The sequence below is a fragment of the Diospyros lotus genome, chromosome 13 (genome assembly GCF_014633365.1).
Source record: "Diospyros lotus cultivar Yz01 chromosome 13, ASM1463336v1, whole genome shotgun sequence".
Classification (NCBI taxonomy): Eukaryota; Viridiplantae; Streptophyta; class Magnoliopsida; order Ericales; family Ebenaceae; genus Diospyros; species Diospyros lotus.
In genome coordinates, this window is record NC_068350.1 from 39,286,762 (window position 1) to 39,358,850 (window position 72,089).

At 35.8% G+C, this 72,089-nt stretch overlaps 2 protein-coding genes across 3 annotated transcripts; one reads left to right on the forward strand and one right to left on the reverse strand.

Moving 5' to 3' along the window:
• The first annotated feature begins 17,826 nt into the window (after positions 1 to 17,826).
• LOC127788367 (protein PHOTOPERIOD-INDEPENDENT EARLY FLOWERING 1) lies at positions 17,827 to 41,668 on the forward strand. Of its 2 annotated transcripts, none has more exons than XM_052316550.1 (21): positions 17,827 to 18,223; positions 18,666 to 18,758; positions 21,987 to 22,067; positions 22,208 to 22,315; positions 22,468 to 22,548; positions 22,645 to 22,733; positions 22,865 to 22,992; positions 23,092 to 23,153; positions 24,052 to 24,187; positions 24,756 to 24,830; positions 24,912 to 24,985; positions 25,073 to 25,192; positions 26,356 to 26,406; positions 27,024 to 27,092; positions 27,261 to 27,323; positions 27,406 to 30,463; positions 31,157 to 31,221; positions 31,335 to 31,405; positions 32,171 to 32,948; positions 39,155 to 39,678; positions 40,542 to 41,668. In XM_052316550.1, exons 2-21 carry the CDS (start codon positions 18,699 to 18,701, stop codon positions 40,984 to 40,986), a joined length of 6,138 nt encoding a protein of 2,045 aa, XP_052172510.1. In that variant the 5' UTR covers positions 17,827 to 18,223; positions 18,666 to 18,698; the 3' UTR covers positions 40,987 to 41,668. The 2 variants fall into 2 exon arrangements, with proteins under 2 accessions (XP_052172510.1, XP_052172511.1); XM_052316551.1 differs by having other exon boundaries at positions 24,915 to 24,985.
• Positions 41,669 to 43,704: 2,036 nt separating this feature from the next.
• Positions 43,705 to 47,686, reverse strand: LOC127788926 (terpene synthase 10-like). The gene is made up of 7 exons (XM_052317634.1): positions 47,411 to 47,686; positions 47,053 to 47,335; positions 46,529 to 46,928; positions 45,106 to 45,324; positions 44,679 to 44,817; positions 44,320 to 44,568; positions 43,705 to 44,206 (listed from the first exon to the last, which is right to left on the reverse strand). Exons 1-7 carry the CDS (start codon positions 47,666 to 47,668, stop codon positions 43,889 to 43,891), a joined length of 1,866 nt encoding a protein of 621 aa, XP_052173594.1. The 5' UTR covers positions 47,669 to 47,686; the 3' UTR covers positions 43,705 to 43,888.
• Positions 47,687 to 72,089: the final 24,403 nt, after the last annotated feature.

Sequence of the window (72,089 nt, forward strand, 5' to 3'; positions counted from 1 at the left end):
CACATGACATAGCATTATGTGCCCTTACTTAGATGATTCATCATCTAACTTGGGTTCGCCCCTGGAACATCCAACGTTCCAGTCGGGATTTGCAGTGATGACACAGAGGTTGAAGATGTGTAGTGACGCGAGACGTCAAGAAACGAGTAAATGTGCCATGTTATGTTGTAATATGAATAGTTCAGGAATTATGTAAGTTTTAATTTAATTTCAGAAGCTTATGTATCAACTTCATAATAAATGTCATGTTCAATTATTTATGTAATGCCATGAGCAGGTTCGATTCAGCTTCCACTTTATACGATTGTAATTATTTCTAGTGTATAAATATTTTGTCAAGCACTAGATAAGTCTTAGGGAATTTCAGGCGTAATGTAATAAAAAAAAAAAAGATCAAATTTCCTAAGGCATAACACGCCCTGAGAATGTGGGTTGTTACACACCCAATATTAAATGAATTTTAGTTAAAATACACACCTAATAAAGCACTCATAAGGTTAAATGGATTTTAGCTATAATACACGCCTAATAGTTAAATGGATTTTAGCTAAAAAATACACCTAATAAAGCATTCACAAAACAAATATTTAAAAATAAAATAAAAATCTACAATTGAGTTTTTTATCTTCATTAGGATTAAAAATAATGCTTGAGCCTTCTTCAAATGATATCTTCCATGGGTTGCTCAAGTTGTGCCTTAATTCTTCATGGGTTTTAATTATTCATGGGTTTAATTATTCATTCTTCAATCCAATTTGAGTCTCCAAGCCCACATTCTTCATACCTACAAACAAGTAATTGAGTGTTATTAAATTATATATTATGTATATATTTATATGATATATTATATAGTATATTATATACTTATACATCATATAGATGCTCTATGCATGCACCCCATTGAGTATATGTATTATGTTATAATATATATTATATTTACATGTTTATTATAATATATTATATTATATATATATATATTACACATAACTATTCAATTAAATCAATTTAAAATCAAAACGGGGGTTATAATTATAACAAAATTTTATAAAATTAACCACTAATCAATAACCTTATTTATGGTTAATGAGAATGTAAGAATTGATTTATGATTAATGTTAAGATGTTAGGTTCGATTTTAGCTTCTGCATTTAATGTTTGTGTTGATTCTCTTTCAAGATAAATGTATGAAAATTTTGGGATGAATAAGAGCAATGATATGGTTTAGTTTTAGTAGTATTGGAAAAACAAAATTTATTATCCTAGAATTTTCCTAAGTAATAGCGCGCTCGAAAAATGGGGCATTACAACACTAATTGTCACGAAAGCAACGACTATTACACTCTTGCCAAATGAAATAAACAACTGCTTGAAGAGTAAACATAACTACCACAATCCACAAGGATTTGCCACGCCATCTATAAGTGGCCATAAAAATCCCACGAGACTAGTAACACCAAGGCTAGACAAACTTTACTTGATGTCTAAGCTAATAAAGCACATGTTAAGAAAAAGAACAAGCAAATAACATATGGTTGTGGCTCTTATGAACGACCCTACAAAGGTAACACTTGTTAGGAAAAGGCAAATAAAAATTGAGATGGTTAAGAGTGGACAGATGCTCCTTAATAGCAAGCTAAAGGATAAAAGTATAGGAGGGAACGCCTAACCTATGCCAAACAAGATGAAATCAAGGGACCTTATTATGCCAACTTTGCAAGACTCATCTCAGATCGCACTGAGAAGGCACTATTTGAAGGAATACACGTATGGTGGTGCAGGTAAAAATAATTTTTTTACGTGCATCAAATATACACAACAAAAGTAATACATGCACACACACACCATGTATAATTTAGATATTTAAGCAACATTCATCACATAAAAAATAATAAATGAATACTTAAAGTCCAATGTTAGGTTGGGGTACAAAAACTGTTTATGTACTAAGACCGATACACCTCACATTGTGGTGGTCTTAGGCTATCCACATCTAGCCCATTATCCAGTACCGTTTTCAGTCACCCATTCCTATGCTAGACCGAGATTTTCGTATCACCAGCATCCACGTCTCAATAGTTCTCTTGTGACAATCACATATGTAATTTTAACAAAGTAAAGCAAAAAAAGACAAAAGCAGAAATTACAGAGATAAATAAACAATGAATAGCCTCTATAATTCTCCTTGATTTACGCCTTCAATTTAACCTATCGCCTCACCCCACCACATCTCCCAATTGGTTGCCACGTGGACAACATTGCCATTGATTAGGCCGGTGCAAGAGTTGACTAGCGACCACTGGATAGTCAACTCCTCAAGCCAGATAGTCAATTCTCCTACTTGTTGGTCCCTTGACACACAATGGCCACTCAAGATGGGGGTGAATTGAGTGATTAAAAACTTTTCAAACGAATTCTTCCCTTTTAAAAACTCTTGAGATTTTCTTATACAAAGAAAATACTTGTTAAAAATATATATGTTGTTTAGTGTGATAGGAATATAAATATGCAAACAACAATAATAACACAATAATATATAGTGGTTCGGTGTCTCCAACACCTACTTCACTCTCTCAAGGTCAACCCGACACTTGAGGTTTCATTATAACCACAACACTATGTTTCCACACAATATCACCTAGCAAACTTGTACAACACCGATGTTTTCTTCTTAGCTCATCTCGAAAACTATTACAACAAAACACCATACTTAGATTACTTGGGTTCTAGGAGACCACTCACAATCAACAAATAATACAAATGAACAATTTTATGTCCAACACACTTGGACTAATATGGATATGAATACAAGAACAAATATTACAAGGCAAGTATGAATACAAATACAATTTACCACACTTGGAGATAATATCTTATTCTCCTTTGCCTTGGGCTCCAAATGATATATCTTTAAGCTTGAGCCTTGGATTACTTTATTTTAGAGCTTGGGTGTGCTTTAGGAAGATAGATCTTGATAGAGCATTAGCATTCTCCAAAAATCCATTTTTGATATTTATAATAGAGCTTTCAACGGGTCTAAATGATAGAATTGAGCTGATGTGTTACACACCAAGAGGGGGGTGAATTGGTATATAAAAAAAAAAAATCTTTTGAGAAGTGAAAATACTTTCGTATAAAAAGGAATAAAAGTGTAATTTTATCAATAAAGAAGAACAAAGTCAAAAGTGCAAGGATGCAAAAATAAAAGAGAAAGGATGAAGGGCAGTGAAGACACAGATTTATAGTGGTTCAGCCTTCCAAGCTTAGTCCACTACCTTAGCTATCCACTAAGGATTTTAAACCAATATCACTATCAAACCCCCTACTCAATATGAGCAGGTCCTCTAGTGCTTGACTAGGTAGTGTACAACCTCAACCTCCCAATTTAATGGGCCCTCTAGCTACTGCTAGGAAAAAAAAAATGCAAACAATGAAATAGAGAATCTAAGAGTTACAACTCTTAGTTACAATTTCTCTCTTTAAATAAATGATTGAGGCTTAAAAAATAATAGAACAGTAAGTTATCAAAACCTCTAAAATGGAATTACAGAGAGTGAAAATCAAAAGCTCGATGTAACAGTGAAGGCACGGTAGATAAAGATATTCAATGATTTTCCAGCAACCTTTAATGCATCTTCAACCATCTATTTATAGTTGACGGTGGGCACATTTGAATTTTGGACCGTTGTGGGTGGTTGGCAAGCATTTAATGCGCCAAAAACTAGCCGTTATAAGTTTCTGTGAAACACATAGTCGACAGAGAAAATAGGTTAGTCGACTATTTTATCAATTAAAGCTAAGCATAGTCGACAGACAGAAAGTGATAGTCGACTATCTTTCAATACAAAAATCCCATAGTCGACAGATACAAGTGTATAGTCAACAGATGTGAAAATGTGAAGAAAATTTTGAATTTACAGAACAAAAATAGTCGATAGATGAAAAGCCATAGTCAACTATCCTTACTTGATAGTCGACAGATGCCTCACATAATCGACAGATCAAACCAGCATAGTCGACTATCCTTATACATAGTTGACTATCCTTAACAACATAGTCGACTATTCTAAAGCATAGTCAACAGAATGAAACACATAGTCGACTATCCTTTTGAAAATATAGAAAACTTTAACAAATCCTCATTTTGATCTTTTTGAAAGCAAGTTGAGATCTTCAAAAGTTTATTTTGAAACAAATCATTCTCAAAACTTATAGCCATTTATCATTCATATATATTTTCATATCTTGCTTCCAAACTTATATACTTAAAAATTCATTTTCTCAATCATATAATCCTCATAGTATAAATTGATTTTCATATAGTCATTTATCAAAACCATTTCATTACTAAGAGTAAAATATCACTAAAACGGCTAGAAAAATTTGACCGTTGGACCCGAGAAGTCGACTTTTTCTAAAACAAAAGTCTAGTCCCATTTTAAGTGGGAGTCGACTCTAGTTATACAAGAGTCGACTTCTCTAATGCTATATATATTTGACTCTTCGAAAAACACCAATGCTACCAGGTTGACTCTGCATAACAAGCTCTCGAGTGAGTCGACTCTAACTTTGCAATAGTCGATTTCAGCTTAAGGGGAGTCAACTTCTGATGCCATATTCTATAGAAAATAGATTTTATACATATAGCCATTATTTAAGGACATAATCCATATAGCATGCACACATTACAAGATATTTACATTTATTTAGTTTAAGTAAATATTTTCATTTTCTTTAATTTATATTTTACCTTCCATTTATTTTAATACATAGATGTAAATAAGAAAGTACTCCCCATTTGGATTCAATAAAAATATATAAAAAATCAAAATCCAAAACAATAAGAAAGTAGAATTTTGATTTTAGAACAAATTCAATATTTTGTAATTTTACCACTTTCAAAATACATACTTTATATTTCTTGAAAAATTCATTAAAAATCATTTTAACAACAATAAATGTTAACTATCAAAATACCGGGATATAGTTTTCCAAAATAAAAATATTTTCTTATATGTTCCCTTATAGTGCGCTAATCTTCTAGACTTAGAGAACTAACATTTCTTGATTCATTTTGATACACAAAATACTATAATACTTAAGACATATATAACAATCTATTAGGGTTTTAAATATACCAAAAATAGTTTTACTAAAATAATGTTTTGTCAAATATCAAAATACATAATAGGTTGATTAGAGCAATTTGGCTCAACACTACTGAATCCAAAAGATTTTGTAGCTCGATTCGCTAACTCTTAGCAAAATGGGTTCTCGACACACATTAGATGTATAACGTCGATACCAGACATAACATTATATGGTGTTTAATTTCATAGGTCAACTGTCCAATAATAAACAGCTAGCACCAAAACCCATTTCAGTACTGACCAACACCTTGACCCATCACTGGAATATCTCTATATCCCAGTGATGATCTGAAAAGTCTTGGATAACGCCTAGCAATGATCCATGACAATATAGGTGTTGTTAAAAATGCAACAATAGAAACTTCTTTAAAGTGAGAAAAATCGTCGTTTGAAGCTAAGTGAGATGTTGGTCTTCGAAAATATAACTGTTGAGAAGGCTTTCTCCGAGATAAGGCTTCCCAAGAGAAGAGAAATACGAAAGGGTTGGGAAAGCCTTGCGGATGAGGCCCCTCGAAGAGGAAGCGTCTCTCGGAGAGAGCTAGATCTCCTAGAAAAGGCAATGTCTCTCGGAAAGGCACGATTGGTCGGGTGCTTGGATTCGATAAACAGCTCTCGGAGGGGGTTTGATACACCCCTCGGAGAAGAATGAATCGGCTTCCAACAAGAGAAAGAGTTTCTCTTGGGAAGGTGTTTCAAGGGCCCCGGAGAGAATATGAGTTTTCTCGGAGGGGTAAAGACGACTTGGGCTTAGCTTCCAAAAAAACTGTAGCACAAGACAAATATTAGAAGGCTTGTTGGAAGAATCTCCCGCAAAGGCCCTCCGACAGTCAAGTCAGTATGGGAAAAAAAGAAAGGCTCGCGGAAAGAAATGTAAAGGGTTTCGAAAAAGGAAGTTTGAAAGAATCAAGATTCAGTTACTAGATGTTTCAATCCCGCCAATCATGTTGTGTCTTACCTTTTATAGGAGTCCAGATCTCAATGATTGATTGGGACACATGTGTAACGCCTTGCTGGCCTTTCCTATAGGCTTCCCAATAGAGCAATTCCGTGATTATACAAAGGTCTCTATCCGCTCTTCCCTGAGAGAGAAGCATCTTGGAGAGGCTTCTCCAAGAGGCTTTCTGAGAAAGCCCATTGGCAGCTACCGAAAGGTCCTTGAGAGCTCTCTCTTTGAGATAACTTTCTCAGCAAGAAATCTCTCTTAGAGAGGGATGGGTACAATAATAGGTGACAGTGAAGTCTCACTTTAAGTAAACTTATTACAATTGATTATTACCGTGTGTTATAATCCTTCCATCACCTAATGTCTCGATTGAGCGAAAGCCATGAGTGATAAACTCACAAATTCGATAACTATATATGTCTGATCTTATCAATGTGACCAGATGATACCTCATGAAACACATTTCTTGATAATCAACATGCTCTGCCCAGGGACTATTTTGTCACACTAATAGTAGATCACATATGATGTTCACCTCATCAGTTATGACGAGGGTGACATATCATATTCCCAACACTTGTCTCTATATATTAATAATATGGAACCAAGTAGATGAATCTCTCCACCTTGCAATTGGATGGTTTGGCCTATTAGCAAATCACTCGCACCAATACACAAAACAATCGTGTATGTTCAAGTCTAAAGATCAGCTACACTACTGCAACTAGATAATATAACCATTATCCACAATACCATATGGTCAATCATCAGCATTACATTCAATGTGTTGTTCCTCAATAACCATACACAGGTTTACTAGAGACATCCTCGTGTCATATAACATGTGACACATCATCATCCCATCAATATCTCATATTGAACAAGATAGTAAACACTGTGCTAATCTATACTTGACTAATCAGAGTCTCCATCTGATTGATTTAATGATTATGAATCATTTAAGAAGTCTTATTACTAGATATTTCTGTCACATAATCTCAACATCTTAAGAATAAGATTATCAAACAAGAGATCTAGAGACTCATTCATATAGCAAACTAGGGAGTTTAAGAAAGATTATAAACTTGTATTTTATAAATAGATATAAAGATATAATAAATATATAAATTATAAACCCACTATATGTCATCCAAATATATCATTAGGGCACGTGACACTAACACCATCAATGGTTGAGAGCCATCGAGGGCGATTATGGGAAGAGATGTGAGGAGGGCTCAACATCAAAGAAATAAGGAGCTAGAGGGCCTGAGGGAGGCCTGACTCAGGCCAACACTAGACATAAGCCATCTGTAACACCTCACTTATTCAGGGCGTGTTATGTCTTAGGAATTTGGGTCTATTTTTTTTTTTAAATTACATTATTCCCGAAATTCCCTTAGATCTATCTAGTGCTTGACGAAATATTTTATACACTTGAGATAAATACAATCTTATAAAGCGAAAGCTGAAATCGAATCTGATAATAACATCTCATATATTGATAATTGAACATAATTCATAATATTCAAATTCTTGGTACAATACATAAGCCTAAAAACATACATAATATTGGAAATATTCATGTCACAACAAAACGTGGTACAACTGACTCATTCCATAATAACATCGTGTCGCTACACATCTTTAATATCTGTACCATCACTGCAAATCTCGACTAGAATGTTGAATATTCCATGGGCAAAGTCCAAATTAGATGATGAACTATCTAAGTAAGGGTACATAATGCTATATCATGTGTGTATGCAATGTCTTACTCATCCTATGTGTCAACTGCACCCCTCATGCTATCTACCATTCTTACGGCCACCTTTTTCGAAGTCGAGGTGTCTGGGGGAACCCTTGGTAAAGTAGCGGTGCCAGTTTGTACTCCCAATGGCCTCAATACGTGTGATCAATGATATTATCGTGTACATATGCATTTCATAGCATGTCATGTGTGTAGTCTATGTGATGGGTGCATACCAGAATATGTTAATATGATGTAAGCATTCTTGAAAATCGGGGTTTAGACAAACAATTATAACCGTACTAATTCGTAATAGTACACTTACTTTTAAAATTGCCTTGAAAAGCGTGTCATCCTTGAAAGACGAGCTATTTCCCAATCCTCGTGCTCCAAGGATTCCTTAAACATTAAATTTATTTCCAGAATATTAATTCACTATTTTCTCATTATTTCTAAAAAATTTCTTTATTTTCTAAGTCTTTATTTCTTTAAAATTTTATAATAAATATCTAAATTTTCATATAACCCAATTTCTCTTTACTAATATTCATTAAATAATATTTCTACCCTTTTGAAATTTTCTTGAATTTTTTCAAATTAAATTCATATTTTTCCCTTATTTCCATAATAGCAAAATTACTTAAATAAATAACTAATTTAGCATTTTCCAGAAAATATTTCACAAAATAAGACATAAACTAAATTCCAGATTTAATGGAAATTTTTGCAAAATTTTATCTATTTTCTTTATTTTTTCTGTCGAGCGCATGCAATCCACATGCCTTCTTCTTACTCGCAGGAGGGTGGCTGCACGCGCCCGACTGGTTCACCATTTCTGACGGCTACTTCACCGCCGGTGATGCTGCCGGCCTCCAAGCTTCTAAAGAAGCTTCCCTCTCCCTTAATTTCGACCTCCTGAACCCGATTACAACCTTAGATTTTTGAAAAACATAGCAAAAATATATCGATTTGCGTTTGAAGGTGCGGCTCCGGTGATTCGCGCGATTTTTCAGCTAGCTCAATTCTCCTTCCCCGCTGCTCTGTTGGCCACAAAATGTTCCAGAAACGTTGCCCACGATGCAAAGACCAAAACCCCACTCACAAAACTCTCAAAGGCTGCCCCAAATGCTCGATCTAAGAAGTAAAGTTTTCGAAAGAAAGACCTCACTCGATCTCGGCTATTTATATCCAAAAGTCCGCCGCGAACGGTCTTATCAAAGGCACCATGCGTCCTAGAGGCCATCTCGATGGCCATTTCCTCATTAAAGCCCCCTACCCTCTGAACTCGCTTGCAGGCACGACTAGAGCATAGCTGCATGCTTGCTCCAGATTTTCTGATCTCTTTTTTTTTTTTTTTTAATATACATATATACATATATACATACATACATACTACGTACACTATATATTATACCTATATTAGAAAAAAAATCCTAATAATTTCTGGTACATAGGTATATTTTAACTATAATTATAGTATATATTTATACAAATGAATACAACTATGATTAACTATATACATAAATAAATTAATTACATACAACCAAATTTATAAATAAATTTATACTTACCCTATTAAATTTACTGATAAATACTTAAAATTCTAATAATTTCTTTAGGGTCTTAAATATCAAAATTTTGATTATTATTCATGATGTCCTAGGGTATTACATTCTCCCCACCTTACAAAAATTTTGTCCTCGAAATTTGATCATTCATCGCTTATTTTGACTATAGGATCTTCAAATAGGTATGGAAAATTGAGCTTCATGTCTTCTTCTCACTCCCAAGTTATCTTCTCACTCACCGGGTTTCTCCACAAAACTTGTACAAGGGGAATTGACTTATTCCTCAAGACTTAATCCCTATGATCCAAAATTTTGACCAGTTGCTCAACGTACGAAAGATTTTCTTGAATCTCGACAGCTTCGGTTGGCATTACTTGAGAAGGATCTGGCTCATGCTTATAGAGTTGCGATACATGAAATACATCGTAGAGGTTTGATAAGGCCAAGGGTAGAGCGAGTCAATAAGCGACTGGTCCAATTCTTTCCACTATATCATATGGACCTATATACCTGGGACTTAACTTAGTTTTTTTCTTGTTGCTTCGAGTTACCATTCTTAGTGGAGATATCTTTAGGTATACTTGATCACCAACTTGGAATTTCAATTTCCTTCTTCTAGTATTTGCATAGGATTTCTGACGATCTTGAGCTACCTTGATTCTCTCTTGAATGATTTTTATCTTTTCTGTCGTCTCCTGGACTATCTCGGGTCTCAAGATTTGACGTTCACCTACCTCCGTCCAGCATATCGGGGATTTACATTTTCGCCTGTATAAGGCTTTATATGGAGCCATTCCAATGCTACTGTGATAGTTGTTATTGTAAGCGAACTCTATCGATGGTAAATATTCCTCCCAGTTACCTGGAAAGTTAATAGCATAGGCTCGCAACATATCTTCTAGGGTTTGAATGGTCTTTTCTGATTGGTCATCAATCTGGGGATGATAGGCCGTTCTTAGCTTAAGCTGAGTACCTAAACACTTTTGCAGACTTCCCCAAAACCTAGAAGTGAACCTTGGGTCGCTGTCTGATACAATACTTACAGGCACTCCATACAATTTGACAATCTTGTTAAGATACTGTTGGATTAACTTGCTGATCGGTTGGCCTACTTTCATAGCCAGAAAATGAGTGGACTTAGACAATCTGTCAACTATCACCCAAATAACATCATTCCCTTTAGGACTTCTTGGTAATCCCGTCACGAAATTCATCGTAATATGTTCCCATTTCCATTTCAGGATTTTTAATGGCTGCAAACTTCCACCCAATTTTTTATGCTCAATCTTGATTCTTTAACACGTGTCACATTGACTAACATACCTTGTCACGCTTTTCATCAAATCTTTGTACATCTTAGTGGCACCAGGGTGTATCGAGTATCTGGATCGGTGGGCTTCTCCCAAAATTACCTGTCGCAATTCCCTCACGCGAGGTATATATATTTTTCCTTGAAACCAAATGATGTTTTCTCTTACCTCAAATTCCAATCTCTTTACTCGTCCATGCTCGTCAATCCACATCTTAATTCGGGAGTCTTCTGAGTAAGCCTGCTGTATTTGATCCATTAATTCTGGTTGTAGAGTAAGACTAGTTGCGTAGGCAGAGTTACCATGGGAAACTACTCCCACTATTATCAGACTAAAAGCTTCAACTAGCTTCCACTCTGCCACCATCATTCCAGCCACACAAGTGGTTTCTTTTCTACTTAGGGCATCAGCCACAATGTTAGCTTTACCTGGATGGTATTGAATAGTGCAGTCGTAATCTTTTAACAGCTCCATCCATCTCCGTTGCCTCATGTTCAATTCTTTCTATGAGAATACGTATTGTGGACTCTTGTGATCGGTAAAAATTTTGAACTTCTCACCATATAAATAATGTCTCTAAATCTTTAAGGCAAACACTACCGTTGCCAACTCCAAATCGTGGGTCGGGTAATTTCGCTTGTGGTTCTTAAGCTGTCGGGATCCATAGGCAATGACCTTACTGTGCTGCATTAGCACACACCCTAAACCGTTTCTTGAGGAGTTGGTATACACCATAAATCCTCCTGATCCGTTTGGCATAGCCAGTACTGGAGCGGTCATGAGTTTATCCTTAAGCGTCTGAAAACTTTCTCCGCACCACTCGTTCCAATCGAAGTTTACCCCTTTTCGAGTTAACTTAGTGAGGGGTGTAGCGATCATAGAAAATCCTCCATGAACTTTCTATAATACCTCGCTAATCCCAAGAAACTCTTAACTTCGGTAACAGACTGAGGTTGTTTCCAATTCTTCATAGGTGCTATTTTGGTCGGGTCGACCGATATTTCTTCGGCAGATATAATATGCCCTAAAAATGCCACTTAGTATAACCAAAATTCACATTTCGAGAATTTGGCATACAACTTATGTTTTTGCAACGTTTGCAATATCACCCTTAAATGCGACTTGTGCTCTTCTTCCGAGGGAGAGTATATCAGTATGTCATTTATAAACATGATCACGAACTTGTCCAAAAATGGTCTGAAAACTCGATTCATAGTATTCATAAAAGCTGCTGGGGCATTAGTTAGTCCGAACAGCATCACCATAAATTCGTAGTGCCCATATCGAGAACGAAAAGCTGTCTTGGGCACATCCTCTGCCTTGATCCTCAATTGATAGTATCCTGATTTCAAGTCGATCTTTGAGAAGACCTTGGTTCCTTGTAACTGATCAAATAGCTCATCTATTCTGGGAAGTGGGTACTTATTTTTTACAGTTATCTTGTTCAGCTGCCGATAGTCTATACACATCCTTAGATTCCCATCATTTTTCTTAACAAAGAGCACTGGTGCATCCCATGACGACATGCTTGGTCTGATGAGCCCCTTGTCTAACAGTTCTTGAAGTTGGGCCTTTAATTCTCTTAATTTTGCAGGGGCCATTTTATATGGGGGTATAGAAATCGAACCTGCCATCGGCACAATTTCTATCGAAAACTCGATCTCTCTCTAGGGTGGCAATACATGCAATTCTTTGGGAAACACATCCCTGAACTCTCTAACGATTCATACTTTTTCAATTTTTAAGGGTTCCTCACTTTTCCCTTGAACACAAGCCAAGTATCTTTGTGCCTCTTGACGTAATAGTTTCTCAGCCTTTAGAGCCGAGATCCATTTCCGTTTACTTGCCCTCTTTTGCCCTCGAAACTTAACATTTGAGTCTCCGCTCTTAAGACTGACTGTCTTAGCTTTACAGTCAAATGTAGTGTTGTATTTGATTAGGAAGTCCATTCCTAGAATTACGTCAAAATCTTGAAATTCTAAAGGATTAGATCCACCAGGAACTCAACTTCTCCTATATGAATTTTTCTATTTTTATAACCTGAGGAGGTTTCTAGAGACTTCCCCATCGGGGTTGCCACAATCATACGACAATTTAATTTTTTCGATTTTTCTTTTAGTACTTCAGCAAATGCATGCAAAATGAATGAATGACTTGCTCCTGAATATATCAAAACATGAATAGGAATACCAGATATAGACATGGTACCTTCAATTACAGCTGGGTCTTCTGTTGTATCTTGTCGAGTTAGATGAAACACTCTCCCTTGCTGTACCCTGGTATTTCCTGACGACCCTTGAGGTTGACTCATCTGTCACGGCTTAGGGCAATCCCTTGTGAAATGTCCTGTATGGTAGCAGTTAAAACAAGTGATTCATTTCTTAGGGCAGTTCTGGTTGACATATCCCTCTTCTCCGCAGTTGTAGCAACTTTTCATTCCCAACCGGCACAACCTCCCGGGGTGTTGCTTCTGGCATCTGGTGCATGGATTACAAACTTGAACTTAGGCTTCTTGAGGTCCAACTTCTTGCCTGCTCTCTGATTACTTGCTTGCTGACTTTCTTCCTGAATGGCTTCAATCCAGCTCAGATTAGCCTCAGTTGTGACGGCTTGCAGCACCACTTCTGTATAAGACTGAGTACTTATACTGCTCAAGGCCCACTGAAGCCTTAGATTTAGCCCCTCTAAGAACTTTTGGGCTTTGATCCTTTCATCTCCTTCATAAATGAGCATGTACCTGATTAGCCGGTTGAAAGCATCTTCGTACTGGGCTACGGTCATGTCCCTGATTTGCTTTAACTCCATAAATTCTCCCTCTTTCTTCATTCTTAGATTTAGAGGAAAGTACTTCTCATCGAAGAGTTTTTTGAATCACTCCCAGGTGACGTATGGTGACCTAGCTCGAGGGGTCATTGCTCGTTTAACTCATTTCCACCATCTGTCTGTCTCGCCTTGAAGCATGAAGGTGGCACAGTTGACTTTCTCCTCTTCTCCACAGTGCAAGTGGTCTAGCAGCTTCTCAGTTTGTTCAATCCAAAATTCCCCTTTGCTGGGGTCCGCGCCAAGTTTCCCTTGAAAGACAGGAGGGTTCTGTCGACGGTAGAGGTCAAGCATGTTGGCTGCATGGCCGTCTCGGGAGTGGGTTCCTTGCATAAATCCCACCATGCTTCCCATTATTTGCTCAATTTGGTCAAGTTGACTTCTTCCCGTCTCCTGGCTTGAGTCGCCTTCCGGGTTGCCACTTGCGTTTCCCTCTACATTGCTAGCTCGTTGATTGGGTGTCCTAAGCCCTACCGTTAACCCCTTTGAGTGTTTTCCATTTGAAAAGAAAATAACATTCTCGATTAGCTAACAGGGTCTTGCCATTCGATAACGTTAATCCTTCATTAATTCTACAGATATTATACATTCGATTACAAAATGTCATAGGCAATACACTACATAAGTCACGTAGATAGTTAGAGCATTTCTAGCTAGGTCTACTTTGGTCCGAACGACCTCTATATCCAGACGTTCTCTTCGTCTTCGGACTCGGACGGTGGTCCCTCAAGATCGTCCCTAACATTCTCGTTCTCTTCCTCGTCCTCGGAGTCTGTGTCTTCAAACTCAAAAGGGTCATTCTCGATCCAGAATATGGGTACATCATTTTCCTCTTCTGCCTCAATCGGGTCTCCCATCTCTTCTTCCTTTCCTGCCTCGATCGGGTCTCCCATTTCTTCTTCCTCTTCTGCCTCGATCGGGTCTCCCATTTCTTCGTTAGGCTCCTTCACTAGCACCGGCTCATATAGTTCTACCAGTAGCTCGCGAATCCGCTCGCAGTAAAGATGGAATTCAGGGAATTGCTTGCCCTGTTGGACCCAATCAACGAAGTCCTGTAGATTACCCTCCAAAACACCAACCAACATATTTATTTGGAACTATACTAGGTTATGCCAGAGTCAGTAACTCGAGGGTATGTCGTCGATGATTTCCTCAATTTGAACCAGATGTTCCATGATGCCCTCATTTGGTTTCGGGTTCCGGTTCTCAAGACGATGTGCCCAATGATTGACTAAGACCTGCTCTCTGAAGTTTCCTGCCATTCTGTCATCACAACTCCCATTAGTACCCCTAATTGTCCTCGAGTTGGTACTTCTAACCTTCGTAGATTCTCGATATAAGTGTTAACGTTCAGTCTAAGTTTTCCTTTCTAGGTACTCTACTTAGTTGAGCTCTGATACCAACTGTAACACCCCACCTACTCATGGTGTGTTATGCCTTAGGAATTTGGGTCTATTTTTTTTTAAATTACATTATTCCCAAAATTCCCTTAGACCTATCTAGTGCTTGACGAAATATTTTATACACTAGAGATAAATACAATCTTATAAAGCGGAAGCTGAAATCGAACATGATCATAACATCTCATATATTGATAATTGAACATAATTCATAATATTCAAATTATTGGTACAATACATAAGCCTAAAAACATACATAATATTGGAAATATTCATGTCACAACAAAACGTGGTACAACTGGCTTATTCCTCAATAACATCGTGTCGCTACACATCTTCAATATCTGTACCATCACTGCAAATCCCGACTGGAACGTTGAATATTCCAGAGGCAAAGCCCAAATTAGATGATGAACTATCTAAGTAAGGGTACATAATGCTATATCATGTGTGTATGCAATGTCTTACTCATCCTATGTATCAACTGCACCCCTCATGCTATCTACTATTCTTACGGCCACCTCTTTTGAAGTCGGGGTGTCTGGGGGCACCATTGGTAAAGTAGCAGTGTCAGTTTGTACTCCCTACGGCCTCAATGCGTATGATCAATGATATTATCGTGTACATATGCATTTCATAGCATGTCATGTGTGTAGTCTATGTGATGAGTGCATACCAGAACATGTTAATATGATGTAAGCATTCCTGAAAATCGGGGTTTAAACATAAACAATTATAACCGTACTAATTCGTAATAGTACACTTACTTTTAAAATTGCCTTGAAAAGCGTGTCGTCCTTGAAAGACGAGCTATTTCCCAATCCTCGTGCCCCAAGGATTCCCTAAACATTAAATTTATTTCCAGAATATTAATTCACTATTTCTAAAATTTTTCTTTATTTTCTAAGTCTTTATTTCTTTAAAATTTTATAATAAATATCTAAATTTTCATATAACCCTATTTCTCTTTACTAATATTCATAAATAATATTTCTATCCTTTTGGAATTTTCTTGATTTTTTTGAATTAAATTCCTATTTTTCCCTTATTTCCATAATAGCAAAATTACTTAAATAAATAATAATTTAGCATTTTCTAGAAAATATTTCACAAAATAAGACATAAACTAAATTCCAAATTTAATGAAAATTTTTGTAAAATTTTATCTATTTTATTTTATTTATTTTTTTTTTTTTCTGATGAGCGCGTGCAAGCCACGCTCTTTCTTCCTACTCGCGGGTGCGTGGTTGCACGTGCCCGACTGGTTTGCCATCTTCGACGGCTGCTTCGTCTCCAGTGATGCTGCCGGCCTCTAAGCTTCAAAAGAGGCTTCCCTTCCCCTTAATTTCGATCTCTTGAACCCGATTACAACCTTAGATTTTCAAAAAACTTAGCAAAAATACCTCGATTTGCGTTTGAAGGTGCGGCTCTGGCGATTCGCGCGATTTTCCAACTAGCTCGATTCTTCTTTCCCGTTGCTCCGTTGGCCACCAAATGCTCCAGAAATGTTGTCCACGATGCAAAGATCAAAACCCCACTCACAAAACTCTCAAACACTGCCCCAAATGCTCGATCTAAGAAGTAAAATTTTCGGATGAAGGGTCTCACTCGATCTTAGCTATTTATAGCCAAAAATCCGCTGCAAACGGTCTTATCAAGGGCGCCACGCGTCCTAGAGGCCATCTCGACGGCCATTTCCTCATTAAAGCCCCCATACCCTCTGAACTCGTTTGCAGGCGCGACCAGAACATGGTCGCGCGCCTGCTCCAGATTTTTTGATCTCTTTTTTTTTTTTTTTTATATACATAATATACATATATACATACATAGTACGCACACTATATATTATACCTATATTAGAAAAAAAATCCCAACAATTTCTGGTACATATGTATATTTTAACTATAATTATACTATATATTTATACAAATGAATACAATTATGATTAACTATATACAAAAATAAATTAATTACACACAACCAAATTTATAAATAAATTTATACTTATTCTATTAAATTTACTGATAAATACTTAAAATTCTAATAATTTTTTTAGGGTCTTAAATATCAAAATTTTGATTATTATTCATGATGTTCTAGGGTATTACACCATCAAATTGGAATGCTTGAGAAACCTAATCCATGATTGCAAAAGGCGAAGACTCATGTGAGCCCTAGAGTTCCTACCATCATTTTCGACTTTAATCTTAGTTTATAAATGTTTAATGTGGTACTAATGGTATGACTTACAACTTATTCTATTAATAGATGACAATATCTCCATTGATTGGGTTGAAGTCCCTTGCCCCTAATATTCTATGTTCAAAAATGATATCTTTTTGTTTAGAGGCTTGATGGGCTTTAGATGATTTGAGAGTCTTGTCTCTTTCTATTGAAAGAATAATTAATCCCTTCAATACTTTTTTTTACTGTGCATAGAAGTTGCATCCCTCGCTAACCTAAACATTTTGACATAAGGAACCATGAGCAAAACTTATATACTCGTTTCGATAATTATAACTGAAACCAAATATTTCATTTAAAGTTTAAACAAGATACAAATAAATTAAATTCGAACAGCCTTTGCTCGTGGCTTTCGAACAACCTAAACTATTAGAATGACCATAAATATGACGTGAGAGAGAGAAATAACAATCTAAAGTTATATGTACTAGTACTAGCATTAAAATTTGATTATAATTTAATATTATTTAATTTATTTAAAAAGTAAACCTTTTAACGTACTCGTACTGCCTCAACGCCATTCATTTGTTTCACTTGACGAAGAGAAACTCCAGCCGTCGATCTCTCATTATCGATCACCAGCCGCCACGTCGTCGTTAAAACATAAAATTCACGCTGGCTCGCCCGCCCCCAAGCCCAAAGAAACAAAAGCAACTTGAAGTTTCTGTCAATAGCGAGAGAGAGAGAGAGAGAGAGAGCAGAGACAGAGCCCTTCCATTTACAAAAATTACATCAAAGCAACCGAAACAACAAAATTACATCATTTATTTCTTTTTTAATTTATTCACATATACGCATGTATGTATACTCTCCGGATCTGAGTCGCTCACCGGAAGCCGTCGCCGCTCGAAAACCCTAACTCCCCTGACGTTAGGGTTTTACCTTCTCCATCCGCAGATCTCTCTTTCTTTCTTCTCCGGCACGCGCCGTTCTCTCTCTGACGGTCTTATCGTCGGAGTTCCGATCGTTCGAGTCGCCTCGGCTCCACCGCCGTTTTCACGAAAGCGGCTGCGGCCGAGCGCTCCGTACTTCATCAGGAAGGTACGTTCTTTATCTCTCTGTCGTTCCACACAGGTAACTGGCGTTTCTGTGCGTAGCAGAAAAAGAGAATGGAAAAAAATAAGATAGAAAAATATAATGACTGAATTGGAAACTTAATTTTTATTATTATATAAATTGCTTTGGTTATCGACAATATTTATCCGTGTGTGCATATTCTGTTTTTGCTTAACTTTGATAAATTATAGTTTTAAATATAATGTCATAGAATTTGAAATTAACATACCTTGGTTGCCTGGGACTTGGAGTGAGCTGCTGAGCTTATTCTTGCAATGTCAAATTCGTATACATGTTCTTGATGTGTTTTGTATGTTGACCTTTCCCCCTACAAGAGTTTTATCACTTTGCTAATGTGATTCCTTTTGATGAGTGCTTGGCCTCTATTAATCTTTAGTGACTTCCTTCCCTTTCTTTTTATTCTCAGGACTTTGATTATGCTATAAATAGTTGGTTAACCATGGCCTCCAAAGGTCCAAGGTCTAAGCTTGATCATGAAACAAGGGCCAGGAAACAAAAGGTAAAATTTTGAAATCTTTTGCTCAAGGTTTTATTTCTCTTACACCTATTGTTTGTATAGAAGCAGGGTGTTTTTTCTTGCTAATTGTGAATCTTGATTTATAAAATCTGAACGTCCATTCGTCATGTTTATTGTTGGAACATCTTATGCACTTTATTCTTAGTTCATTTCTTGCAATTAATCAATATTACCCAAAATATTCACTGAATGTGGAATACTCTAGTGTCGTATATTGCAAGGTGGGGTTTGCTTATGTAGATGTACTGAAACATGTCCATGCGCTTCTATTTGTGAGCGGTTTGATCTAACCATTGAAAGACAATATTATTTATATATTGATTGCACAAATGTCCTTTACTAGATCACACGTTGAAAAAAGCGTAAAATTTGAAGTGGAATTGGAAGCAATTGGGGGTGAGTGTTAAGTTCTCTTAATTTAATCCTATAATAGCAAAGAGGAGATCCTTTCTTAGGCAGAGAACTTGGAAATAGAGAGTTCACACTGTTGTAGTGAATGTTTTTTGGTGCACTGTAAGCACTTTATTTGTGGAAGGGGTTGTTCTTTTAATGCTTAGGCCTTTTGTTATGCTACGGTATGAGGTTCTAGTGAAGCATGGTCTTCAATGGTCCAAGGTCTATGCTTGATCATGAAAGGACTAGAAGGTTAGAGCCTGTTTGTAGAACTTTCATTTTTCTTCCTCCCAAAATCCTCACTGCTGGTGACTTGATGTTGTCGGAAAGTAGCTAGCAAAATCCTTCAGCATCAATCCTAGAACAATATTCATAGTTTCTTCTCCTAGAACAATTTTAGTTGTGATAATCCTGTCTCCTATTGTCTTCACAGCCACTATCCTATCCTTTAAAGTCTAATCCATAATAAACCCCACTCCATTCTTTCTCTGATCATTACGAGTACCAAAGTTTATACCCAAAATTTCAAATTCTGTTAATATTTTAGCCTTATCTCCAACCTATCTCATCTCTTAGAGGCACATTATATTAATATTTCTCCGAATCATCACGTTCACCACTTCCATTGATCTTCCTGTCAAAGTCCTGATATTCCTTGATCTTATCCTTAATCTATGATCTTAGACTAGCTTCTTTATTCACATTCGTGTATGAAAATGTGCAAGAACCTTGACAAATTTGGCACTCATCCTGGCATCAATGCCTTGGCTCTACCTTATTTGTCACTATGCATGAGCAGTGGAGTTTGTAGATATGAAGGTTATGCCCCGCCCACTTTTTATTTATCTAGAATTCATGTTTTTTTATTTGATGAGTTCTACACTGGTTGTCTGCTACCAATTGCAACCCTCTTCCTTTACCTGGCCTTGGGACCAACAATAGATAGGAATCCACATATGGAGACCAATAGTTAGTTGCTGATTTTATTTTTCTTAGTCCTATTGTCAGTGGAAGTAGGGATGCATTGGTCTGTCATTGCTAGGTTTTAGTTATAAGCTCTGAAGAAGTAACTCCTTAGGCATTGTCCTTGTTGGAGCTTATTGTGCACTGTCTTAACCATTTATTGTGGCACACCACTACAATGAATCATCATTATGCAAAACATTGTTAGATGGGATTTGCTTATGTGAATGGCAGAGATGAAACATGCTGGGGTGTGTTTGTTTGCTAGATGGTCTCATCTATTTGTTGAGACATATAGTTTTATACATTTATGCTATTGATTACAGAACTTGTTTTATGAAGGTATCACATCTTGAGAAAAATATAAAAATTGAAGTGAAAGTGGTTGGGGATGACTAAGTAAAATCAAGTTTTCTTTCTTCTGTCTTTTAATGTCTAATGTACTAAGTACTAGATATCATCTCTTGTCCATGTTAAATGGAATCTTCCAAAATTTTGAAGTGCCTGTATGAAACTTGGCACTTAGAATAATGATGCTAGAGTATGTTCTTGATCTTTTTAGTGTTTTTATTTTTCTTATTTGTTTAGCTGATGGTTAGAATTTATTTTATTAGCTTTAATAATTTATTTTATTATAAAAATTTATTTTATTAGCTTTAAAAAGTGCCTGTATGTGACTTTTTAATCTAGATGGATGGCTGCACTGCATAGCCTGCATTTAGAAGGTTCCCTTTGTGATCTACAGCTGGGATTTATGACTGTTGTAACCCATGTGTCACAACCTAGGGTTGGGCTAGGGTTTAGAAAGAAAATTGAGAAGAATCCAGGAGAGAGAGAGAGAGAGAGAGAGCACAACCTAGGGTTGGAGGGAGAGACTGAGCAACAATAGAGATAATAGAGGGAAAACAAGGGAGATCGAGGGAGAGAAATGTAAGTTGTAACTAGAGAAGTCAACAGAATTAAAAATATCTCCTGACAAACAATTGTAGCTCAATTACATTATTGCCCCCTCTATTACTTTATTTTTAGTTCTAGTTATGCACTTGTTTTTCCATCTCAGAATACTTCAAATAGTATGTGGGACCATGTGTCTGACATGATTAGTTGCTCAAGGGGCCTAAATATAATGAAGTAAAGATTTATTTATTTATAAAATCTTTATTTATTTATTTTCTGAAATGATAAATAAAGCTGCCATTGTGTAGACTCTATTCTACCGTAGTAAATAATAAAATTATTCAAAAAATATAAAATTTAGTCATATCCTAGTGTCCTTGGACCTGAGAATTAGATGAATTCAACACTTTGACACATACAAAGATTTAACCCGATGCCTGGGTCCATTTAACATAGTTTGATTTAAGTTCTGCTTGTCGTACTGATACATGCTGTAGAAATGCTGAGGAAGACTTCAAAAAGTGTTTTCCAGGAAATTTTTACACCATAAATTTGGTTAAGCTTAAGAAAAATATCTGTCTATATTATATCGGATTACCGGATCAGTACTACATGATGTAGCTGTTGATTTGCATATTTAAGTTATTATGCGAGCAGCCATACCTGTAGTGTGTGAAGTTAGAAAACTATAAACTTCACGGTGGTTCATCATTTTGGAATGCATTTTCCTTTTATATCATGCCGAGACTGGTGTCCATTTTCCTCCTCCTGCCTATTATTGGGTTTTTAGAATGTATTGTCATGTTCACAAAACATATGGTAGCAATTGATTTGCTATGTATTAGGTGAATAAACATGTTCACCATTTATTCATGTGTGTGTTGATTTGCTATGAATTCATGTGTGTGAAGTTTTCTGTTTACTTTTTATTTTTCTGATGGTATTTGGCTGATATAGGCACTTGAAGCTCCTAAAGAGCCTCGACGCCCTAAAACTCATTGGGATCATGTTTTAGACGAGATGGTTTGGTTGTCAAAGGTAATAGATCTATTATCTTTTCTTTGATAACCACATTGGCACACACGCTGATTTTTGTATAATGTTTAATGACTAACTATAGCAAATTATAAGGAAAATATTTCTTAAAATTACTGTGCTGATTGAGAAGTTGTTAGCAGGACTTTGAGTCGGAGAGAAAATGGAAATTGGCTCAGGCAAAGAAAGTAGCTATAAGAGCCAGCAAAGGGATGTTGGATCAAGCCACAAGGGGAGAAAAGAAAGTGAAGGTTCAGTTTTTTTTCATCCTAATGAATTACATTTCATAGCCTTTTTACACTAGAAGAATATATTTCTGTTCACATTATTAGTAATGCTACCATCATAAATGTTGTGTCTATTCTTTTTTGCCACTATTGTTACAATTACTAATTGTTACCAGGAAGAGGAACAAAGATTGAGAAAAGTTGCTCTCAATATTTCGAAGGATGTGAAGAAATTCTGGACGAAAATTGAAAAGCTGGCAAGTTCATATAGGATAAAAATGTTTTATTGGCATTTTGCTGGATTATCTGTTGTCAGTTTTCAAATCCTTCCTTTCACAATATTGTAATTTCAGGTTCTATACAAACATCAACTTGACCTAGACGAGAAAAAGAAAAAAACATTGGATAAACAGCTTGAATTTCTTCTGGGCCAAACAGAAAGGTATAGGCTTAATTAAGTTTTTACTAGCATTTGTAGTGCAGGAATATATTCAAGATCATCTGCTATTTGATTCTATTCTGGTGGTATGCATTAATGGTGAAGTGGTGTGATGTCTTTTGAATTCATACTAGGTACTCAACCATGTTAGCAGAAAACCTTGTAAACTCACCAATTTCTCACAAGCTGGTACATTCAAAAACCGTTGCTCATGAACAACTGAGTATTCAATACAAAGAAAGAGATGGAGGATCCAATGTTGGTATGAGGCCAGGAGCAAACTGTTTTTGTATGTGCTTATTTTATCCAATTACACTTAAATTGGGACAAATTTCCTAACTCTTGACATAAAACATGCCAGATTCTCAATCAGATGTGGCAGACATCGATCAAGATTTTGATGTACAGTCCGAAGATGAATTGGTATGAAAAATTCTCTTTGCATCTTCTCTCACTGAGCCCATTTTCTTGCAAGGCAAATGGGCATTCGTGTTTAATTCATGCTTCCGTTGTTAAGTAACACCATCTTAAAACCAAGATTGGAAAGTGGTTTGGGCATTTTCCATGGAAATCTGGAGGATGCACACCAGAAACCTGGATAAGGTTTGGCTCTGTTATAATTATACTGTGTGCACTTGTTGAGTTGCTAACTGCTGATGATTGAGCATTGAGACATCATGTGATAGAAAAACTCAACAGCCACTCATTTACATATGTATATGATGCTTGCAGGAGCATCCGAATCTGCTTGTAAAATGCTCTTTTCCTTTTGAAGTTAAGACACTGTTAACAATGTCTTCTCATAAGCTTTCTTGGAATTGTTCCCAGCAAAATATGGGATGATGATACACCCCGTACATATTGCTATTAGAAAACTTTCTCATACATTTTCACATGGTCTCTTGAGCTGTCTGTTGAATGAGGTTTCCTATTGAAACATGTATTGCCTGCGAGGAGAGTCCTCCTTTGTTGTAGCTAATTGGTAAGAATAAATTGAAGATGCCTTCTTCCAGTGGCATCACAGAAAATGACTGGGAGCCCTGTGATTTACGAGTTATTAGGGCCCAAACTGAAATTGTGTTTTAGCATTTACATGCATATGCCGCATTCCACCTCTCTTTCTCTTTAGTCAGTCTGAACTATTTCTGTTGTTGCCCTTTATCATTGGAGATGTTAATTTATATTATGGCAAAAGTAGTTGTCTCTTGAAACTGAACAGCTTCTGGGAAACAAACTAAATTACAACATTGGCACCTTGAGCTCTGTGTCTTTTTCTTTGCCATGCTTACAAATGCTTGCATGCATTTTGTTACTGTTTTAGGAAGATGACGAACATACCCTGGAGGAAGATGAGGCTCTTATAACTGAAGAAGAGAGGAAAGCAGAATTATTAGCTCTGCGTAATGAAGTAGATCTACCTCTTGAAGAGCTTCTCAAACGTTACACAATGGAGGAAGGTGAATGGTTCTCTCTTCACATTTTCCCTCTCTCCATTATGACCTTCTCTATTTACAGTTTTGTTGAATTTACATCTTTACTAGAGGGGTGGCACATGCTGTGGATGTGCAAGTAAATAAATGGATTATAATATTTAATTCTTAGTGAGAAGTTATTTATTTATGGAAAATCATTTAATTTACGTGGGGAAGTTATAGCAAGTCCTTTTCATTAAGACCGGATATATGAAGGGCATTTTGGGAATTGAAAAAATCCTAAATAAGCTTCACAAGGTGGTAACACCAAAAAGTGGGTTTTCTTTTTCATTAGAATAGATATATCAATCAATAAAATCAGACAAGGAAAGCTGCTTATACATAAAAGGGAAATTGTAGAATCGGCAAGTTGAGAGTGATTTAATACATCTCTTCCTCTCATTTGCACGTGCCACATCTCCCTACACACAAACTGGGACACAAATGCAGATACACCTCTGATAGGCATATGCTTCATGCATCAATTAGTTATGTACAATCTACTTTCTACCTTTTGTATGACACTCACTACACTACTATGGGAATCTCCCAGATGCCAGAGAAAATAGCCCAGAATTGATTGCAGAAGCTGCTAAGCCCACTGAGGCAGGTGAAGGTGACAGTGAGGGTAAGTGGCAATTAAGCTTCAATTTGGTCTACCACGTGGTTCACGTGGTTGTCACTAACAGGGTTAGGATAAATTTTGTAGCAGGTAAAGGTGATGGTACTTCGGTCCTGGATATTAATAAGAGTGACAGTCTTGCACTTCCTGGTCGTCGTTCTGTAAGTTGTATGTGTTTATGGTTATTTTCTTGATTAGTGATACAAGTTCTATACTCAATATAATATGTTCTCCATTTGATTTGACAGGGTAAAATTAATGGTAGCATATCATCAGAAAATCATTTTTCCGAAAGTGAGGAACACCAAATTGGAAGTTCTCAAGAGTTGGACAGAAGGCAAGTGCCGTACGACTTCCATGATGAACAGGTTAGAATGTGTGTGTATCCTTGCATACATCCGCACTTGTCTTTCATTATTTTCTGGATTTTTTTAGAGAAATGGTGTGTTTTCAGCAATTAATTTTGTGCTTAATATGAATTTTTTTTGTCTCCCTTTTCAAGATAATAGGAAGAAAGTAGATGCGGTGTTATTCATGAGCTCAGTATTTGGAGAAGTCTGCTAGCTTTCTCTTATGGTTTATATAACTGCAGTCAACTGTCATCTTGGGAATAAACTTTATAAACTATTCAGCTGCTTTTGCTAAACACTATGGTTGTGAACTTTGTTTTCCCTTACTGTTTAACGGTTGCTCATCATTGACAAGAAGGAAGGAAATAATTTCTGGTGCTATGCAATAACTGAAAGCATGTTATGGCTAAACTAATTTTTGTGTTTATCCCTGTGGGTTGTCATCAACATCATTTATTTTCTCAGGAGAATTATCTGGTAACTATAGCATGGGTTTGTGAGTTAATTATAGTGTCTAAGTTCAAAAATCAAGTTTAGTTGTAAATATAAGATCAAATATCAATTTTACTCCATATTCATTTCATAAGCTTCTGGATATGAAAGTCACTGGACTGAGAGAGATGATTGAGGTATGAACTACTGTATCTGTTGATGGTCGATGCAGTGGGGGCTGCTGGTGTTAAGAAAGCATTCTTCTTTCCCCCTTTTCTGCGAGTGAGAGACTTCAGTTTCTCCCAAGAGTTACTTAATTTTTTCTGTGGTGTTTCTTAGTAAATAGGTGTTCAAATGTTTTCTTTCTATAGTATTCACTCTGTATAGGCAGATATCTATTAATATACTCAATGCTGATACTTGTCAGGAAAAAAAGATTATGAGAGATGTGGAGGAACAAATGTTTTAAGCAATCCTGTAAAATTTCTGTATTGCTTCCATGTGTTGGTAGATGCAAGAGAGTCTAGTTAGCACAAGGTTGTGAACTTTTTTCTTCTGAGAATATATATTAGCTGTATTTTTTTTTTTCCTTTTGTGCATATTTTGATGTTTTTTTAGCAATGTCATTTTATGGATATGGATTATTTTCAATTCTAACCGAAAACGTCATTTTTGTACTTCTTGTTACTTGTCGTTTTGGATTGACAAAAAGTTGCTTTTTATTTTTTTTGGTATCCCTATTCATGTAGGATGATGGTGATTTTGTTCTTGCAACTGGAGAAGAAAAGCTATGTGCTTTGGTAAGCAACCTGATATTCTCTATTATAAATAATTATGTGTCATGAAGGATCTAGAATTTTGTAGTCGACCCTACCTAGTCGGACGAAGGCTGGTGATTGTTGTTGTTGTGTCATAAAGTATCTCTTTTAATTAAAGAGGAGGAGGGAATGCTTGTTCTTGCTGATTCTGAGTTATAAGAAGATAAGGCCATAGATATAAATGATTGGCGAGCTAGAATTCATGTAGTGGGCCCCACAAATTAAGATTAAGGCTTGATATGTTGTTGAAGTAATTGTATTATTTCCTAGTGATAAAGAATTCTATTTGGTTGGCTTTATTAGTCAAAAGGGCTAACGAGATTTGCATTTCACTAATATATATTTTATAGGTTCGGTAGTTCTTATAGTATCTACTGGAAAAAATTTCATTTATTTGTTTTTTCATTTCATTTACTGAAATTTGGAAAATAACGTTTCTTTCCATATTCAATATAATTTGGTCTGGTCTAATATTATTTTCTTCTTATCCTCTCCAGTAATAGGGTTTTCTCTGATGCATAACTACCTGTTATGATATGCTTTATTATATGTTTGTCCATAGTAGTAACCATGTTCACTCATTTGATGCAAATGTTCAGGATGACGAGACTACTTTGTCAGAGGAAGAAGAACTAGCAAAGGCTGAATCAAATGAGGCCATAGATGAGGTCTAGTGGATCTTTCAGTTCTCTTTCTTCTATTAACTAGCATAAATTAGGTTCTTTTATATATATATATATAATGTATGATCATGCATCCAGTCCTCTTGATTTTTGTCTGACTGATTGTGGTCTGTTTGAGATTTATTTCCTGTAAATTAAGCTGCAAATTTTCAGGTTGCATTACTGCAGAAAGAGAGTGAGATCCCTCTGGAAGAGTTGCTTGCAAGGTATAAAAAGGTATGTTAAGGAGATCATTTAGTTATTTTTTGATGGGTCACTTTATCCTCTGATTTTCCTGTCATTTGCTTTGATGAATCAGGAACATGATATTGATGAATGTGAACTGGATGACTCTGAGTCCTTGCATGGTTCAGATTCTGTGGATCTGTCAGATGCTCCAGCAGAGGAAGATCTTGAACCAAAGCAGCAACATGCTCTTATTGAGGAACATGACAAACCTAGTGACTTTTCACGAGAGGGGTTAGAACCAAAGATAATAGTGGAAGAAGGAAGAGAGAGTGAGAATAAAATTGCCGATGCAGCTGCTGCTGCAAGATCTGCGCAGCCAACTGGCAACACATTCTCAACAACCAAAGTGCGTACAAAGTTTCCTTTTCTTCTCAAGTACCCTCTTCGTGAATATCAGCATATTGGTTTGGACTGGCTTGTTACCATGTATGAGAAGAGGCTTAATGGGATTCTGGCTGATGAAATGGGGCTTGGAAAGACTATTATGACAATTGCTCTTCTAGCTCATCTTGCATGTGAAAAGGGTATTTGGGGCCCACACCTCATTGTTGTCCCAACCAGTGTCATGCTCAACTGGGAAACTGAGTTTCTCAAATGGTGTCCTGCTTTTAAAATATTAACATATTTTGGAAGTGCCAAAGAGCGAAAAGTTAAGAGGCAGGGATGGATGAAACCTAATTCTTTCCATGTATGCATAACAACTTACAGACTTGTTATACAGGATTCTAAAGTTTTTAAGCGGAAAAAGTGGAAATACTTGATTTTGGATGAAGCTCATCTGATAAAAAACTGGAAGTCCCAGAGATGGCAAACTCTTCTTAATTTCAATTCAAAAAGGCGTATTCTTTTAACTGGTACTCCACTGCAGAATGATCTTATGGAACTCTGGTCTCTGATGCATTTCTTGATGCCACACATTTTTCAGTCTCACCAAGAATTTAAAGATTGGTTCTGTAATCCGATATCTGGAATGGTAGAGGGTCAAGAAAAAGTAAACAAGGAAGTTGTTGACCGCTTGCATAATGTCCTCCGCCCATTTATCCTCCGGCGACTGAAAAGAGATGTGGAGAAGCAACTACCTATGAAGCATGAGCATGTAATTTACTGCAGGCTCTCAAAGAGACAGCGTAACCTATATGAAGATTTTATTGCTAGCTCAGAGACACAGGCTACTTTGGCAAGTGCCAATTTTTTTGGAATGATCAGCATCATAATGCAACTTCGCAAAGTGTGTAATCACCCTGATTTATTTGAAGGACGACCAATTGTTAGTTCTTTTGATATGAATGGCATTGATATCCCATTGAGTTCCTTAGTTTGCTCAATGCTTACATCAAGCCAGTTCTCTTCTGTTGATCTCAGTGGTTTTGGATTTTTATTTACCCATTTAGATTTTAGGATGACTTCTTGGGAGAGTGAGGAAGTCCAAGTTATTGCTACTCCATCAAGCTTAATTGAGGGGCGTGCTGACCTTGTTAATGTAGATGAAAATGGCCCTGGGTTCATGCATCAGAAGAAGTTGCTTGGAACAAACATCTTTGAAGAGGTCAGGAAAGCACTTTTGGAGGAAAGGTCACAACAAGTAAAGGAAAGGGCAGCATCTATTGCATGGTGGAACTCCTTAAGGTGCAGAAAAAAACCAATGTACTCAACAACTCTGCAGGCTCTTGTAACTATAAGACATCCTGTTTATGAAATTCAAGGAAACCCTTCATCCAACTTGAACTCTTCAATCCTTGCTGATATTGTACTGTCACCAGTTGAACGCTTCAAGAAAATGATTGATCAGGTTGAATCCTTCATGTTTGCAATTCCAGCTGCACGGGCACCAGCTCCTGTTTGCTGGTGCAGTAAAAATGGAACTCCTGTGTTTCTGCAACCCACCTTTAAGGAGAAGTGCACTAAAATTTTGTCACCCCTTCTAATGCCTCTGCGCCCTGCAATTGTCCGAAGGCAACTATATTTTCCGGACAGGCGACTCATACAATTTGACTGTGGTAAGTTGCAAGAGCTTGCTTTTCTGCTTAGGCGATTGAAGTCAGAAGGTCATCGGGCACTAATATTCACCCAAATGACGAAGATGCTTGATATCTTGGAGGCCTTCATAAATTTATATGGTTATACTTACATGCGTTTAGATGGATCCACTCAACCAGAAGAGAGGCAAACATTGATGCAGCGGTTTAATACAAACCCAAAGATTTTCCTTTTTATATTGTCTACACGCAGTGGGGGTGTTGGTATCAACCTTGTTGGGGCTGATACTGTTATCTTTTATGACAGTGATTGGAATCCTGCCATGGATCAACAAGCACAAGATCGATGCCACAGAATAGGACAGACACGTGAAGTGCACATATATCGGTTAATCAGTCAGAGCACTATCGAAGAGAATATTTTGAAAAAGGCAAATCAAAAGCGTGCCCTTGATGATTTGGTTATACAAAGTGGTGGCTACAACACTGAATTCTTCAAGAAACTGGATCCCATGGAATTGTTTTCAGGCCATCAAACTGTTCCTGTGAGGAACATTCAGAAAGAGAAAAATTGCGCAAATGGAGCTGATGTTTCTGTATCTAATGATGATGTGGAGGCAGCTCTGAAGCATGCAGAAGATGAAGCAGACTACATGGCTTTGAAGAAAGTTGAACAGGAAGAGGAGGTGGATAATCAGGAGTTTACAGAGGAAGCTATTGGGAGGTTGGAAGATGATGAGTTTATAAATGAGGATGATACAAAGGTTGATGAGTCTACTGATCCTCATACCTTGATTTTGACCTCAAACCAAGAAAATGTGGCAATGTTAAATGAAAGTGATGTCAATGAAGAAAGAGCTCTGACTTTTGTGGCCAAAGAAGATGATGTTGACATGCTAGCTGATGTCAAACAGATGGCTGAAGCAGCTGCAGCATCTGGGCAAGCAATCTTGTCCTTTGAGAACCAGTTGCGTCCAATTGACCGTTATGCCATACGTTTTCTGGAAGTGTGGGACCCTATAATAGATAAGACAGAAATGGAATCAGAAGTTAGGTTTGAGGAAACTGAGTGGGAGCTGGACCGCATAGAGAAGTTAAAGGAGGATATGGAAGCAGAGATTGATGATGATGAAGAACCATTTGTCTATGAAAGTAAGTGGTCTTCTTACTTTGTTATTTTTCTTTTCTTTCAAACTTTCAAGCTCAATAACATTTGAGCGAGATCGATCGTTATGCTAATGGATTAAATATTCTTGTCTGTCTTTCCATATATACATCACTTTGTCATATAATGCTGCCTGTTGTTATAAGATAACCAAATATTTACCACATGTAACTTGTTATAATTATGTCATATGAACTTGGGTGGGAATGTTAGGCATGGTTGTTTGTCCACATGTTGGACCTTCTTAAACACTTAAAAGACATTGAGATAAGCATCTGAAGATTGTGCATGACTCTGTGGATTCATTCTGAATAAATCTAATTGGAACTTGAGAAAAAAAAAAGATTTTTAACTCAGATATCTCCAATTTGGCTTTGGATGTTGGACCCATGTCTCAGAATTAGTATGCAGTGGAATAGGAAATCAATGTAGTAAGGTTTATAACTTGAAATAACTTAATTTGATTTCATATTTGCATATTTTCTTGGTCTTGTGTTCACCCTTGTCCAAACCTTCCCAATGTCTTCTAATAGTTATTTTACACATTGATTTAAACACAACTAAAACCAAAATAAAGTGATTGGTGCTTGTCAAATTGGCATTAAGTTATCTGCAAGCTATCCATTTGGAAGCCCATTTTGAGAATATTGTTTAAGATGTGAATTTTCATTTAATATCAGGATGGGATGCTGATTTTGCAACTGAGGTATATAGACAGCAAGTTGAGGCTTTGGCCCAACATCAGGTTAGTAACATTGACTGTAGGTTGAAATTTTTTATTGAGGCATGGTTCGATACCTCAATTTAACTTGCTGATTTTGACCCTTTTTTTTTTTAATTTCCCTCTTCACTTTGTAGCTGTTGGAAGAACTGGAATGCGAAGCCAAAGAGAAAGAACAAGCAGAATATGGAAATTCTGATTCTATAAAGTAAGATGATGAATTGAAAGATTATTGTTTATGTTTTTCTATGTTATTTTCTTTATTCTTCCATTGGTTCCTTTTTAAGTATGCATTAGTGTTTAAGAAGATTAAAGATAACAACTTTGGGAAAGTCATCTGGCTTGAGCTTATGGCCTGTTAAATGGTTAGCGTAACAGGGCGACCCTGTTTATCTAACTGTGCGTCTCTTTGTTGGTTTCTCAAGAATCTTATCCTAGAACGTTTGTTTCCCCTTTTGCATTTTAGATTATTGGTAACTGAACAGAGTTGTACATATAAATCTAATTTTCCTTAATATCTTATGACTGCTAGCTTTTGCAAGACTATGGACAAATACTTGTAAATTGCATTTCTTCTCCTCTCCCTGAAACAAAATCTTCTATGGCTGATGATTCATACCTCATTAAATTTAGTGGACTTGAAAAAGGTAGAAGTATCTAACGAGACTTGCTTTGTTATTGCAAATGACATAAAACTGATTCATGACAGAGATGCATCTTTTGCCTGAATTCCAAGCACCATCCTAGACTTGAAATCCCATCTTCATGGCCATTCAAAAATTGCACACTATCATTAACAATATATTTTGTGACACTGGAAAAACCAGTGTATGATAATGATGTTTGGATCTGAAGTAGGCACAGCATATTGGTACTCGTATTCTGGCCTAATTTTGCAGTGTGTTTCCTTTCGTGATGTCTGATTGCAGTACTATGGCTTTATGTTATATGTGTTGATTGCTCTCTCTTTTAGGAATGATGGCTATGCTGTTTCTAAAACCAAGTCGAAGAAGAAACTGAAGAAAGCCAAGTTCAAATCTCTAAAGAAAGGAGCTTTAGCTTCAGAATCAAAAGATGGGAAGGAATTACATTCAAATGAAACTATGGCCATGCATGATGGGAATGGCTCTCTTGAAGTGACTACCTCTTCAAAAACAGTATTACCGCATTCAACTGTGGAGAAGAAACGTAAATCAGCACCAGACTGTGATGAACAGAAGAGCATTAAAAAGTCCAAGAAATTCAAAAGGGCTACTGAAATAAGTACTGTTGATCCAGATTCAGACATGTTTAGTAAGCAGCTTGATGAACAAAAGGATTCAAAATTATGTGAGAGTATTGTTGATCTTGACCAGAAGCCAATAAGCAAGAGCAAGATGAACGGAAAAATCTACATCACTTCTATGCCTGTAAAGCGGGTGATGACAATAAAACAACCAGAGAAGTTCAAAAAGAAGGGCAATATCTGGTCAAGAGATACTTTTCCCTCACCAGATTTTTGGTTGCCTCAGGAGGATGCAATTTTGTGTGCTCTTGTACATGAATATGGCCCCAATTGGAGTTTGGTGAGTGAAACTTTGTATGGGATGCCAGCTGGGGGCTTTTATAGGGGAAGGTATCGCCATCCTGTCCACTGTTGTGAGAGGTTTAGGGAACTCATCCAAAAATATGTCTTGTTTGCAGCAGACAATCCTAACAACGAGAAAGGTGGTAATGCTGGCTCTGGAAAGGGTCCTCTCAGAGTGACAGAGGTAAACTAGATGTACCCTCTGTTCTCCCCCTTCTAATATTGTGAAAACAAGCCCCTCACTAACACCCCCCCCCCCCCCCCAAAAAAAAAAAAAAAAAAAAAAAAAAAGAAAGAGAAAAAAAGTGAAGATTAATGTCATGCTGCACAGAGTTTCAAACCATTCCCAAATGCACACTGACAAATTGTAGCACGGGACTTGATTTTGAATGGGTGTCTTTTCTTGCAGATGTAATTGAAACTTGTTCTTATTAGCAATTTTTTCTATTTTCAATTTAAATTTTTTGATGGGTGGTTAGACCTAGTTTACTAGCAGTCATGTAAATGTAGCTCTAACCTGCTGATTCATGGAAAATGTATACTGGCCATTGTAATGACCAGATATAGAGTTTCTAGATGTTGTCTGACTACAATTTTTTTGGACCAAAACAGAAATGGCTAATATTTTTGGTACTTGTCTCTGGGCCAATGCTAGACCTTTTGCTCCTTAGTTATTAGTGGGACATATTACTTGGTGTGAGCTTGTGGTGTTAGCCACATTAGAAGCCACCTTCTTCTATATATCTGTAACAACCACCTAGATAACCATTTTCTTCCTTTTTTCCCTTGTAGATATCACAAAGTTCATGTGTATGCTCATAAGACATTTGCCTTACATTTCAGCACTACATTTGAAGTGTTTTGCATCAACAAATGGGATTTTTTTACATGTTAGAATGCTAAGGCAATTGTCCTCCTGACATGTGAATAAGAGGATGCATAACTAACACAAAGCGTTTAAAAAATGCTTGGTTCAATTCATTCTTGATGACTGTGGGACTCAAAAAATGGGGATGACATTAGAATGCGGCATATAATCTTCACACTTTGGCATAAGACCCAACAAATCATTCAACCTACCCAGAGGATAGTTTAGGTAAACTCGGTATTCTGTAATGGTCCTGACCATAGAGATTAGGAATGAGTGAATGAATTAAGGAGGTCAGGGGAACTGGGAGTTGACTAAAAATTGACTTTGTTGTCTGCTGAAGGGAAGGATAACCTCTTGGTGGCTTTAACCAATGTGACATTGACTTAGGCATTGGCCAAAGGAAGAAGGGAACTGCTCCTATCAGTGGACAACCCTGAGTTGACTGTCATGGTTGGCTGTGCACCTGATTCAATTTTTTTGAACTACTACAAAGGGCAGGCCAACCTTGGCATCACCCAGATTTTTGGGATTAGAGTTAATTAAGCTCGATTGGATTAACTTAAACTCTTCTAGGTGAGCCTAGCTTGTGCAAGGTGGTGGAAGAAGCTTCTGGAAGATGTTGACGAAGCTTTCTAAGCTGAAGCAGGTGCCAAATGGAAAAAAAGTGGGTTATAGGCATCAAGCAGCTGCTAGGTGGCAGTGACATTCTGTCAAGCACCTACTTGCTTGTCCTGATTGAGCAGCATTATAAATAGGCCACTTGCACGCAGTCCATGAGACATTATTGAGCTGAAGAAAAAGGGAAACTAGGAAGGGAGAGGAATTGATGGAAAGAGGAAGAAAGCTGAAGAGAAGGGAATTCTGCTGGAAATGAGTGAAAGCTGAAAGCAGAGGCAATTCTCACTTGCATTAGTTTTTGGGCTAAAGTTAGTAGCATACCCTGGTTTTAAAGTGTCTTTTGCATGCATTGTGACTATGCATGATTTGCTATCATTTTCTCCCAGCCAGCATGATTTGTGCGATGCTGTGGGGTTCAAGGCCATGTGCAGAGGGTCCTCTTAGGCTTGGTTATGTTGCCTAGAGAGAGGCTAGCTTAGGTGAGGGTCTGTGGTAGGGTAAGAGTAAGAGTGAGAGTGGGAGTGTAGGCTTGAACCAAGGGGTGCACCAGGAAAAATGAGGTTTATGCAAATGGGTAATTGCCTGCATGTTCATATGCTTGTCCATCGCAGTTATTGCATGCCTTGACATTTCATTATTGTCATGTGCCTACTTAATGCATTGTACACGTGAATAAGGGGGTAGTATAAGTTGAGATGTTTTGTCCTTAGCGTATGCTTCGTATGATTGTACCTTGACAGTTATTACTTTTGGCGAGAAAGAACTCCCATGTGACTTGGGGAATCAGTATAAATATAGAATGATCTCACCCATGGAAGGCATGAGAATATTCATTAATTCAAGTTTGAATTTCTTCCTCCAATTCTCTCTCTCTCTCTCTCTCTACAGAATTCTCCTGAGAATTCTTGTTAGATCCCTAAGATCTGACAATTTTTGTATCAGAGCTTGTCCTAGGTCGAACTAGTTCGATGTGAATTCGACGTGATGGCAGAGGTAACGCGGATGAAGAATCTGGAGTCGTAGCTGCAACAATTCGGCTCAATGGTGGCCAACTTGGAAGCTCGCGTGGATCAGTTGGAGATCGGATCAAATTGAAACCATGGGGCGTTAGGGCGATCATTTCAATAGACCAGAAGCTAGAAGGGGTAGTTACTCAGACAGATCTGGGAGGAGGTTGGAAGCCAGATTAGGGAGCAATTGCAGGGGTTCATGATGTTTGCCAAACAAAATTCGGTAAGGCTTTCTCTTGATTTTCCTCCTAGGGAGAGGTTTGATTCAATTATGCCTGGACACGGGATGAATCAGAGAGTCCCTGGAACCTCTGAAATTGGAGATGATCCAGTAGAAGTAGGGGAGAATGTAATGGGGCGAAGGCAGGAGGGATCGATGGTGCATAACCACCTAGGATTTCCCATGCCAAAGCTGGATATCCCAATGCTTGATGGAATTAGCCCCAAGTGGTGGATCGAAAGATTGAAAGGGTGTTTGAATGGTATGGAATCCCGAATCAACAAAGGGTGGCCTTAGCTGCGGCCTACCTCAATGACGCGGGAGATGCTTGGCACCAAGGATGGTCCAAGGTGAAGGAGGGTTGTTAGTGACCTGAATTTGCAAAGAAATTATGTGAGAGGTTTGGGGATAAGGGTCTAGTGGACGTGGTGGAGGAACTCAACAAGATTAGACAAAGGGGATTTGTGTTGGGGTACCAACGTAGATTTAAAGAATTGAAGGCACTCATGTTGAACCACAATCCCCACCTCACTGAAGCTTATTTCGTTTCAAGCTTCATAAGAGGCTTGAAGGAAGAATTGCGACTGATGGTGAAGGTATCACAACCCAAGATCCTGAAGCATTTAGTGGAGAGTGCAAGGTTGCATGAATTGACAGTAGAGGCATTAATGAGGAAGCAAGGGCTGATGATCAAGGGTGGAATACACAATGTGATGCCACCAGGTGGTAAGAACTTTGGCAAGGAAGCAAGTAGAGGAGTGCAAGGGGTTAGGCACCTAGCCCTACCGGCCCCGAAAACACAAGGAGAGAAGGTGATAGAGTTGAGGAGGCAAGTTAGACTATGTTTCAGGTGTGGGGACAAGTATTTCTAGGGCCACCAATGTAAGAAGCAACTGCTTCTATTGGAGTGGGAAGAAGGGGATGTAGTGGGAGAGGAGGAAACAACTAACATGCCTGAAGGAGGAGAGGAAGATAATGGGGAAATATCCTTGCATGCATTGAGAGGGCTAACTAATATCAAGATAATCAAGGTGGAAGGGAAGGTTGAGGATTGCAGATTGATGATTTTGATTGATAGTGGGAGTACTCACAGTTTACTAGATGAAGGGATAGCTAGGAGGTTAAAGTGCACCTTGGTCAACACTCAACCCTTTATAGGAAAATGGTAACAAAGTGACGATTAGATCAGCCTGTGGAGGGTTCTATTGGGAAATGCAAGGGGAAGAATTTGAGGCCGACCTAAGGCTGCTCAAATTAGGAGGATGCGATGTGGTGAGCTGAACATTGGAGAGCCGTCTGTTGGGTGTGAGGAGTCCATATGGGGAAGTGTTGAGCCATTGAAGAATGGTAGACACCAAAGAAAGTCAAACAAGTCCCTGCATTTACCTCACTTAGGATTGTCTTAGAGGCGCCCAACACAGGCTAAGAGAGGTTATATTGAGTCGTGTCGCGGTCAATCTATGGGCCATGGGTGCCCCCACAATCATCATTCTGTCAAACAATGATTTTATGGCAATGTCCAATAGTAAGGATGGGGCACCACATGTTCGGTATGCATTGTGGAAAATGGGATCCTGTGGCTTGGTGGTTCAAGCGGAGTCTTCACTTTTGCTCTACCACCAAACAAATGTCAGCTGCTTTTAGAGCCTTATATGATTGAGAGAGGAAGTATTCATCATACCTGTCCCAGTTACTTGTCCTGTTAGGGATAAGGGCCATAGGGTCTAATGATTAAGGAGGCAAGTGCTAATTTTTTGGGAAAGGGTAATCTTTTAGGTTCTAATTTATCTGGATAATGCAGATATGCATTGGATTTGTCTTGATAGAGCTAATCCTAGTTGAATTCTCCTATTCTTAATCTATATGTTACATGCTTGCCTCAGTTTGAGGACATGTTCTCCCTCTCTCCCTCTCTCCACCTGGGATTGTTTATTTCTCCCTCTAGTCTACCTTTGATCTGCCTTGCAAATTTGATTAGCTTCTCATAACCCTCCTATTTTAGAGTATACCATCTACAGCCCTCTAGTGTACCTTGTTTCCCAATTTTGGGTTAAAAGCTACAAAAAGTTGTTTGTTTTGAATTAGTTTTCTAATTCCCTAAAAAATTATTAGAAAATTGGTTCACTTGCATGCCTAAAATCTTTTTCAGTATTTACTCTATTGGCCATCTGTTCGATGTAGGACAGATTTGGTATTATTAGAAGTCTGATAGTCTGATTGATTGGAGGCTTATTTAATATTAATGTTACGGATTATTGTTGAAAAGCCTATGGTTAGGTATGTAACAGGTTGGTAGGCAATTTAGAGGTAAAGGCCAAAAGGACACAATTTTGGGGGCTGAAAATAGGTCTGCAAGTAGGGTTATGATAATAAAAATATGAAATTGAAGGATTAGAGATATATCTCCTAGGTGTCACACCTTACACCTTGGTTTAGAATTGCATCACACAATTCAAAGCAATCGTCAATGTAAAAAAAAAAAAAACTGAAGATAATTATTTATTTACTAATGAAAAAGAGAGAGATTACAATAGCATTTATTGAGTTCTAGTATTGCTATCCTTGGTAGGATTAGGAAATCCTTTTCCTATGAGGAAACTGCACAAAATCTAAAACTATAAATAATAAAACTAGGAAAAGACAACATAAATCCTAAACACTATAAATAAAACTCTTTAACACCTAATCAAAGTTACCAAAAGACTTCAGGAAACATTATGCAAAATGACAAAAAAATCTTTGATGTATAAAATATCAAATTAAACCTAACAAAGCTTCTATGAGGGCTGTTCTTCGTTGAAAATATCCCAAATCAATGCTTCGGTCTTAGAACCAATTTTAAGATCTTATATGTTTTCAATGGTTGCTCCCAACATCATCCATCACCGTTGCTTGCTTTGTGACTAGAATACAATATTGGTTTTGCTATGGTGGCTCTTTAATTGTCTAACTGACAGCATACAACATGATTGTTTAGACAATTTGATTCCAACAGAGAGGTGTCTTGTTACATTTTGGATTTTCTTGGGTCCATCAGGCATATGGTATTTTAATTCACAAATAAATCTTATCATAGAATTAACAGGTACTACCCCCTTTGTTCTTGGTTGACTAAATCTTCTGTTTGAATTTTTTATTTAACTTGAAGGAAAGTGGCCTGTTGTGTAGATTTTTGACTTGGTTAATTCAACTAGGATGTCTGATCCATCTTCCTAATGTATTGTATCCCTATTATATTGGCTTCATTTTTTCAATTATTATATGATGTTTTCCCTAAATTTAGACAATATCTTATTTTTTCCCTGTATTCATGTATGTTATTCTGTGTCTAGTCACTAATATGCCATTCATGACCTTTCGTGGTAGCGGTATGGTCATGGCAGCTTGTGCGGCTGCAGGGTTCATTGACTGCCCCCCCCAGTATTCTTTGTCTGTACCAATGACAAAGCCGTCTAAATGTGCCTGCAGGGTTCATTGCCTGCATTTTTGCAGCCAAATGTGGTCCAACTGCTGTGTTAAAGCTGATTTGCAGTAGCTGTAGCATTTTAAATGCATTTGGCCAGTTGATTTTATGGACTTTTGATGAACAGATTGTCGTGTAAATTACTAGACACATGTATCTCAATATCTCATCTTAGTATTTGCAATAATGACCTCCTCTTATGTGGTAGGATAATATTCGGGTTCTGTTGGATGTTGCCACTGAACTGCCGGATAATGAGTTGCTCCTTCAGAAGCACTTCTTTGCGCTGCTTACTTCAGTCTGGAGGATGACATCCCGCATTGACCGCCATCAAGGTCTCTCGTCGTCTCGAAATGGCTTCTATCCTGTTGGAAGACATTTCACTTCCAGGGTCAGCCAGATTGGTTCCATGAGGGAGCCATCAGAAAAGATGGCATTCACTAATTTACTTCAAAGTAGCAAGTTGGTAGCAGCTGCACTCTCTGATGCTGACAGTGCTCAATGTGATGATAGAGCCTTAATATTGAATCCCAGGGAAGAAGCTTCAGTTGTTGCGGACCAGTTGGAGATAACCCTTGAGCCTCAGACAGGAGGGAGTGACCCTATGATACCTTTACCATTGGTCATAAATCTCTCGATATGGGAAACAGATCCACCTCCATATCCCTGCATGCCAGCAGGAGCAGAGCAACATCTTAGGTCCTCACAAAGTATGGCTGAGAATCGTTTTAGGTATGACCTTGTGCACTTAACTTCATTTTGCTCAAGTGTGGTTCTCCATTTTCCAGCTTGATTGTTCATTTTTGGGTTTATTGTGGTCAACATAAGTTAATTGATCTCTCGTTCTCAAAGTTTCCTTTCATCATTGGCAAATGTTATGATCCAATAAGCATGGGAAGGCTGGTCCTGCTTCCATTTTGACCTCAAGCACTGTGGCTTGTCAACCATGAGCTTTAGATGTGAAATCAGAGGGAGTTCATTTTGGAAACCTTTCCACATCACAATCTAAGTGCATCATATTTATGCATATGTGGTAAGAAGTTGGTGTGGAGTAATTTAGGTATTGGTTCGTTGTAGCCATGAAGTATCGGTCTTCTCTCTTAATACACAAATTTTTTCATCCCTGATGCCCAAGTGGCCCTTTATTAGGTTAAGATAGGTACAGATCGTTGAACTTCAATTCCTGTATTTCATTTCACCTCCAGTCAATAGGAAGGCTATGATAATATTTTTTTTGGTCTGTTAATGGCTTTATAATAAAGAACAGAGTGCGGGCTACTAATGGTCCATTGCTGCAGTTACTTGCCTGCCATTGTTCTAAATGGCAAGCATAGTACAACAGCAATCACGAACTTTATTCCTGCTATGTAGGGGTCGTCAGCTAAATCACAAGCTTAGTGACTCAGAAAAATAAAAAAATTAAACCGCTAACTTCAAAGAAAAGAATGCAATCACTAAAAAATTATTGGAAGGACATCAGTTACAGCTAATGCCATTGTCAACCATTTTATTTTCAATGTCCAACCAGTTCACTCTATCGTATGTGCTGGTTTTTCTGGAGAGATTGACCTTGATTGGCCTTTTCTTCTTCTCAGGAATGCATCAATTGCTTGTAGTGAAGGTTCATTGGGTTGGGCTTCATCAGCCTTCCCAACAGGCGATGGCAGGTACCGGATGGCATCAAAATCACAGACGTTGGGGAAACACAAGCTATCCATGTGCGAGTCAGTGAAGCCTTCCAAATCCAAAACAAGGAAAACTACAATAGAGTCAAATGAAATGCATGGCCTGGTTGCTGATCCAGCAGTCCAACGAAAACTAACTGCTCCTGGCACTTCCAGTATGAGGTTTGATCCTCTGCCTGTCATTAATGATTATGGAATTGATGCTTTTGACAGCAGTTCCCCCTGCGACATCAATGAGATCTCCGTCCCTTCAGAGACACATACTTCAGACCTGGTCCCGCATAACTATATTCCAGGGTTCTTCTCAGGGCTTGATGACTGTTCATCTTTGCCTGATTTTATGGACATAGGGTAGGGGCGAATTTGGGAAACCTGAACCCGGTACTTAGGGTTTAAAGTTTGTGATACATTTTTGAAGAGCAAGAATGCTCTTGGCAAATGATATACACAGTCAGTGATGGAAAATATTGCTCTCATAGCTCGGGCTATCAATTACTGAAGAGGTTGCGCGGGGGAAATCAGGAGCTGAACTGAGATGTGGCTTTTTTGGGGGGCAATCAAGAGGCCAGGGTTCACCGTTGCCTCAAACCGTTGTCCCATGGTGATGCTTGGTCTGGTCTTCTGTATTGGTGGGGGGGGGTGGGGGGAGGCCGGCCTGCCTTGAGGGAGGGGAGGGGCCAGGAGGAGGAGGAGGAGGATAGGACAGGAACTTAGGACAACAGGAGGAGTGTATAGAGGTGGCAGTAGATAAACAGTAGATAAATGAAGTTAGCTTTTCTTTAGCTTTTTGGTAATTTAATTATTAGGAGGAGGTGGGAAATGCTTTGTTATATGATTTTTTTGGCAGGTTGAGAGAACTGTTAATTCTTGTTGGCAGGCACATTTCCCTCCTACCAATAGAAGAAGAAGAGGAGGAGGAGGATTTGGTAAATGAAAATGCAAATTGTAGCGGCCTCTCTCTCTCTTTCCAATCTGTTTTGTTCATCGCCAGCCAAATGCGTTCACTATTGATTTATTTATTTATAGCTCGCTCTCCCTCTCTCTCTCTCTCTCTCTGTAGGAGTTATGTTTTGGGCGTGTTGGGATGTAATTGATTTCACAAATGTACATTTGCTAATTTGCCTTACTAGTTATAATCAAAATCGTCTACAGCTTGAAAGCTTAAAGTTAAGGTATACTTGAGTCTCACAACAAAAATGACATCCGAAAATCTAAATAACTAATAAATGAACAGTCTTTCTGATATTAAGAGAAAATGCATACAACTGATGGGTGGTTAGGTAACTTAGTCCGACATTTACTTAAATCATTCTACAGAGAAATATCCAAACGTTTAATTAAGGGGCATCTTTTGATCTTGAGAAGCAAATTAACTTAAATTGAATTTTTTATAGCAAATAATCACGTGGACATTAGAAAGTACCTATTCTATTAATAATGAGGAGTGTTGTTTTAGGCAAACTGATATTTACATTTGATTGTAAGGGTGTGAAAAATATATAAAAAATATCTTATTTAAAGAATTAAATTTTATCTTTGATATTTGATATATTATATTTTTCATGGAATTGAATTTTATGGTACAATCATTAAAGTATATTTTGATCTCTTTTCCATAAAAAAATTTATTTAGGGGAGATAGTTTTTGTTTTTCATACAAATTAAAAAATATTTTTTTTTTCTAACTAAATGTTATTAAATACACCCTAAGTTTAAATCATTTGTAAAATATATGAAAAATTTTAAAATTTTATAATTAATTATAGCTTGACCTCACTAAAGCTTTAAAACTTTTTAATTCAATTCTACTCGTTAGAAATTTATAAAAAATTGTCATTTGAAAATGGTCAAATCCTTTTGATTTTGGGTTTGATTTACAATTAAATGAAAAATGTGCATAGAATTACAATTAAATTGCCGAAGACATTGCCGAAGAAATATCATGACATTAGCTGGGGGTTGCTTCATCTATGCCAAACATGAAATTAAGATATTTATTAGTTTAAGGGTTCTCTATTTTGTGATAAATATTACCCTAATTATAATTTAATTATGCAAAAAAATAATATTATTTTTTATTTCAATAATATTTTAAATATTAATGCGTTGACTCCATTAACCTTAATCTTGGCTCCACCACTGCTTTTAAAAGCTAGATTAGATTACTAGTACATTTGCTTTATGTGAAAGAACTCGGCGTTGACCACTTAAAGAGAGTGAATTGAGTGCTCTTAAAAAATTATTTATTTGAATTTAAACAAATACTATGGTTATTGATTTCAAGATATCAAATCCATTGCAATAACAAATAAAATAAAGAATGAATGATGGAGAACACGACGATATATAGTGGTTCGGTGTCGTTACATACACATAATTCACTCTCTCAAGATCTTAACCACTTTTGGGGTTCCATTAAGTCAAACACTAAGGTTCCCACACTAGTTCACCTTAGAAAATAAAATCACATACACACATAGATTCAAAAGGGTTTTAGGTAACGACTATAATCCACAAAAACGTTTAAGTGTTACAAAAATTTGAGCTTGTCCACACTTGGACTGAATATAAACAATGAAAGCACAATAACACAAAGCAGTAAAAAGAATAATATATCCTTGATCTGATGACCGAAAGATGACAGATGAACTATTGTTGCTTTGGCGGCTTGTTGAAGGAAAATTAGTATACTCGCAAGCCATTCGGTATTTGGATTTTGTGGGAATGTGTTGAGAGACCTTTTTGTATGATGTGAGAGCTCAGAGTTGCATTAGGGTTCTTCTGGTCGTGGAATAGGAGCTTAGATATTAGAAGAGAACGACCTGTAAAAGATATTCCAAAAATATGTCCGCTGAACCCGTCAAGTCGACTTGGTTGGTGCTCGAGTCGACTGGACTGAAAATCGAGTCTACTTGGCTGACCGAGCAACAAACATGCGAAAAACACATTCTTGGTCGAGTCGACTCAATTAACACAAAAAACTATTTTATGTTTCAAGACATAGGAAATTATTTAAACCTTTTCAAAAATTATTCAAAAAATATTCTAAACAATAATAACATTCACAAAGACGTTTTTGCAATATAAAATAATTTATAAGATAATTTGTGGACATCATTTTATATGAGCGATATGAGTTTTTGTTACTCATCAAAATTTAACAACTATATGAAAATATGAAATTGGCTCGACACTTGAGTCTTCCAATACTAGTTGTACATACGCTTAATTTCCATTCTAATCAATTGCACGATGATTCACTTCTGATGGTACTTAGATGCGAGGGGAATGGGATTAATTAACAATGAAATCATGCGATCTTTGTTCTCGTCTCCAATATCATGTCCATGCCCATCTCCGTGTTGGTAGATGAAATGGGCAACCCTAGCAAGGTTTGTCGCCAAGTCAACAAAAGTTCGATTGAAAGGTGAATTTGCAACTCGAGCTTCGTTGATCTTGATCCATGCTTCACGAATCAATTGCTTGACATGCTCGCGAGCATCCTCTATAGAAGCTCCGGTTTCATGCATGTATATTTGGATTGATTTAGGCACATCGCCTCTTTCCATCTCATCCTATACGAAGCAAGATAAAAAATTAATTTATTTGGATTCATAGCAATACATTCTTTTAGTAAAGACTTTTTTAAAAAGATAGCATTGCATGCATGCAAGTATAATTTACTCACCGATGATGTTACCAAATCATTCACTAGCCTTGTAACGATCGCCGGCCACTTGATTATATCTGGGTATGTCTCCATGCATTGCAACTCGTTCTCAGTCAAGGAATTTGCACTTAAAAACAAACCATGAAAGATAATTATAGGACTGGCTACTGTAATCCAAGCATTGTTTAGATACTCCTTAAGCGTTGGTATGTAGTCAATGTCAGACCATCTTGCCTCCTTCATGTAACTTTGACATAAATCTTGCCACTACAATATTTGAACAATAATTAAATATAATTAAATATTTCGATAATTAAAAATACCATTGTTAGTAGTGCTGCTTCATTCTAATTAATAATAAAGTTTTTATACGATACCTTCTTTTTAAGATATGGGAGGATGTGAATACCATATTCCTTAAGAGTGTCGTAAGCTATTTCATTAACACAATTGTAGATACCGAGGAAGCATATCTTCATATAATCTGGAAATTGTTCCACTGCATTGACATCCCAACTGAGAGCCCAAAGTATTTGTCAATTTTGGTTTAGGCTGAACTCGAATATATGAATGTATAGCTTGTTATAAAAATTTGAAGAAAGGAATGTTAAGCAATCATTAAATAAACAAAAATGCTATTTAAACAGTTAAATTTGACATTTGTAGTGATATTTTATATCAGTATCTTATATATTTATATTGATGTGACATAAGATATAAGATATCAATATAAAATATTACCACAAATATCAAATTTAAATGTATCAATAGCATTTTCCTTAAAGAAATTAACATTTTGACAACCTTTCAACTGCATTTGTGAGGAGCTCGAGCTCGTCCAATGTTCCATAAATGTCATAAACATCATCAAGGGAAGTTGTGAGTTGACTTATCCTTGTGGACATTCTTCTGTAGTATTGGAATTGAGGCTCATGAATCTGTCCCACAGACCACAAATAATTCTCCACTATCCTGTCCCTTCCGAAGGGTAGCCTTTCTCTCCACCTCATGTCTTCCCACCACCTAATTATATATACACATATATATTAAGGAACCAATTGATGATCCAAATATAGCAAGTATTTAACTTTTTTGTGTAACAAATAGATTTCGAACAAAAACAAAATCTCTATTCTTATAGAAATAATTCTATTTTATATAGAAATTCATCTAACAAAAAAAAAAATTCTATCATGGTGTCTTCTTTTCATTCTATTGCCACTTTTTTAGGATATTTTGTTTAGTTTGAGGGCTTTTATTGGGCCTTTTTCACGTGTTCGTGTTGGGCCGTTGTTAGTTTTTGTTGGGCCAATATTATGTTTGATTGTGAAGTTATGTGTCTGCCGTTTGCACTCTTTTTTTTTTTATCTGTTTCTTGGGCTTCATGCAAACCCTCTTTGGGCAATTTTTTTATGTCCTCCAATTAGTCAATTGTTTTAATAAAAAAAGAAAAAAAGAATTCTATTATGATAGAATTAATTTTTCATTCTCCTTATCTTCTAGGATTAGGGCTTCTTTTAAGATAGTTCTTAAAAGTAGATTTCAGTATTAGTTTATTAAATGCATTTTTTTACTCTATTGATAGTCAGAATACAAAAGGGTTCCCAAAGTGGTAGCCAAGTGTCAAATATAGAACACAAAAATCTATAACTCTAAAAAGGTTTGATTAGCAATAAGAGACCATATATGTGTACCTTCAACATATCTTATCGTACCCACGCACCCAGCCACCGATGAGCGATGACCCCCTCCTATCCTAAGTCCTAACCACTATATATTCCGAGGAAATTAACATTTTTAAGGGCACTATATATTATTATATTGTGGAAATTTCAATTTCAATTCTGGGTCAAAGCCTATTGTTGTCCTTTAACTTAAATGGTCCCTAGCTAGAATATAGCTTTACGTAATACGGTGCACCTAACTAAAAAGTACATTTTGTGTGTCACCAATTCCGACTGTGTTAACATATTAATCTTTATCTTTTCTCCCACTGCTTTCCCTTTTCAAGTCAAGCTTAGCTATTTGTACTTTTCCTGAATATTACAATTTACAGCCTCTTAGCACACCAAACTCTGCCATTTAATATACATATGAATTTTTTAGGTAAAAATACAAGAGTAAATATAAGTTCTTAGTTCATACCTATGTACTCAAAAAGTAGTTACTATATAACTTTTCATTTGATAGCAAAATAAAAGAAGCAAATAAGGGAGAATTTTCATACCTGGAAGCATGTTTTAGGTCTTCTTGGTGAATAGCTTGCAGCATATTGAAATCTAGTTTGGCAAACTCAAGCAAGATGGCATTCTTGTTTGGTCTCCTCTCATATGCATCAATGAACCACCTTGCCTCCACCCTAGGCATGGTCCAATGTAATGGAAGCTCCAAAGCATGAGCTACTAGCAGCAGCATCTCATGATTCTCATCATCATCATCATCCGGGCTTCTGTTAATCATCAAGTATTCTTTGAGATGCTTAGTTGAGAATTGTCTTGCCTCTTCCAATATACTTTCACCATCCAATGAAAGGAAGGAGGCCTCATACAAGGAAAGAAGTCCCTTGGTGTCCCCACCCAACGACTCCTTGAACTTCCCGGACTTGTCCTTGAAGTTTAGGAAAATCTCTGCAGCTCATATATAGGAAACTCATCAAACTTGCATGGTACGTAGTACTGTTTCCTAATTAATTACATACATATATTATCAACACCATTACCACTTTGATTAAAGGCAAGGATAATAACGTACCTTGAGGGACCTTAAGCTGGTGCTGGCGCAAGAGCCTGAAATGGAGGGCAGCAGCGTACAGATCCCCTTTGCTGGACCAATCGCTTACAATGAGACCACCATCGTTGTTCATCGTCATCAACTCAAGCGTGCTTCTAATCTCATCCCGAAAATGGTAAGACACTCCAAGCCTCTGCACTGCGTCTATCAACTCCAGCTTCTCCAATGGATCCTCCGTCTTCTCCGTCATCATTCTCCTCACAGCCTCTTTCAGTTCCGCCGACCGCTTCCCGTACCCATCTCCCTGTAAAAAGAACAAAGTTCTCTTAATTGAAACCCAATACTTATCATATATATGTGTGTGTGTGTGTATATATACCGTATATTCACTGCTCAGTGACTGCAAATAGTGACGGTCCCAAATGGGGGGCTGGTAGTTGGCGGATCGCCTCTCTATCGTCTTCTGATCATGATGAGTTTGGCTGCTGAGAATGGCAGCTCTGCAGTACTGAAACTGAGAGCTCTGGTGAATCATTGGTCGGCCATGGCGGCGGCTCCCCCTCTGGGAATAACATGGACTTGCGGCGGCGCCGGTGGGAAGAGAGGCCGGAGCTGGAAAGCCGAGCACGAGAGCCATTAATTGCTTACACTACTGATCGCTTCGTAACGATCGATGCTAGTATGCATATATATATATATATACGATCAGGGGCGGCCGGAGCCACATGAAGTTGGCCCCACTGAGCAAGATTTTTATTTTTTTATTTTGAAGTATTTAAAAAATAATATTTTATATTAATAAATTAAAACTTTACATTAACTGTCTTTTAAAAAATAGTTTGAAGAATTACGAGAATCCAATAAATTTGTACAAAAATTAGTTGCGATGAAAAAAAAAACATAGTGTACTTATTTGCTTATAAATTTACGACTTTAACATTAACTCTTTCGATTGTTATTGCTACACTTAAAAGTTAAAGGAGTATTTTTTACAATAAATATTGTAAAAAATTAATTACGATCGGAAATTAATGGATGAATAGTAATTTAGTTATGTATACTAAAAATAATATATTTAATAAAATTAATAGTAAAATTATTATATAACGTTATCAAAGTATAAAAAATTGTAAAAAATAATTATAATTTTTTTATATTTTAATATTATCATTATTATCTCTTTTTTAAAAATTATAATTTTTATATTTAAATTCATTTCCACTAAAACAAAATTTTGACTCCGCACTTATATATGATTGCCTGTATATATGTGGAAAAATCGCTCTTTTAATTTTTATATATGATTGCCTATATATATGTGGAAAAATCGCTCTTTTAATTTTATATTTTTTTGAGTTAATTAAAATTTTTATTATTTTAATTATATATTAAATTTAATTTTTAATTAATTAAATAATTATATTTTATTTTTTTTATATATTAATTTAAATTTTTTATTATTTCTATTACATCATGCATTTGTATTTTTTAATGAATTTAATTTATATATTAAAAAAATTAAATAAAATAATAAAATATAAATCACACTCTATTTATATTAAAATGTAAAGGTTAAATTAATTTAAAATTATAGACTTAAAAATATAATTAAAATAATAAAAAATTTAAATTTATACATAAAAAATAAATTAAAATATAAAAATTAAATTAACTAAAAAATATATAAGTTCGGCCACCATGAATTATATGTACACGTGTAGCATGCTTGCATGCGTTGCCGTGCTCGTTTAAAATGATACTTTATTTATACTCTACTGAATTGACGCTTCATGGCCAAGCTCGGATTAAGTCATCCATTCAGGAATTCAATGTATCATCTCGCACATACAAACAATACCAAAGCTTTCCTACTCTTTTTATTTATTTATTTATTTGTGGTGTTCAAATTTTATCTGACTAATCTTTAGATATGGGTAATCTTTTTCCTTGATATATCTCCCGACAAATTCAAATATGAATACAGTTTATACACACTCAAAACTAAATATTCGATATAATCCATAAGAGACTTACATTCCAATTTTATTGTTACCTTCCAGTTAAATAGCGTCTTCCAATAATAATTTTATTTTTTAAGTCATTACACTGATTCAAATTTTGATATTTTATATAAAATTTTAAATATTTTATCACTAAATCATGCTCGTGAAAGTAAATTCCCATATTATTACGTTAAAATGTGTGATTTAAGTTTAAAATGTGCCCATGAGTCATCCAGAAGTTGATTTGAGAGCGACAAGGCAACAACCATCCATGGAGTGATTTATCTTAAATAAAAAGGATAAAAAAGTAAATAAAATTTTTTAGATTCTAAAATTTCAATTCTATCAATTGAACTCTTAACATTTAAAACTATTATTACCGTAATTGTCACGACCCGAAATCTGGTATGTCATGACCGGCACTAATCCCTAAGCCCAACGGCCCCAAAATGGACTAGTAAGCCTCTTCTCTAGCTCGATTTGAATAAAACAATATTACTGACAAGATATAGAACATGAATAAAATACCAATTCACCTTCTAACATAATATCTCAATATTTCATATACAGCAGCGGTACAAAATAAGAATATCTATCACACTGCTGTCAATAAAACATACCCGATCCCGTATCTCGGGCCCTTGGCACAATTATGTGCCAACAAAAATAAAGACAAAACATTAGACTCTACAACACGTGTATGTCTCCACAGAGCATCCTATAATACATCCAAAATCAAAAGAGGGTATGATATCATACCAGAAGATCTGCTAGACCAATAATCAAAAGGAGAATTCCCTAAAAATATTTTTAATAAAACGAGGTGAGTCTTGTGGACTCGCGAGTATAAGGTATGTCATGCCCACTAAGAGAGTATACAATAAAATGCTAGGATGATCATCATGAGTATAATAACGTAATAACAGTATAAACAGTGGAAATATGAACCATAAGTTTAGATAATTTGAGGTCTCAAAGGAAAACATAGTGTAAGAAAAATAGGTGCCTAAAGACAACCCGCATAAGTTGTTCCCTAACCACCTAAGTCCCCTATACTTTTGTATGAGATGTATACACTGATTCTGAGGACACACTAGTAGAAACTGGCCTAACGCCTATATACACATGCACACAAGTATATATATCGGCACATACATCATCATCACACAATATCATCATAAAGGCCCACGTGATAGCAGTGTTGAAACATACTATCCGTGTCTCTCATGGCCTTGGCATGCCAAGCCTCACAGTACCATGATCTTTTCCTGCTTTGAGTCACCAGGGAATCTACTAGATAGTCCTCTAATAATAATGCAAATGATACCCTAATTTATGCACAAGTCATAATCATTTATCATTTCATGTGGTGTCTAAAATACACCATATCATTCAACATTTCACATTTTCAAACAAAAAATCAGTTAGGGTATCTTTCTGTTTATGTCTCTCCCAGTAGGATGAAAATATTTCATGCAAGTTAGAAACATTTAAGGGTATTTTTCTATGATCCGCATATAAAAATCATGTACGAGTTATGCATATAAAAATTTATACAAGTTTATAATATTTATGAATGAAACAGTATATACGTGCATAATATAAGGTAAACATAACATATCCTGTCTACTCGCCTGGGAAACGATGACTCAAGTCCGAGTCTGGGGAGAAGATCGAACAAAATCCTGAGAATCTGAGCCTACAAAAAATAGAATGGGGTGTCACATTTAGGTAACAAGAATAACGACGTAATGAAATTACCGAAAATCCTAACCATTGCCTAACACCCTGAATCGATTATTTGGTACCTTGGCCTGCGCAATATTCAAATCTGGCGTCATGGAATTCGTCGAGCTAAGCCATCGACTACGTCATCATGTCTCGCTTTGCTTGCTACGCGTAAGTATATAGTGGAACTACACACCCACTTATAGGCTGCAATATCATAATATATATATATATATATTTACCCATAAACTAGTTTTCTTTTAATATAAATAATATATTTTTTTTATCTAAATTCCTCATTTATCAAAAATACATACATATATATATTTATAACTAAATTGATAAATTTTCTTAAAAACTTAATAATTTAATAAATGGTTTAAAAGGAATAAATTGCAATATTCTAGCCTCAAAATAAAAGGAATCCATCAGAAATCAGGATTCGAAATAAACCCACGTCATCATCATAGGCTAGCCTAGAACGCACTCGGGGTCAGTCTTACTCGGTCTCGAGTCATCTAATAGGGCTTTGTCCTTAAGACTCCGATCAACAAAATGACTCGCCAATCATATCGCCAATTCTAGGAGACCTAAAGAGAACCCAAATTAGATCAACCTCGATATCCTGAGTAAGACCAACCTAACCAAGTCATCCTAGGTCCACGGACAAGCGACAAGGGAGAACAAGCCGAGTGGGCTAGCCCAAGGGCTGCCACAACTGGGTCAGTCATGCCCAACACATTGGGCCATCCTAAAACCCAATCGGGCCCCGCCATCCTAGGCTAAAACCTAACCCGACATGCCCAACCCCAAAAGCCCTAATTTTCTTTTTCCTTATATTTTATTTATTTTTATTTTTCTTTTCTTTCTTTTTCTTTTCTTTTTCCTTGCCATCAAACTGCCGCCGTCGGCGATCACCGCCGGCCGGCCAAAACCGGCCGACCAATATACCAATACGAAGCCCTCGCCACGAATAACAACATATGTTAAAATGAAACCAATCGGACGGTCAGATCTTAATAGATCTGAAAATTAATTTTTGCCCAAAAATAGAGGCAAATCTGGTCGTCGCCGTTTGCCGGCCGCCGGCCATGTTTTGGACGATCAGAAACTACCCCGAGGTGCGCAACACTAAGGAGAGAAACATACCCAAAAATGAGAAAGATCGGACGGTTAGATTTTTGTAGATCTAGAGTCAAACTCTCGGCCAAAATGGATAAACAAATTGCCAACGTCGCCGGCCACCGTGGCCGGCGATTTCCGGCGATCCAAGACCGCCACCCAACCCCCTCAAGCAAACCGACCAACATATCCAAGAATCAAAGAAATCCAACGATCGGATCTTCGTAGATCTGACCTTAAACATTCGGCCATCAAACCCCATCGCGCCTCAACCCATATTTCACGAAAACAACAAGAAAAATCGAAAAGATGAAGCCAAAGCACTTACCTCCTTGTAGATCGGGGGCACTTTAACGGTGAAAACGAAATCAGATCGTCGATCGAACGGTCGGATTGCTCAAAATAGCCAAAAATTCGAGAGGAGAAATGAGAGAATAAAAGAGAGAGAGAGATTCTGATTTGGGGGGGGGGGGGACTGCCGAGCGCCTCCCCCTTTTCTTTTTATATATTTTTTATTTTTTTAATTAATTATTATATAAATAATTTAATTAAATTAATTCATTTTTTTTGTGTGGATCTTTACAGTAATTGATAATAATTTGGAACTTATCATAAAAGTTCGCCTCAATTTGAATACCTACTACAAAAGAGGGCAAGGTTAAATCTCTCAATTTAAGGGGACGTTTGATACGGGAGAAGTTTTTAAATTCCTGAAATTCATGATTCTTAGGAATGTTCTTGGAAATCTTTGATTTCCAGGATTTATGCAATTTTATGTTTGGATAAATTTAAACATTCTCTGAAATATTGAGTATTCTTTTTTGAGAATTTTACATTCCTATGTTTGGTTTAAATATAATATTATTGGGAATTCATGTTCTTTTTTCAAAATTACTCTTATTTAATTTTTTATTTAAAAATAATAAATTTATTCTACTATATAAAATATTGGGACCCACAATATCTTTAGAAAATAAAAAAATGTTATTTTTTTACACATTATGTATATATATGCATGTGTATGTATATATATATACATAATAATATATATGTTTGTATGAATATTTACTTTAATACATATAATATTTTATAATAAATAATATAAATATATTATAATATATTTTTATATTTAATATATAATATATAAATATATATATACATATATGTATATATAATATATTTAATATAAATATATTAATATATATAATATGTTTGTATGGAGTTATAAAAGGGTAAATGGTGTTTTAGTCTTTTTATTTGTTAAAAATATTTTCAAGTCCATGGAAAATTTAGATTTCCAACTCCCCATGAAAATATTTTTGTGGGAAAGTTGTTTAAAAATCATTCTCGAAAATCCTATTTCACAGGATTCTTTTTATAAAAAGTTGTACCAAACATAGGAATACAGATTCTCAACCTAACATTTCTAGGAATCTTAAAATTTCTCCTATACCAAACGCCCCCTAGGTAATAAAGAGAATTACCAATACGCAATGAAATCGACAAAATAATTATATTTATTTACAACAGTCAAAATAAGCTGAATAAGATAATTATTTTTACCAGAAAGAGTCTTGCGATCTATATATACGATAAGTAAGATAGCATAATTTAGACTATTTCTTAAATTTCTAAACTTGGTAGTTTTAAGTCGGTAGAAGATTTTTTAATCTAGATTATAATAATAATAAACCCCATCTCCAATCTATTTTGGATCCTATAAAATTAATATTTAAAGGTTAGATCTGTTAATTTTATCTCTTATATCTAAGTTAAGTAAAAAGACATATCATTACTTTATTATTTAGAGATAAAATACAATCTCCTCTCCCCCTCGCTATATATAGATGTCTCTCTCTATTCATCGATAAGCACTAGAATCATCGGTGACTCTCTTTACTCAGACATCATTTGAAAAGCCCAAACATCTAGTTTGAGGAATGAATATGTTTAGAATTTAAAAAATGTTAAGACTCGTTTGTTAATAACAAGAGAGAGAATTATTTGTGATTAAGAAGTGTTGGATTCTTCAATTTTGACCTAATATGAAAATAAAATAATCACTCTCTAAGTTAAGTGTCAGGATATTTGATATAGTTTAATTTTATATATTTTATTATCTAAAGTTTGTGCTACTTTAAATGTGAGTTTATATGAATTTTTTATAATTTTTTTTTTAGGAAACAAGTAAAAGGAAATTAATTTGAAGAATTAGATTTCAAAAAAGATATTATAAATTAATTTATAATGTTAATTTTAAAATTAATATTAATATTATAATATAATTAAAGAATTAATAAATTAATTACGGAGAAATTCGAAAGATAATGGGGAAGAAATCAAATCAAACTCAAAGAATTCAAATTGTAATTGGAGACTGAATTTCTAATCTAATGGGAAGAAGAGGGAAAGGCAGAAAAGGAATATATATTATAAAATTGAGGAATTGCCGTGTCTGTTACATGTGACCCTTTAATTTATGGTGAACTCTTTTTTTTTTTTTTTTTACGATATCATGTCAATGACTTTAAATTTAAAATTACCGTCATTGCGTGATGTCAATATCTTCAACCACTGCACTCATTGATATAGAGTGAGTGGAGAATAGAGTTGGCAATGGTTCGATTTGATTTCAGTTTTTGCCAAAATCATAACCAAACCAAACTTAAATTATTAAAACCAAAACCAAACTATTACCCATTTGGTTTTAAAAATTTAAAACCATAACCAAACCATTCGGTTTCGATTTAACCATGATTTTTTTAGTTTAATCCATATCAACAAACAAAAACAAATAGCATTCATAAATTTTTTTGATAATTTCACAACAAATAAAGATAAATTCTAATAAAGTTATCTTATTCTTGCATAAAGTTACAAAATTTATTGGATATAAAATCACATTTCCAAACCTACAATTGTTAAGATCAATAAATTAATATGTGCATAATTAAATTATAATTTAAGCTAAAAAAAATTAGCTACGAAAGTTAATACATTCATCAACAACATTAATATATTCTTCGTAAATTGATGCATATCCATCTGAAATGAATGAGCCAACTCCATCTAACAAAATTATAAATATAAAAAATAAATTAATATGAAGAGAGATGAGGCAGAGAGCGAGAGGCAGTGAGGGTGAGAGAGATCGAGAGTGAGCGAGAGCAAGAGGGGCCAAGCCCTAGCGAGAGCAAGAGAGATGCAGAGAGCGAGGGCAACTGGCGAGCTTGCGCAGAGGAGCAAGAGAAATGAGGCAGAAAGGGTGAGAGAGATCAAGGGCAAGCGAGAGTAGGGGCCGAGCCCTAGCGAGAGCAAGAGAGATGTAGAGAGCAAGGGCGAGGGCGCGCGGACGAGCGAGAGGCAGCGAGGGTGAGAGAGAGTGAGAACGAGGTCAAGAGAGAAATAAGGAGAGAAGGGTTTGCAAGCAAGGCAATTGGGCTGGGGTGGGCTAGGTTGGGGTGGGCGGGGTTGTATATAATATATATTATATATACATATTATACATATTATATTATATATTCTGTTCGGTTCGGTTCGGTTATCTACCATTCGGTTCGGTTTCGGTTCGGGTTTTGGTTTAATTTTAGTGAAAACCATAACCAAACCATACCCATTGAAACAGTGTTCGGTTTTTTCCCAAACCAAACCGTTACCCAGTTAAACAGTTTTTAACCGCTTTGACTGGTTCGATTTCGGTTCGATTCCCCACGATTTTGGTTGCAATTGCCATCCCTACCGGAGAAGGAAATAATAATCCAATTCAGATCCATTTGTATTTGGTCACATTATTCTATATAGTGGCTATTACCAACTCTTGAACACAATATCAAGCACCAATAACCTTCACAATTCATATGTTATAATATCATACTCGTGGCACATGAATACTCATATCCTCTTTGTAAAACACAAACAAAATATAAGTAGTTCAATAATTAATAAGGTAGCGTTTGTTAAAATGAGCAATATAAAAGAGTATTAAGATAAGATCGAAATATTTTTTCGACTAAGATATGAAATGGTTAAGATAAACTTGAGAAACATTTCAAAATTTTTATCGAACTGTTTGTTAAATTTTTTGGAATGCACTAGAAGACACAAACATATTTTTTTTTCTTATCTGTAAGAACCAAGATATGTTTATCTTTATGAGAGAAAAGATAAGCATATCTGAAAAAATAAAGATAAGAAATCACGTGACTTCTTTTTCAAGAGTCGCTAGATAAGTTTGATAAATATATTAGAAAAGATAAATATCCGTAATACTTCTCATATTTGATATTTTTTATCTCATATTTTGGTTAACAAACACTATATAAGAAAGTAGAAAAAAAAAAGTTCGAAAAAAATAAGAGAAATAGAAAAGGGAGAATCAAAACTGTTATAATATCTAAAATATTTTTAATAAAGTTCTCACTTTTTTGATGATCGTTCTTGCGCGGCTCTTAGTGTTTGTGCCCTCAATTACGTCAGTGGAAGTAAATCGCAGGTTGAGTCTTTGGCTCTTCCGCAAGGCAATGATTGAACTCGCAACCTATTAAATTGACACCGACATATTATTCATTCAACCGTTCGACCTATATCTTAGGGACAAAATTTTCACTTTTAATGTTTGAAAAACTCATCTAGGATATTAATTGAAAAGAAAAGAGGTTCAAGATTCAAAGGTCGTCACTTCGGGGTTGAACCATTTAAAAAAGAATTGAAATTGTGACTAAAAAATAAGTTATAGAAATTTTATAATGCAAAATCAAAATTATATAGATATCCTTAGAAAGACCCAAACAAGTAGTAGTGGTTTATGTGAAATTTAGTCAAAAATAAAAAAAAAAAATCCCTTTCCAGGCAAACAGTGGCCACAACCAAACACCACCATACTAACATCACACAATAGAGCCTTCTTTTTCCCTTCACTAGTGGGCCTCTTTGCATCATCTCCCGCAACCTTCTTTTCTTCTCTCTATTGTGTTCGTGTAATCTATTATGTTCAATTTCATCCAGCTGAAAGCTCTCTCCGAGCTAATTCACATAAACAAGGACCTTCCAAGCTCTAGCTACACAGCATTAATGGCTGATCGCAAAGCTCATCCACGAAATTAAATATTTAAAAAGCTTCAGTGGAGAATAAGATTGAAATTGAGATCAAGAAGGCTGAGTTGCCCCCGGAAGTTAAACTGGTGAACCAGCCTAATTCGGCCAGTTCTACCATGTTTTGTCAAGCAAAAAATTCTTTAGGATCAGACTAAAATATTATTGTTCATATTATATTATATTTTTGGGTAAAGATATTTTAATCTTTTAACTTCTATTCTATAAGTCTGTCTGGTTCCGTGGAAGGACTCTTTGTCAAGTATACTGTCTGGCCTTTTTTTTTTTTTTGAGATTAACACACCATCACGAGTGCCTTTGCTACTCAACTCCATAATTTCAGTAAGAGATGTAAATTAAGAAACCCAACAACCAATTTTTATCCCTAGTCTCTCCCCGCTAACGTGAGTGCGATATGATATTTTTTTAATTTTTAGAATAATTCTTGATTGTTGAGTTTTCTTCCCTGATCAGAGTTTAAACACGAAAACTGAGACTTCAAAAGTCACACCTTAACGAATTTTTTTTTTTACTAGTTAATCCATGTCCGACTTATTTTTTGGCCATCAGCCAACCCGGTTTCTGACCCAGTTCCCAATGGTCAAACTGGCCAGTCCAATCTGGTTATCAAATCATTGCTCTCTTTTCTTCTGTCCCTTTTTACTGTTTATTTTAATATTTCTTTATTTTATTTCTAAATTAATCCTTTCCTATCCTAATATTTCTACATATCTCAAAAATTCTAAAAGAATCCCCAGGAAACCCATTTCTGAAGTTAGATAAAGCTTCGGGCAACTCTAGTATATCAAGTATGAATCCAATTGACAACCATGAGCATGTGTTGTAATTTAATTAGAGAAATTATAATTTTTAAATTCTCATATTATAATTTTTAAAATTTAAAATAAGTTATGAACTTGTTTGTTTTAATTTCTCAGAAGTTATAATTAAAGCAGTTGTGGTGTTTGATACTATAAGCTGTAAAATAGCTTATTTTTGTATAATTATTCATAATACCTTTAATAATTATAAAATAATAATTTAAAAATTAATTAGTGTATATGTATAAGATTCAAATATTATAATTAATGAATTATGAGAAGAGATACGCTCGATTGTGAGAGATAGGGAGATGGCGAGAGAGAGGAAGAGATTTAAAAATGGAGATGACAATGGAGAAGAGAGACGCTTGATTGTGTGGACAAGAGGATAATTTTTTGTTAAAATCAGGGGTAAAATTGTCACAAAAATGTCATTAAAATGTGACCGTTTAATCAGAAGTTGTAAAAGTTGGGGTACCCCAGTTTTGAAAAAGCCAACTTCTACTCTTTCTAAAAAATAGTAAAAACTATAAACTAGAATTCTATAAGTTAGAACAAACACTACATTCTCATTTTTTTTTAAATTAGAAACTAAAAATTACAGATTTTAAGCTATAACAAACAGGTCCAATATTTTGTAATAGAGATGTTGGAAAATTTGGTATATTTGGTATATCCAAATGATAAATGGGTGAATAAAAAATCGATTGCAAAATTATTTTGGGCATGTGTATTATAATATATAATTTATATTATTATAAAAAAAAAAGAAAAAGCAAGATGTATGCTATGCATGCACTATGCGCATGCTGGCTGATTGATTGGCACTGTGCACAAATTAAAATTGTGGGTATCTGTAAAATTAATAATGCAGATACTATTTTAATAATATAATTTATATTATATATAAGAGGGACCTACTTGAATTACGTATTATGAAGATATTATATATATATTTATATATATAATTGAGGGAGGCAACTAAGCCTCCCACATCTTCCGTATTCTCTCCGTCTTCTTTCCTTCTTCCTTCATTCTTTCTCCTCTCTTTTTCATCTTCTATAAATAACGACATAATTCACAACATAATTATTTTCTAAAAATTCTCATATTCTTTTCGTTTTAATAATATTCAACTAGTATTCCAGTTCATTATTAAACTCTAAAATTTGTGCTAACTTCTCAATCTGTAAATCGTTGTACTCTAAAAAACAGACGCTAATTAGCCTCTAGCACTTTCGATGAGGCGATAAATCTATTTTAAGGGAACTATGTGTTACACAGGTCTTGATTTTATTATCCCTTTATATACTGTTATGCTTTTATTTTTTCTTACGCAATATTGTATTATCTCAATATTTCTATACTATTGATTTAAATATAGTATTATAATAATTATATTTTCAAACAATAATTATAGTATTACAAATATAATTATTGTTTGGTTAACAATATAATTATTTTATTATGGTTGGCTAACAATCTTAAAACTGATCCTCACAAATAAATTTTGTTTCAAGAGATGGCTACTCTTGTGAATTTTGGTGGAATCTTTAATAATGTGGTGCAAGGATCTGTTCCTACAGCCCAACTGCCTGTTGTTATGCTTGCAGTCCATGGCGAAAAGCTTGAGAAATTCAATGACAAGTTGAATTTCAAGAGGTGATAACAAAAGATGTTATTTTACCTTATTATTTTTAATCTTGCGACATTCTTGACTGAGGATGCTTCTTCTTTAAAGGAGGGTGAAACAGATATTTCAGTAATCAACACAGTTGAGGCATGGATGTATTCTGATTTATTATGCATAAATGATGTTTTAAATGGTCTGCATGATTCATTATACAACATATATATTACAATGAAAACTGTCAAGGAGCTATGAGAATCGTTAGACTGAAAAATATAAATTTGAGGATGCTAGAACTAAGAAGTTCATAGTTGGGCGATTTCTCTATTTCAAAATAGTAGATTCCAGGACTGTGGTCAGTCAAGTGCAAGAACTTCAAGTAATCTTACATGAAATTCATGCAGAGGGGATGATCCTAAGTGAATCTTTCCAAGTGACTGTTGGAAGGATTTCAAGAATTACCTTAAGCACGAGCAAAATGAGATGAATCTTGAAGAACTGATCATTAGACTTCGAATTGAAGAAGACAATAGAAGGTCATAGAAGAAAAGTTTCAATCCTATTGCTACTAAAGCAAATGTATTGGAGCATGGGCAAATCTCCAAATATAAGAAAAACAAGCCAAAGCTAAGACCCAAATGAAGAGTCTTCAAAAACAAGTTCCAAGGAAAATACTTCAATTATGGCAAGATGGATCACAGATCTATGAAGTGCAGACTTCCAAAGAGGAAGACTAGGGCCCATGAGGCACACGTGATGGATACCATGATTATTGACGTGTCCAATATAAACCTGTCAGCTATGATTTCTGAGGTGAACTTAACCAGGTCTAACCCGAGAAAATGGTGGATTGACACTGGTGCCACAAGGCATGTGTGCTCAAACAGGAAAATGTTCACCACATTGGAGCCACTTGATGGGGATAAGGTATTCGTGGATAATTTTTCTTCTTCTGAGATTAATGAACATGTAAAGGTGCTGTTAAAGATGACATTTGGAAAACAACTGACTTTGAACAATGTGTTGTATGTGTAGAAAATTCGTAAGAATCTGGTGTCCGGGTCGCTGCTAAACAAGCATGGATTCTGTATAGTATTTGAGTCAGATAAAGTCATTTTGTTAAAATTTGGGATGTATGTTGAAAAATGTTATGTATCAAATGAGCTTTTTAAACTTAATGTTTTGACCATCATGAATAAAACAAATAAACCTTTGCTTTAGTTGCTTGAGTCTTCCAATTTATGACTTGGTAGACTAAGTCATCTTAATTATGATACATTGCGTAGATTAATTAACTTGGATCATATACCCTATTTCCATATCCAGTGCCGGCCCAACAGTGAAGCTAGATATGAGAAGGCATAAGGCCCCCAAAATTGGAAGGCCCCAAATTTTAAAAATTTATAATATATATATAATTTTTTTAATAATAAACATTTTATTAAAAAAATTAAATACAAAACATAATAAACCTTTTTATATTTCTTTCTCCATTTCCCTATTTTTTACCGTTGCTGTTGTTTCCCAAATCCCATAAAAGCCACTCTTCATTCCCAAATTTTCCTTTTTCCCTCTTTCTTTATCTCTTTCTCTCTCTCGTGCGCGCACTTCGACGATCACTGCACACTCACTACTTGCTTCAGCCTTCAGACTTCACTTTAGCATCTTCTATCTGTGATCTGTGTTATTGCATTGTGACTATTGGGTTGGCTCTGCCCGCCCCTAGCAAAGAAGCAGTCTTTCCCGTCGGTGAGCCTGTAGTCGCAGACACACCCCCGAGCCTCAGCCGAGGCACTAGACAATGGCATCGTTGTTTGTTATTTTTGAGGCTTTCTAAGTGTTCTTGTGTGGGTGTTTTTTTGGTTTTGATTTGTTGTCTTTCATTCTGGTTATTTGATTCACTGATTCTTGTATGTTACTGTATGCCTATGCTCTGTTAGTGAAAATTACTTTGAGAAAGAAAGGAAAAGTTTTGAGTGTTTAGATTAGATGCTCAAGGATAAGAACTTTGATCAAATTTCAAGTATTTTTGTTTTATACTTTTACATACTCGTCATAGTTGAAATTGGAAGTTATTAAAAAATTAGTACTCTTGAAAAGGGTTCGACAATTTTTTTGCCTAAGGCCCTCAAATTCGTTGGGCCGACTTTGTCCATATCGATTCAAAACATAAGTGTAAAACTTGTGTAGAGGCAAAATTGATGAGATTATCTTTTCAAACAATTAGAAGAAATACTAAACCCTTAGATTTAATTCATAGTGATGTGTGCGATTTAAAATTCGTACAAACAAGAGGTGGCAATAAGTATTTTATTACTTTTATCGATGATAGCACGAAATATTGTTATGTATATCTGCTTATAAACAAGGATGAAACTTTAGAGAAATTTATTCTCTATAAGAATGAAGTTAAAAATCAACGTAATATGAAAGTAAAGGTATTGAGAAGTGATCAAGGTGGCGAGTATGAAACACCAATTGGTGAATTCTGTGCACAACATGGAATTGGTACATGAAGTCACAACATCTTATTCACTTCAATCAAACGGTGTTGTGGAACGTAAAAATTACATATTGAAAAAATGATGAATGCGATGTTAATAAGTTTTGTATTGCCTTAGAACATGTGGGGTGAAGCTATTTTATTGAGTAATTATCTTTTAAATAAAATACCCCAAAAGTAAGAAGAAAATACTCCTTATAAATTTTGGAAAGGTAGGAGACCATTCTACAAATACTTAAAAGTGTGGAAGTGTCTAGCAAAAGTTATTATTCTAACAGCAAATAAAATGAAAATAGGTCCTAAAATGGTGGATTGTATTTTTGTTGGGTATGCACATAATAGTAATGCTTATCGATTCCCCGAGTATGAGTCTAAAAACCCAGATATACATAAGAACACCATAATGGAATCGAGAAATGCATCATTTTTTGAAGATGTATTTCCTTGTAACTCTAAGGAGGGTTCAAGTTTGTTTAAACGAACACATGATACTATGAATGAAGTGTGTCATGATTTAGAACATGAACAAAGACTTCAGAATAAACCTAGATGAAACAAAAGAATACGAGTAGAAAAATATTTTGGCCTAGATTTTCTAACTTGTTAGAAGAAGAACCACAAAATTATAATGAAGCTATAAGTTCTTCAGAGGGAATTTTGTGGAAAAGTAATTATAAGTGAAATTGACTCTATTTTATAGAATCATACTTGGGAGCTAGTAAATCTACCACCTGGGTGTAAATCTTTAGGGTCTAGGTGCATATTTAAAAGGAAAATAAAAGCAAATGGCTCTATTGATAAGTATAAGGCTAAACTTGTGATCAAAAGTTATAGGCAAAGAGAAGACCAAGATTACTTTGATACATATTCTCCTATAACGAGAGTAAATTCCATTCAGATGATACTTGCAATTGCAGCTCTTTGAAATTTAGAAGTACATCAAATGTTAGTGTTAGTGCCCTGATATTAGATTTGGATGGCATCTGAAAATTATAATTATAAGACTAATGATGTAATTCTTGCAAATATAATAAAATGTAATTTCATATTATAAGGTCATATCTTCATTCATACATCTCCAATCAATTATATGAATGAACTATTAGATTTCATGATGATAGTCTTATTCTTAAGTGTTAAAAATATGTGATAAAGACTTTTAGATTAAGGATTTCTTAAAAGTATTCCCAGTTTTTAGATTTCTCAGAAGAGGACTATGATTAATCAATTATGGACTGACACATGAGTTGCTATATTTGATTAGTATGAGATACTAATGATAAATGATAGTGAGTCACATGCCATAATCCATGAGATGAATATAGTAAACATGTGTGTTGGTGTTAGTTGAACATATACTAAATGTGATGCATGTAATAAATTACATAGTTGAGAGGATCTATGATCTGTCACTAGCTTTGATTGTGTTACTGGTCCTTAGACCGGAGGCAACATAGTTGTCTTGTATGTCAGTGCCAAGGATTTGTCGTTATTAAGAACCATCTGATTACCTGGTAGGAGATGCACTGTGTGATTCCTATGTAGTGGCGTATGGAGGCAGGTGATTGTTAATGGAATCCGTCAACCTCTGGCATGAGGTGGACATCATATCCGAGTAGTGGTGGTTGTGGTTGTATAAACCCCTGGCTAGGGTACACATGATTGGAAATGTGTTTCTAATATCGAAAGATGATTCGATGTGTTATCTTGATCACACCACACTAGATCTTGGCATAGCTATCAGATTAATGAATTTAATCAATCCATAACTCTCACTTGATCGAGATATTAATCGATGAAAGGATTATAATACATGGGAATTGGAAGCCTAAATAGGTTCTTAAGAAGTATGACTTCATTGCTGGTATGATCGCCTTGACATAATACTAGTTATCACACAAGGTCTTTCGAGGTATATCGAGGAGATGAAGAGATCTTCATTGTAGACCAAAGTGTTTGGTTGGTGTAATGCCCCGCTTTTCCTGAGCATTAAATAACTTAGGAATTCTTGGAATATTTTTTTTTTTCCAACATAAACTCAATATAAATCATTTCCCGACAATCTCGTTCTACCTTCTCAGCATACCAAGATAAGAATCAATAAGCTAAGATAGGTAATCATTATAACTGCAGAAGAAATAATCGAAACCTGATATGGTACATACCGAATTCACTTTATTCATAACATGGGAAATCGTACCGTAGTTTAACATCATGTCGTTAATATTTAAATACATGGAAACTCATTTATCAGAGATAGCAACTAAATACCTCGAATAATAATACATAACATACTTATATCTTATAAATCTAATCTTTAACAGAACATAAAACTAAAGAATATCCGTCTCTTCATGATGAAACAAAATAGCGAAACCACATGCTGAATCTATCGGACACGTCATCACGTGCTGTCACATCTCCACCATTTCCTTGCCTAAGCTGCAAGTCCTATTTGGAACATTTGAATGTTTCAGGGGCATAACCCAATTAGAAGATGAATCTTTTAGTGAGAGTTTAGAAACATGAGACATGAATGCATGATTCAATAACACGAACAAGCATATGTCTTAGTGTAACTTCCCTGACCCACTAGCCAGGCACGGAATCCTAGGCAGAATCTCGATCTACTTTCAGGATAATCCTAACGTTGTTCCCTCAATTGTCCTTGGAGAATTACAACTACACTATCAGGGCGACATCCCAATCCCAAGCACGAGTATCAATATGCCAATAATATCGTGTCATGTGAAAATTACGGCTTTCCATGCAATAGTATATGAGCAAATATGACAAAATGATCAATACTTTCATAAGTATCAAGCATAATAATAGCAATTATATCATATACAAGCTTTTTGGGGAGAACCACTCACCTGATGCCTAAAATTCAGGACGCTTCGAAAAACGTGCACCGCCTCAATTTGCGTGCTTGACCTCGATTTTTGTGCCAAACTTAAAATTCACACAAGTTTCTTCACCTTAAGCCTCACAACACCCTAATCATCATATTTATTCTAATAAACATTAAAACCTATTTTTTCATAATTTGTTTTGCATTTTTCTCTCATTTTCCTCTCTAATATTCCAAATAAATACTTACTTAACTATTTTTTCAAATCTTTTTCTACAACAATTCATAATATTCTAAGAAATTTAAGAGAAAATTTCAGAACTTACCTCGATGCTTCGCTTGCATGCATAACGAGGCTAGTCGTTGCAAAAACCAAGAAACTAGAAAGACAAACACCAAAACTTTTGCACAACCCTTGAGATCACATTTATCTAGAATTTCTAAGATTTTTTCCCGATTTTTTAGGCCAGGGACGCACTTTCATGCGCTAGCACGTGGACTATGCGAGTGAAAATAGCGCGTAAAGGCCACGCTTCGGCCTTCTTCTCCGATGACGGCACACCGATGATAGGGGATTTTTGCACCTCAACGATTCTTTCCCCTAGTCGATCCGAATGGTGTGATTTGCTGCCTGAAATGAGTATTGGAGATGCCTCAACCAGAGGCTCAAAGCCTCGGTTAGACCGTCCGCCTCATTTTTTTCGAGAGCTTCAAATCTGGCTCGATTCTACTCCTTTGCTCACCAAGTTCTCCAGAATTGATCTACTACCTCCAAGGATCAAAAGCCCTTTATTATGGATGCTCGATTCATCCTCTAATGCCCTCGATTTGAAGCTCCAAACTTGCAAAACACTCGACTAAACATTCTCTATTTATTAAGCCATAAAACAACCAATCTTGTTTCATCCAAGGCCACTAATGCCTTTGCGTTCCCTAGATCAATCCAAACCCACCAAAAATGGCCCTTCTAAGCTCGATTACTGTGGCCAACTTTCAGTCGAATTTTCGGTTATTTTGATCCCTTTTATCGGTCATGGATCACTCTTGGCCAAGCCTATAGGTTTCCTAGCCCTTTTCCTCGAGTTTTTCGTGGTCGAAAGTGGTGATGGAATGGGTTTCCGGAAGCTTGGTGGGCCATGGCTGTCCAAACTTTTCTGAAATTGCACTTTCACCCATCTCAACTTTTGAAATACATTTTTGACCCTTTCCACAAGGCCCCTGAGTTTTTCAAAACTTATGTTGAGACCATTGATTAGTGGTTAATTTTATAAAAATTTTGTTATAATTATACACTTCTTTTGATCTTAAAAATAGTTTAAATTAGATATTAATATATATTTTATGGTTATATGCAAGTTTAAATTGAAAAATGAATGAAATGAAATTTTAAAGTAAAATTTAATAATAATAATAATAATATATAAAATTATATATAATACATATACATCATTATATGCATTCATGTAATATATATAATATAATATAATATATATATATATATGTGCCATGTCTAATACATATATATAATATATAATTTATTAATAATATTAAATTATTTTTATTTTTTTTTAGGCATGAAGAATTCAAGTCCATGAAGAAATCAAACCCATGGAGAAATCAAGCCCATGAAGAATTCAAGTCCATGAAGAAATCAAGCACATGAAAAATTAAAGTCCATGAAGAATTTAAGCCCATGAAGAATTAAGGCCCAATTTGAGCAACCCATGGAAGATATTATTTGGAGAAGGCCCAAGGATTATTTTTAATCCTAATGAAGATTAAAAATCAATTTATAGAAATCTATTTTTATTTTTTATGTGAGAGCTTTATTAGGTGTGTTTTTTAGCTAAAATCCACTTAACTATTAGGTGGATATTATAGCTAAAATCCATTTAACTTTATGAATGCTTTATTAGGTATGTATTTTAGCTAAAATCCATTTAATATTAGGTGTGTATTATAGCTAAAATCCATTTAACTTTAAGTGTGTGAGTGCCCATTAGATATAATTATGTCTAGTTGAATAATTGAAATTGTGTGGTTTGTATTGCATCTTGTGGCCTATAAATAGATCACTTGATTGCATTTGTAAGTGTGATTATTATTCTTGAATCAAAGTTTAGTTATTTCCTTAGAATTCTCTCTTTGAGAATTGCTTTTGTTTTCTCTCATTTTCTTTAGTATTTTCTCTTGTGATCTTACTTTCTTCCTTTCTTCCTTTCTTCTTTTAAATTCTTATGTCATTTATTATTACTTTATTATTCACCGCCTAAATGGACGGTTAGTTTATGCCTTTAAATTCTTGCAATTTTAATTCTTGTATTTTAATTGTTCACCGCCTAAATGGACGGTTAGTTTATGCCTTTAAATTCTTGCAATTTTAATTCTTGTCATTTAATTGTTCACCGCCTAAATGGACGGTTAGTTTCTTCTATTTTAATTCCTGTCATTTAAATTTTGTTATTTAAATTATGTCATTTAAATTGTTGTCAATTAATTTAATAGAGATGAGTAGCTAAATCTAATCTTGGGTTAAGGCAAGGACAGTGTCTAACGCCAATGATTCCCAAAGAAAGCTACGCTTTAAATGAGTAACATTGGTTTAAACTTCAATATGAGTGTGTTTTGATTATTGAAAAATCACTAGGTTTGGATTGGAGCGTAAGCCTAACTTAGAGCTTTCATGTCACGCATGAGAGTTACTAGAACTGGAAACGCTATCATACCCAAACCCGGATGATTAATTTAGTTGTTTTGTGTATTAATTGTAATTGAATTTATGATAGTTTCTTAAATTAGAATCCCGCATATCATGTATGGGGATTGCTTAAACTAGAGCTATCATTATCTTTAATTGCATTTAATAACAAATCCTCATATCTGAAATTAAATTAATGTTGCTAATCTTTTATGCTAATATTTGGGAATCAACGGGTTGGCACTGAAATTGTCTTAACTCAAGTACTTTCCAATTTCATATTCTCACGTTTAGTATTTATTTCAACTTCTGTCTTGCTTTATTTTCTAGTATTTGTTATCTAAAAAAATTATAAAAAATCATGTTATCAATCCATCTAAATGCGTGTGCGTGTGTGTGACATTCTTTTTTTTCTTTTGCCATAAATAAATCTCTCAGTGGACGACCTGGACTTATCCAGAAAGTATAAATTTAAATTTGAACTACAACTGCACTCGTACACTGACGAGTATAAACCTCTCGCCTAAATAAATAAATAAAATATAAAATTTTTATTGTGTTTTGTTTTGTGTTTTAATTGCAGGGTGAGAGTGCAGTCAAATTTTGGCGCCGTTGCCGGGGAGATTGAGGCAAAAACAAAAAGGAAAAAAAAATATAAGAATAAGCATCTCCTGATAAATTCGGTAACTCTGTTTCTTTTTACTTTATTTTTATTTGTGCATAGTGTATGATACTTAGGTCAGGTAAAACTGTAGAAAATCAGTCACTCATGTCTCAACATAATGAGAACATGCCACTTCCACAGAACATGTCTGCACGTGGTAGTGACCACGGTGACCCTGATCCCATTGATCAAGAGATGATCAGACCCCTTAGGGAGTATCTTCATCCTCCTAGGCAGACAACCCCCTCATGCATTATTCTTCCCATCAACCATCATAGGTTTAACTTCAAACCTGGCACAATCCAATTGTTACCAACTTTTCATGGCATGGATTCTGAAAATCCATATACTCATATGAAAGAATTTGAGGAAGTATGTAGCACTTGCATGGACCATACAGCAAATGAGGATGTCATAAGATTAAAACTCTTTCCATTCTCACTGAAAGATAAGGCAAAAATATGGTTAAGCACTCTCCCACCTAGATCTATAGGAACTTGGAGAGAAATGCAAACAACTTTCTTAAAAAAATACTTCCTTGCCAACAGAACTGCTACTCTTCAAAGACAAATCATGAACTTTGCCTGTAAACCAAATGAGAATTTTGCTCAAGCGTGGGAAAGGTTTAAAGACCTTCTTCACACTTGTCCGCACCATGCTTTTGAGCAATGGAGAGTGGTCAGTTTCTTTCATGATTCACTCACTCCCCAATTGAAAATGCTAGTTTCTACAATGTGCAATGGAGAATTCTATGAGAAGACTCCAGAAGAAGCTTTCCACTTCTTTGACACATTGGCTGAGAATACAAGGAACTGGGAAGTTGGTCCAACATCTGCTCTTGATTCAAGAGAAAATCCACAACCTAGAGGGAGATACCAACTGAGTGAGAGTGACGATTTAAATGCAAGATTAACTGCTTTAACAAAGAAAGTTGAAAACATGCAACCCAAAAAGGTGCAATCTGTTAATCAAGTGGAAGTAAAGTGTGCTGTGTGTGATGCAACAGATCATTCAACTGAAGAATGTCCTACCCTACCTGCTTTCAAGGAGGTATTGTATGGGCAGACTAATAACAATCATTCACACAACTTTGAGGGGAGACAAAATCAAAATCAGAGTGGAGCCTATTATGGAAATAATCAGAACTACAATTCATACCATCCCAATAATAGAAATCACCCCAATTTTTCTTGGAGAAATGATTCTGGAAATCATTCTCAACCTCCCTTCCCTACACAACAACACACCTTTCAACAAAATCAAGGTTCTTCATCCAATACTTACCAACCTCCTCATAGGAGATCTTTGGAAGATACCTTGCACCAGTTCATCCAAAGTCAAACAGGTATCAACAATCAGGTTGCTCAGCTTGTCAAAAATCAAGACCAAACAAATAGAGCCATAGAAGACATTAGGAGCCAGTTGACCAAGATAACACAAACATTGAGTGTGAGAGAACCCGGAAGGTTTCCATCCCAAACTAATCCTAACCCAATTAGGCAAACCAACCAGGTAGAAGCTTCAAATAGTGAAACCAACACTCATGAACAAGTGCAAGCAGTGACTGCCCTAAGAAGTGGAAGAATAATTGAGAAACCAACTGATCCTAGGATAAACCAACATGTTGATGAAGAAAAAGAACCAAAAGATTATGAATCCACCGTGAAAAAAAAAAATGAGAAAAATGAGAAAAATGAAAAACAAAAAGAAGATGAGAAAGAAATTCAATACAGGCCCAAACCACCTTTTCCACAAAGGTTGAATCATTTGAAAAAAGAGCAACAAAATGCAGATATATATGAAGTGTTTAAGCAAGTGAGAATCAACATCCCGCTGTTGGATGCAATCAAACAAACACCTTCATATGCAAAGTTTTTGAAAGATCTGTGCACTGTCAAAAGGAAAACAAATGTGCATGAAAAGGCATTCTTGACTGAACAAGTCAGCGCCATTCTCCAATTGAAAACTCCTCCCAAATACAAAGATCCAGGCTGTCCAACCATTACATGCATCATAGGAAGTCAAAAGGTTGATCGGGCACTCTTGGATTTAGGAGCTAGTGTCAATTTGTTGCCATACAGTGTGTATCAACAGTTGGGATTAGGTGAGCTTAAACCCACTAGAGTGACCCTTCAGCTGGCTGATCGATCAGTCAAAGTTCCACGAGGAATTGTGGAGGATGTTCTGGTACAAATCGATAAGTTCTACTTTCCAGTAGACTTCATCGTTTTGGACACCCAGCCACATCAGGGTCCTCAACCTCCTGTGCCAGTCATCTTAGGTCGACCATTCCTTGCCACATCAAATGCCATCATCAACTGTAGGAATGGTGTGTTAAAGCTATCTTTTGGGAACATGACTGTAGAAATGAATATCTTCAGGGTAGCCAAACATCAGGACACTGAGAGTGAAGTGGAGGAGGTAGACTTGATCCAAACACTGACCAATGACTGTTTTGAAGAGTTCATGAGAAGACCCAAAGAAGGAAATCAAGATCTTGAAGAAATAAAAGAAGTGGAAGTCATAAGCAAAGAAAGTGAGAAGCCTACATGGATGCCTGGTTTAGAGCCATTAAGAAACTTGGACAGTAAGCTCATGGCTCCTGATAGCCATCAGTCCACGCCTGAGAGAAAGCCATTACCCAGTGATTTGAAGTATGTCTTTCTAGGAGAAGGGGAAGCATTCCCAGTGGTGATATCTTCAAGTTTGACACCTCAGCAAGAGCAACAATTGATAGAAGTTCTAAAAGCACACAGGAAGTCATTAGGATGGACCATTTCAGATTTGCAAGGTATTAGCCCTTTGATATGTACTCATAAGATATTCTTGGAAGAAGGAGCAAAACCAGTTAGGCAAATGCAAAGGAGATTAAATCCCAACATGAAAGAAGTTGTCAGAAAAGAAGTGCTTAAGCTATTGGATGCTGAAATAATTTACCCAATCTCTGATTCTAAGTGGGTAAGTCCAACACAGGTAGTACCCAAAAAGTCTGGAGTCACTGTTGTAAAAAATGAGAACAATGAACTGATTCCCACGCGCATCCAAACAGGATGGCGTATGTGCATTGATTATAGAAAGCTCAATTCTGTGACAAGGAAAGATCATTTTCCTTTGCCTTTCTTGGATCAAGTTCTGGAGAGAATAGCAGGCCAAGCCTACTATTGTTTCTTAGATGGCTACTCAGGGTACAATCAGATAGAAATTGCACTAGAAGATCAAGAGAAGACAACTTTCACATGTCCATTTGGGACATTTGCATACAGGCGCATGCCATTTGGGTTATGCAATGCTCCAGCCACCTTTCAAAGGTGTATGATGAGCATTTTCAGTGAAATGGTTGAGCAAATTGTTGAAGTGTTTATGGATGACTTTTCTGTTTATGGAAGTAACTTTGAGGCCTGTTTGGAGAATCTGAAAAAGGTTTTAGCAAGATGTGAGGAAACAAATCTGATACTCAATTGGGAAAAATGTCACTTCATGGTGAAACAGGGCATAGTCTTGGGGCACATCGTTTCATCTAGGGGGATGGAGGTAGACAGGTCAAAAATTGAAACAATTCAAAAACTCCCCATCCCTAGGAATGTGAAAGACATCAGAAGTTTTTTGGGACATGCAGGGTTTTATAGGAGATTCATTGCTTCCTTTAGCACCATAACAAAACCCTTGTGCCATTTGTTGTCTCAAGATGTTCCGTTTGAATGGAGTCCTGCCTGTCAAAATGCTTTTGATAAATTGAAAGATGCACTCATTTCAGCACCTATCATTCAGTCCCCTGATTGGTCCCTCCCGTTTGAACTTATGTGCGATGCTAGTGATTATGCGGTAGGAGCTGTGTTAGGGCAGAGGAAGGATAAGAAACCTCATGTGATATATTATGCTAGCAAAACTCTTAATGAGGCACAAAAGAATTACACCACTACAGAGAAAGAGTTACTAGCAGTTGT

Bases quoted from the DNA above. Each gene is read 5' to 3' on its own strand.
- LOC127788367 (XM_052316550.1), top strand. From the start codon at position 18,699: ATGGCCTCCAAAGGTCCAAGGTCTAAGCTTGATCATGAAACAAGGGCC. The intron at 23,154-24,051 runs GTATGAAAAATT...TTACTGTTTTAG, and splicing joins TACAGTCCGAAGATGAATTG to GAAGATGACGAACATACCCT. The intron at 39,679-40,541 runs GTATGACCTTGT...TCTTCTTCTCAG, and splicing joins ATGGCTGAGAATCGTTTTAG to GAATGCATCAATTGCTTGTA.
- LOC127788926 (XM_052317634.1), bottom strand. From the start codon at position 47,668: ATGGCTCTCGTGCTCGGCTTTCCAGCTCCGGCCTCTCTTCCCACCGGC. The intron at 47,336-47,410 runs GTATATATACAC...TTCTTTTTACAG, and splicing joins CACTGAGCAGTGAATATACG to GGAGATGGGTACGGGAAGCG. The intron at 44,569-44,678 runs GTATCGTATAAA...CAAATATTGTAG, and splicing joins TCCCATATCTTAAAAAGAAG to TGGCAAGATTTATGTCAAAG.